At 39.4% G+C, this 72,089-nt stretch overlaps 4 protein-coding genes and 2 long non-coding RNA genes across 6 annotated transcripts in view; all 6 read left to right on the plus strand.

Annotated features, from left to right (window-relative positions):
- Positions 1-7,144, plus strand: part of LOC140999395 (deoxynucleoside triphosphate triphosphohydrolase SAMHD1-like) — an 11,360-nt gene extending 4,216 nt beyond the window's left edge. Inside the window, exons 8-15 of the mRNA XM_073469761.1 lie at positions 2-93; positions 248-363; positions 1,530-1,664; positions 3,128-3,140; positions 6,209-6,278; positions 6,418-6,522; positions 6,657-6,781; positions 7,093-7,144. Of these exons, the coding sequence (XP_073325862.1) occupies positions 2-93; positions 248-363; positions 1,530-1,664; positions 3,128-3,140; positions 6,209-6,278; positions 6,418-6,522; positions 6,657-6,781; positions 7,093-7,144 (708 nt within the window). The remainder of the gene's footprint in view (position 1; positions 94-247; positions 364-1,529; positions 1,665-3,127; positions 3,141-6,208; positions 6,279-6,417; positions 6,523-6,656; positions 6,782-7,092) is intronic.
- Positions 7,145-10,254: 3,110 nt separating this feature from the next.
- On the plus strand, positions 10,255-11,273 carry LOC140999139 (uncharacterized). The gene is made up of 2 exons (XR_012179477.1): positions 10,255-10,378; positions 10,847-11,273. It is a non-coding gene; the product is annotated as an uncharacterized lncRNA (long non-coding RNA).
- Positions 11,274-17,933: 6,660 nt separating this feature from the next.
- On the plus strand, positions 17,934-18,953 carry LOC140999137 (uncharacterized). The gene is made up of 2 exons (XR_012179476.1): positions 17,934-18,058; positions 18,527-18,953. It is a non-coding gene; the product is annotated as an uncharacterized lncRNA (long non-coding RNA).
- Positions 18,954-22,353: 3,400 nt separating this feature from the next.
- Positions 22,354-30,618, plus strand: LOC140999396 (deoxynucleoside triphosphate triphosphohydrolase SAMHD1-like). Its single transcript, XM_073469762.1, has 14 exons — positions 22,354-22,410; positions 22,670-22,830; positions 23,268-23,383; positions 24,743-24,790; positions 24,857-24,876; positions 26,947-27,129; positions 27,202-27,302; positions 27,493-27,601; positions 27,695-27,786; positions 27,941-28,047; positions 28,888-29,015; positions 29,916-30,020; positions 30,161-30,259; positions 30,568-30,618. The coding sequence occupies exons 1-14, from the start codon at positions 22,354-22,356 to the stop codon at positions 30,616-30,618; spliced, it is 1,377 nt and encodes a 458-aa protein (XP_073325863.1).
- A 10,020-nt stretch (positions 30,619-40,638) lies between these two features.
- On the plus strand, positions 40,639-49,550 carry LOC140999397 (deoxynucleoside triphosphate triphosphohydrolase SAMHD1-like). The gene is made up of 15 exons (XM_073469763.1): positions 40,639-40,656; positions 41,022-41,182; positions 41,409-41,524; positions 42,649-42,719; positions 44,858-45,004; positions 45,101-45,201; positions 45,391-45,499; positions 45,587-45,678; positions 45,833-45,933; positions 47,119-47,255; positions 48,094-48,171; positions 48,311-48,415; positions 48,543-48,665; positions 48,977-49,012; positions 49,539-49,550. Exons 1-15 carry the CDS (start codon positions 40,639-40,641, stop codon positions 49,548-49,550), a joined length of 1,407 nt encoding a protein of 468 aa, XP_073325864.1.
- Positions 49,551-56,789: 7,239 nt separating this feature from the next.
- On the plus strand, positions 56,790-67,227 carry LOC140999398 (deoxynucleoside triphosphate triphosphohydrolase SAMHD1-like). Its single transcript, XM_073469764.1, has 16 exons — positions 56,790-56,846; positions 57,254-57,414; positions 57,642-57,757; positions 58,998-59,065; positions 60,189-60,320; positions 60,415-60,515; positions 60,706-60,814; positions 60,908-60,999; positions 61,154-61,260; positions 62,108-62,238; positions 62,612-62,686; positions 64,323-64,802; positions 66,284-66,358; positions 66,498-66,602; positions 66,743-66,868; positions 67,177-67,227. The coding sequence occupies exons 1-16, from the start codon at positions 56,790-56,792 to the stop codon at positions 67,225-67,227; spliced, it is 1,986 nt and encodes a 661-aa protein (XP_073325865.1).
- Positions 67,228-72,089: the final 4,862 nt, after the last annotated feature.

The raw sequence follows: 72,089 nt of genomic DNA on the forward strand, positions 1-72,089 counted from the left end.
GGAGGAGGGCAATATCTATGACATGTTCCACACAAGGTGCCAACTCCACAGGAGAGCCTACCAACACAAAGTGAACAAGAACATAGAGACTATGTGAGTACATACCCTTCCCCTGTTGGTACTCCAACATTTAGCGCTGTCTGCTGTCTGATGTAGCTTATGTCATTTGCTTTATGATTTACTCTCTTGTATGGAACACTGTAACATGTTCTTAAAAGAAATAATGATGCTGGGTATGATTATCCAGGATCACAGACGCTTTTTTAAAAGCAGACGGGCACATCAGGATTGAAGGCTCAGAAGGAAAGATCTTCACTCTCTCCACAGCCATAGATGATATGGAGGCCTACACCAAGCTGACAGGTCTGTAGATACTACTGTGATCTGTGACCACCAAAATCTAATCAGTTCATCCTTAACTCAAAGTAGATGTATATGACAAATTTGAAGAAATTCCCTCAAGGCGTTGTTGTAATGGCACATTCACAAGAATGGGATGGACAACCTGAAAACATGATGCATCCAGCCTCGGCTATCGCCGGCACAGAGCCATAAAAAAATGTCAGACTTTTGTGCTGAAAATTTTAAGACCAATCAACAGAGAATAACATTTACCATGTGACAAGTTGTTTTACAATATATTAATGTTACAAACATGTTGAATTTGATATATTACAGATGATCCTTCTTGTAAGTTAATGTAAGTGGTTGAGTGACTGTCTTGATATGTTCGATCAAGAACAAAAGATTAACTTTTTTTTTAAAGTAATATACCAGTAAGGTGCTGAAAATTGTATCAATCATTATCAATCTTTTTATATATATGAGACTAGAGCTGAATTTGTCATTTATTTCTCTTGTACAATATTGTTAGATTTAGTGAAGAGAATATATAATTATCACAAGTCTGCACAAACCTGCTAATACACTGACTATATATTTTTGTACTTATTGTGTGACACAAAATGTAAATCATCATTTATTCCCAAATTGTATCTCCAAAAGTGAGGCGATTTTACATGAAAAGATATAATAAAGGTAATTACGGGGGATTTGTTGATTGTAAATATTATATCATAGTCCAAAACCAGTTGAAATTCAGCAAGCTTTTTTAATCGTGGCTAGACTTCCAACCTAGAAATACTTGCATTCGGAGGCGTGGCTTCTGATACGGCAGCCGCTTTGCCACATCAGTCTTGTGAACAAGAGCAGCCAATGAGGTATCTATGTGTATATATCTAAGAGGTTATTATTGTAGGTAGTTTTGATCATGTGATCATGCACATTAAATGACACCAGATCCTGTAAATTAGATAGTTGTAATCAGTGATGAACATCAAAATGCTGGATTGAGCCAGCTTTTATCAAGGATGTTTAAATAATATGAATTATATTATTATTATATATTTAAGAATGAATTATGAAGTCATTTTATCACATAGTCAAATTATTTATTATTTACTTTGGAACCTTGTCTTTGGTTTGTTCTAACTCACCTTTCTTCAACTCTGTTACTGTTTGTCCTGTAGATTGTGTGTTTGAGGAAATACTCTTCTCTTCCTCCACCGAACTAAAAGAGGCTAAGCAGATTCTGATGAGGATCATCTCTCGAGATCTCTACATGTTTCTGGGGGAAATGCAGATTAAGAAACCCACCGAGGTGCGTATCTAATGTCTCTGTGTGGCCATGTCGCCTTCCACATCTGTTTGAAATGTTAACTAGTTCACTATTACATCTGACCTGGATGTAAAACTCTTTTTGTTCTTGTTAAGTGCACATTGCTTGTTTCTGTCGTCTCTATCATTTTACACACCTTGTATAGGTATTGTGCCGGGATTTCATGTCGACCACAGTAAATTCCAGGGTCATTCCTAGAATGATGTGATAGCACTCTGAAAAAGAGTAACGTTACACATCTCCCACATCTAGAAAGGAGTTAGTCTGTGTTTTTTCGCTTGTTCTTGACATTCCTATCAGTATTTTTCTATACCTCATTCATCTCCACTGCTTTCATTTTAGAGATCAGATGAAGTTCAGCTGGAAACTAACACTGGTGAGGATGATGCAGAGAGAGCCATCACTAAACAGTTGCAGGTAGGTGTTATATGAAGGGTGAGGTGATTTTAGTTTGTTGATCATGAGAGGAAGGTTTGAACATGATAAGAAGTGAACACGGTTGAATTTAAACAATAATATAACAAACATGATTTTAATATTGCACCAGCTTTCCCATCAGTATTTTTCTATACCTTATTCACCTAACCTTAAAGGGTTAGGGTGCTTGTAGTAACTGCAGTCTCGTCGCATTGTGTGACATTGTGACTGTTTTCCTTTTAGGGTGTTCAGAGCAGGGACAGACAGCTGAGAGACACTGAAGTCAGGGGACAGAGGAGAGAGTCATATCAGCCACACCCAAAATTCATTGACACTCAAGTTCTGTTCAGGGAAGTTTAAGGCGACCCATGCAGCAATAGCACATGCAGAGAATCCATCATGCACTGCAATAAAACCCCTGTGTCCCACGAGATGGACAGTACGGGGCAAAGCCATCACAGCTGTTTTGTCACAGTATAGGTCAGTGCTGGCTAGCTTGCAGGAGATGGCTTGTGGTGCCTCAAATACTGCATCTACTGCTAATGGCCTGCTAGGGCAGTTTAGGAAAGGCAAAACAGTTTTGGGTCTCATCCTTGCCTCACCAGTGATTTGTGAGCTTGAATGCCTGAACATCTTTCAGAGAACTGAAACCATTGCTGGCATGAGGGCTGCTGTCCAAGTTGTTAGGACCTCACTCAAGGCCAAAAGAGATGAGGCAAGTTTCAAAACTCTGTTTGAAGAGGCGACGGCTGTGGTTCAGTCTTTAGGTGTTAAGCCCATTACCATTCCACAGACCACACTGCCCCCAAAACGCTTCATTGAAGGAGTTGGGGCACATCAGCCTAAAAGTGCCAAGGACCCCTACAGAGGGGAATTCTTTAAAGTCCTGGATATTGTAGATGCACAGCTCAGTGAGCTATTTAACCAGGATGACTTGCTGACTTTGCAAAAGTTGGAAGAGACACTTCTGAGTGGAGAGATTGAGGCTGCAGTCATTGAGAAATACCCAGAGTTGAACAGAGTCACTTCCAGTGCAACTTTCCATGTTTCGCCTGAACTACTCATTTAGCAACAGTGCAGAGGCTGCAGAGATCATTCGTGGATTGCCTGTAGGAGGTACGTAGACTATTTGGGCAAGTGGAAAACCTGGTCAGGTTGCTTTTGGTAGTCCCCATTTCATCCTCTGAGGCAGAGAGAAGTTTTAGTGTCCTCCGCAGGCTCCAGTCCACAATGAATCAAAACAGACTTAACCATGTTGCTGTCTGTCATGTCCATCAGGATAAACTTGACTTACTGGACAAGAGGTCAATTTGCAAACAATTTGTGGCTGCAAATGACAGGAGGAAAAAACATTTTGGCTCTTTTGCCTAGGCCAGTGTTTTTCAACCTTTTGTGCGCCACGGCACATGTTTGACACTGAAAAAAAAAAATCACATGGCACGCAAATTATTGAATGCAGGACTGTACAGTGCTATCCAACTTTTATTTGTGACAGAAAACTACACAGGAATTGACATTTATCAGTTCATTACATCCATTCTAATGTCTTTTTCGTTTACCTTTACCCTCACACACCAGTTAGTGGAAATGTGGAAGGATATCACTCGAGAGTAAAAACAAGTTGGTTTATATGTTAACATTCTTGATGCTGTTTTTGCCTTTCACCGTAACCTTTGCCTGTATCTGTGTCTGTTAATTGAGGCATAAGATACAACTAAGAAAAGAAAATGTATTCAGAAAATTTGAATTCAAATTTTGATCAATATTCTTCATGTTATTTATTAATCTACAAAACTGGATGATTAGGCCTGCAATTAAAGAATTGATTTGATATTTATCAGTTCATCACTGCCATTCAAAATGTGTTTTCCTTTACCTTTACAAATGTATCTTTTTAGTAGAATAAAATACATTTGTGAATGTTTTGCAGTGTAGTTAATTTATGACATTTCTGTTCAAACCATTAACGGATCTGTCAGGTTTCCGATATGTGTCCCCCCCAATGTTAAACTCATTCCTACGCCCCTGCCTCCTAGTCCCTGTGACGACCTGTTTTAATGCAGCCAAATTCACAATATAGTTGTAGTCCTTTACATATTTTTCTGTCACTTAATCATAGCTCATATATATGTGGCAAGAGCGAGGGGAACACGAGTGAGAGAATTGGATGATTCGGGACTTATGGTCACGCTAGTTTCAACAAACTGCCAATCAGTGTATTTGTTTTGTTGCTCGACAACGCCACCTGGGGGAGTTTCGCCCCCAGGAACTTAGATGAGAAAAGGACACAGGTTCGAACATACACCCCGACAACAGATGTGATTTCAATATAAAAAGAATATTTTATTTCACAATTAAGTTGTTTAAAAGGGACAATAAAACTACTGCACCCCCAGTGACAGGTACTTAGTTGTGGTATACCATTTCCACCTATATACTACATCTCTAAGCTCTCGGCTAAACGAGGATGTTAGCAAAGAAAACAAATCATGCAATCAACTTGAAATAAACAAAAACACTTAAACACAAAAAAAAGGAACAAAACACAGCGATCCAATTAGAAATAATAAACCTAGAAAAAGAATCGTTAAAGCATGCAATCACAATCCAAAATGTACAAACGGAAAACAAATCATGCAATCAACTTAAATGAACGAAAACACTTAAACACAAAAATAAACAAAACACCAGCAAAGCAAATCAATTAGAAATAAACCTAGGAAAAACAGCAATCATTAATTCATGCAAACATAATTCAAAATGTGCCAACTCCACACATAAAGCCACCAAGCCCCAGCAGTGGGAACAGCGGACCAACAATTAGCAGCGCACGGTTGCAGTGAGTCAGTTAACGACTGTCACCGAACCGGACTAGCGGCAGACGAGACAGCGGCAGTGTCACCTGGTGCGGCGGAACACTGAACTAGGACCTGGAGTCCCGCAGCGCACAGCGTGCCTGCAAATTACACACAAAATCGCCAATTAAAATTACAAATCATTACTGAAAGTAATCGAAAGTAATCTGAACTACAGACCATCTACCACATAGAACAGGTACAGCTTTCCCGACAGAAGAGGAAGCGCAGCGAGCCGCGCATAAAGTTACTGCTGAGAGACCAGAGAAAAGTTACATTAGCGGCAGGCTGAATCAACGCCGCCGAAGCCTTAGGTGAGCCAGCCTACCTGGAGAAAGCAAACCGCCCAGCGTGGACAACTCCAGTCCCCCACCGCCGCGGCCGACAGACAACCGCACTGCAAAGCACAACATAGAACAGGTGTAATGCCCAAAAAGACACACAGCGGCCCCAGTAAACCACGCTGAACAGGACTTACACTTACCGAGCAATGAAGCAGCGAATCCTACAATGCCAACCACCACGCCGATCAGGCCAAACCACACGCCACACCACCCCTGGACGCCAGACCCGGAGAGACAAAAGCGCAAACTGAGCAGCAGGCATCTGTGCAGCTATAGTGGCGGCCAGCCCCGCCCCTCAATCAGGCGCAGCCCGCCGACCCGCACCTGATGTGGATCGAGCAAAGAGGACGGGGCGGGGAGTGGATGAAAAAGTTCATCCTGCCACATATACACAGATGTGTTTAAGGAGGAGGTAGATTGGGACTGGTGGTTTGATCACTGATTCCTCTGTTCATTGTCGTCGTGTCCTTGAGCAGGACACTGAACCTAAAATTGCACCTGATAGGCAGGCCAGCGCTTTGCATGGCTGCCATGAATGTGTGTGTGTGTGTGTGTGTGTGTGTGTGTGTGTGTGTGTGTGTGTGTGTGTGTGTGTGCGTGCGTGCGTGCGTGCGTGCGTGCGTGTGTGAATGAGTGAATAGTTAAGCACTTTGTCTGTTAAGGTTGAAAAGTGGAGTTTAAGTGCAGCCCAGTTACATTTTAATATGTAATGTAGGCTACATGTTATTCACAAACTGCGCAGGGTTACATCATCATTTTTCAAAAGCTCCATTTTCTTCAAACATAAGACGGGAAAATGGACTTACACACTTCAAACTTAATTTTGGGGCGAGTGTGGACAGAGAGCCAAAACCAAGAAACAAAGATATTCCACCTGTTTCTTACCCTTTCACCTCCCTCCCTAAGGATGTGAGAAATGCTTGGAAGAAGGAATTGAAGAAACCGCTTACTGGTGGATTGAAACCAGAGGACTTTGTAGATTTGGTATGTTTTTAGTATAATTATTTCACTTTTCTTAAAATCTTGATCTTGATGATTCATTTGATTTGTCAGATGCCCTCTGTTGCGGCAAAATTCACTTGTGAATATAAAAAACAACTTCTAGCTCACCTTTGTCATTTAGGTCGTTACTCTGGACTATGGGAAGAAAGACAAGAACCCTGTGGATCATGTGAACTTCTACAGCAAGGACAACCAAGACAAGGCAGACAAGCTCACCAAAGAGAAGGTCAGAACTAAAGCAATGATGACAGAATATTTCATCTTAGTCTTTCCTTGCATGTGCTGTTTGTCCCCTGTGTGTTGTTAGGGCAGCTTCTGGCATGTTAATTTTTACAACTTTATGCTGCTGTCGTTTTTAAGGTGTCCCAACTTCTCCCAACAAACTTTTCTGAGAGGATAATCAGGTTTTACTGCAAGAAGACTGATGAAAAAAGTGTGAGCGCTGCCAAGAAACACTTCAAGCTGTGGGAGAGAAAAATTGAGAGGTAACAATTAGATCTGAAAACTATTTCCATCAATTAATCTACCGATTCTTTTCTACATTAATTGACTAATAGAGCTATCTTATACAGATATAAAACATCTTAAAGCCCAATGTGGCATCTTGAAGAATCTTGTTTTTTCTGGCGAACAATCCACCAACTCCAAATTATCCGTCACATAAGACAAAGACAAGTAGCAGATCCTCACAAGTCATAAACTGGATCGAGGTATCATTTGGCATTTTTCCTTTTAACGCTGCACTGCTCTTGTTAATACTGATGCACTTGTCTGTGCTTTCTTTACCTACCTGCAGGAAGGAGATGATGGAACAGCAGAGAACAGCCCTGGGGGAATCAACCAATTAATCTGAAGTTTGGAAGATGAAGATCCAAAACTGAAGAAAGAAACCAGAAACTCCCTGGTACTCATTTATTCGTTATGATTAGAAATTATTAAAATGCTGTATATGGTGAGTATGTGACACCATTTTTCTCAAAAAAACAAAACAAAAAAACAATGACGCATGTAAATGAGTATCAATGAGGTTGCATTGATGCACATTCAGGGCATGTACTTAGGCCTGTTCAATATTATTCACATATCTTTGTTTTAGTTTGATCATTTTAAAATCAGTCACATTTTAGACTCCTTTCTCCATCTGCAGCTGTAAGTGCTTCATTTAAGACTGAATCCCTGTTTAATACCATGTTAGTACCAAATACATTACATTCTGTCATTATGTTGTGAAAAATCAATCATGGTTACTCAAAATGTCTTTGTGTAAAACTAAATACTGAATGTTTTACAGCAGGGTTTTATTCAGCCATCAGTCACATTTATGCTTCTTTGTGTATAATCTGTGTATTCTTCATGATCAGGTAAAGATGTAGAGCACTGTGTAAAGCACATTTGCAATGGAGTAGGTCATTTAAAGTAGACATTTATTTCTTGATTATGAGTTTCAGATATTTAGTGGTGTTTGGTTTTGATGTTAATCATGTTAATCAATATGGAAATCTGATAACATAATGTTTTGACTTGGAGTGATGTTTGATTGAAGTTAATTCTTGGTGGCGGTTGTGGTTGTTTTACTCTTTTTTTGCACTTTGTATTTTATCTATCAATATGAAATACATATTTAATAATCTGTCATGCTATACAACTCAATTTGCTTTCTTTGATGTAACCACCTGTATGAATGTGGTTAAGACAGAATTGTGAAGAATAAAGGGAAACCTACCAGAGGTTATTATAACCTTTCAACTGTATCCCTACTGAGATGGGTTAATAACAGATTGTGCCTGCTCTTGTTGAAATAAAGCTCTTTTTCCTCTTTGTTGTGTGTCCTCTTGCAGTTCAACTTGTCTAACAATAGATAAAATCATATACAGATGGAGAATGGAGATGCTATAACAACAGTTGAATTTGAGTTTTTATGATGCAATGTATTTATAGCATTTATGTATTTTCAGAACACATTTTTAATTAATTAAGCTCATATCAAACACTATGAGTGTAAATGCAGTGACTCCGTAAGGAACTGTACATTAACTGAAATAAATCTCATAATATGGCTCATGAATAACTTAAAGTGTGAACAAGGTTCGCAGTATTTGCTCAAAGTAAATATGTTTCAATATTTTAACTGAAGCATTTCATTACAAAATGCATCTTGAAAGGACGGACAAGTGAGTATGCGTCTCTGTGTTCGGCATGATGACGTTTAATGTCTGCGACAACTTCTGTAGCTTCATTTAGCCACAAATCAAACACCATTTTTAAGACACGTAAGCGCTTTAAAATTCAAGTGTGGGACATTTAATAATTTATTTTATGCTGAGGAACAAAACGTGTAAATATGTTAATCCTGTGGTGACCAAAGAGACTATTTCAGGCATTTAGCTGAAAACCTGTTGACTTTGAGAGGCGGGAACCGGATGTGCAAAATTGCTAACTGATGTCCAGGTTCTAGGACTCATTACTACAGCACTCTATAGCATTTAAATATTGCTCTTTTTTTAGGACAACCAGTTTGAATTCATGTATCCCCTTTGTCTTGCGGGCGGTTTTTAAACTGTGCAGAAGAAAAACCTAATTTAATTTTTGTCTCTTGCATTCAGCAGTTCAAAGTGAATATTCAAGTGTCAAAAATTGACTTACCAAGAGTAGGGTTCAGTCCCGTCCAGTGCTCCGGACACGTGTGTTTACATTACGACCATACTTCACTGCAGACGTAGATAAGTAGTTTTAAGACCCCTCACTGAACGGAATCCTGGGTCGTGACGTCATCACTATGATTGGCTCCACCCTCCGCGCGCTAATCACAAGGGGGCGACCTGCGTCATGTTACATGAAGGTAATAAACCGGAAGTGAGGTGTTTCACTTGTAAAATAAAACAATACAATATGTGCTGAGGTTAATGTTTACTGATGATCCACAATTTACGTTAACAGTGCACATCACAAAATGGCCTTTTGTTTGTTAGTTTCTAGTTGTTTACAGTAGGGATGATAATTGTGTTATTGTGCAGGGATGAAGTAAGTAAGTAAGTTAAACACTGATCAATATCCACACAAAAAAAATATTTTGTTACAGTTGTCCAATCCGACATGCAGCAAAAACAGGCACCCCAACCAAAACTATTATCTGAAAACCAACAGAAGCACAAAATGTTTGATTGATATATAAAAATGAAACAACACAAAGCAAGACCAAAATTTGACAACAGGAAAATAAAGTAGAAATGGTGATAATGATAATAATGAGTATATACACTGTATTCATCTTCCCCATGAGGATATAAGCATTGCACAGGATAACTGCACACACAAGGTGTGAAGTATTATAATAAGAAGAAAGTGTAACGGTGTAATTGCACAACTATTATGGGAAATTACGTGATACAAACAGCAATTGCACAGTTTGTTGCTTATCCAAAACTTTTGTATGAGTTTTATTGGTATTTACTTTGAAATATGAAATTGCAATATAGTTTTGCAATCTGTTTTTTCTTATCGTTCATTGCATTCAGGGTCACCATTGAGGTTGTGTACTGGAATTTTTTTGTTTTTTTCTGTGAATCTGGGGGAGTTTACACTTCACTTGGTTTATTATGTAGGCTGATTCCAGTATTTGCATATTTATCATAGTTGAATTTGACTCCTTCAAAGCCACAAATAATAAAATATAGAATTATTATATATTTCCCCATCAGAACTTTATTCTTAAACAGCATTTATACCATTTTGTAACTGTAGCTATAACCGTATTTATTTAACATTAAATAGGGTGTAGGCGTATGTAACCCACACACTAAAAAGTGTTTGGTTACTATAGGGTTAACTCTTCGCGTTGTTTGTTTTGAACCTGTCGGCACCTGTACTGACGTCAGGGCCGATCCTCCGTTCGTTAGACTGACGGAAAAGCACGAGAGGGAAGCACAAGGAGATAACCCCAGGCATGTGTTTGGTGAAACCGAGAGCTCAGAGAAAACTGTTGAAAAGAGAGGAAAAGTGTGTGAGAGGAGGTGCAGCGTCGCCGAGCATGTTCGCTTACACTGGCGGATCAGGATAGTTGTTGACTTACCTTTGAAACTCCGGTGAGTGAAGGCATTGATTATGTGTAGCTGTCGGCTAATACGGCCGTCGGCTAATACGGCCGTCGGTTAGCTAATTGGTCACGTTAGTATCATTTAGCACGGTAGAATGTGAGTTAAAACCAGTCGGAGTATTTTGGGAAGTTATACATGCTGAATATTGCTGAATATTGTATTGCTATATGGTGTTAATAAGTTCATCAGTTCGCATGAAAGCACTGTTAAAAAGGTGTAAAGGTTAAAAACATGTTACTGTGTTATTTAAAATGCTGAATTTCATTGTGAATGTGGATGTGAGGAAATTCATGTCTAAATACTGTTAAAAACTAGTAAATTCATGGGAGATTATCTCTATAAGTTAAAAAAGTGAAGAAATCTTGATTTGATTGAATCTGATATTTCATTTATGATGATATCATTTTTATTGAAGATGATAAGTAATTTGATTTGTTGTCTGCACAATATGTGTAGACTGGTTTTTGGTGACCCCGGATCCACTGAGAGAAGTTGAAGATTGATGGCGAGCGAAGCCCACCAGAAGAACTCTGAGGATTTCTGTTAGTAGACTGGCCAGCTACTACAAGGTCCCACTGTCAGATCGTCTTGGAATGCAACAGGATTTCCCAGATAAGCACATGAGCACATACACTAATACCTACCCGGGTAGTGTACATTAGAAACCCAAGACCAACAATACAAAGAACAGTACCAGTACAACAAGAACTGAACGAAAGAGACTGGATACAGAGACAATTATTTCTTTCCAGAGAATTTTATTTTTTTATTTTTTTATTTTTATTAAAAGTAAAGAGAGCTCTATTTTATTTGGGGTATTTTTCAGTCACTGTAATTGTGATATTTTTGTGTTTGTGTACTGAAATAAAACTGTCAGATTATTTACCTTATCTATGTTCTCTATTACTCCTTAGAACCTAGGTTTCAATTAGCACAGATTTAATACCGGTGCTACATAAAATTGGCGAGCTAAGCCAGGAGGAGTGGCTGTTGAATCTTTGAACACAATCTGACAGTTTTATCACAGTTCTTGCAGTATGGATGTCATAAAGGCACAGAGCATCAAGGTACCAAACTCAGTCTTAGTTCATGGGTTAACAGGAACAGATGTAGATGAGGAACTAGTTGAGTTCTTGCAGGAATATGGTTCCATTTCCAGACTAGTACCTGTTGACAGTTCTGACCGCGACTTTAAGAACACAACCATAGTTGAGTTTCAGTTTGGTACAGCTATTGAAGCACTTCAGGGTGAGTTACCATGTCAAAGACCTACCTCTGACCCTAGTATCACCCACAGCGTCCAACTTTTGTCACCTATCTATAGCTCTAAGCTGACTTCTGACCTTACTCAGTCCTACTTTACTGAATTGAAGGGAGTTGCAAAGCTGAGTGGCTCAGACTATGAGAAGCTTTTGCTAGAAGAACTAAGCAGAATTCAGAAATCGACTAACAGTGAGGACAAAGTTACTCCTGAGGAGTCCTCCTCTGATTCAGATGTAGTGACCTCACTGATGACAGATCAACCTCAGCCTCCCCAGATTAGTCAGGCCACACCCAAACCAGACCACACTACCTTACCTGCTGCTGCTGAGAAGTCAGCCCCTCTCTTGTCACCTGAGCAGATCAGTATACCTGAGGTACAAAGGGTGATAGTTGAACACATTGTAAAAAGCAGTGACTTGTCCCAAACTTACCCAAGCTCCTCTAAGTTCAGACCGTTCTCAGGAAAGAGCCCCTGTCCAAATATGGAAGTTGAATATGACAGTTGGCGGAGTAATGTGGAGTTTTACTTTGCAGATCCCTCTGTCCCGGAAAGACAGGCGGTCCGGAAGATCATAGAGAGTCTCTTACCTCCCGCTGCCAACATTGTCAAACATCTGGGCCCTCTTTCCAAGCCAGACGATTTCTTGACCCTTCTTGACTCAGCCTATGGGACAGTGGATGATGTTGATGAGCTGTTTGCAAAATTTCTCAGCACCAATCAGAATGCAGGTGAAAAACCCTCTGCCTATTTACATCGCTTACAGACCACACTGAGCAAAGTTGTAAAAGGTGGTGGTGTTCCTGCCGCAGACCTTAATCGTCAACTGCTGAAACAATTCTGCAGAGGGTGTTGGGACAATAGTTTAATCATTAGCCTTCAGTTGGAACAACAGAAATCCCAGCCCCCCACATTCTCCGAACTGTTGTTGCGGCTACGAACAGAGGAGGACAAACAAGCTGCAAAATCTAGCCGCATGAAGCAGCACCTTGGGTTCTCAAAATTAAAGGTGCAGTCCAATCCTTTAAGTGTGTACTCAGATAGTGACATGACAGCTAGTACTGATGAGACGACACACACATCGACAAAGAAACTACAAAAGCAAATAGCTCAACTTCAGAGTCAGCTCACATCCCTCAAAGCTTCCATAGATGTGCCCACTACCAAAAAGTCACAGACAAAAGCAGCACAGCCAAAGAAAGGTAAGCTAAAAGAGACAGATAGCCACATCCCAGTGGGTGAAAGTGTAAGCAAGAGTAGCAGGAGGCCTCGGCCCTGGTATTGCTTTAACTGTGGTGAGGACGGCCATATTGCTCCCACATGTGACAATGAGCCCAATCCTGATGTTGTTGAATCCAAACGAAAAGAACTAAAAGCAAAGCAAAAGGCCTGGGAAGAGCAAAACAAGGCTGATTTAAACTAAGTACTGTTCCAGTTGAGGGACAGACTGGAACAAATAACACTGAAAGTCCCACGCCTAAAGCTTTTCTGAAAACCTCATCATACAAACCCAAATTAAAGCACCAGGAAAAATTTCCAGAAGGGCTAATTGGCGGGAAATGCACAGCTAATGTTATTGTAGCTGGAGTTAAGTGCAATTCCTTGTTGGACACTGGGTCACAAGTGACCACAATATCAGTGTCATTCTATAATGAGAACCTATCAGACAGACCTATACAGCCTATCAGTGATTTTGATGTTGAGGGTGCAAATGGGCAAGCAGTACCTTACCTGGGTTATATAGAGGTCAGCCTTGAGTTCCCAAAAGAGTTCATTGACACGCTGCCAGAGATCTCCACATTAGCTTTAGTTGTTCCTGATTTGCGCTCCAACACTGATTTGCCAGTATTGATAGGCACAAATGTTCTTGATCTGCTGTATAGTGAGCATTGTCAGGACAGAGCTACATCTGACATTTCCTCTGCCTATAGCTATAGGCAAATTCTCAAAACTCTCAAACTCAGGCACACAGCAACAACCACCGGGAGGATTGGTTTGTTGACATTAAAGAATAACAAACAACATGTCATTCCAGCACGTGATAGGGTCAGTCTTGAAGGCTCCATTAACGCAAGAAACCCCATTTGTGAGAAATGGGCAATATTGGAGCAACCAAGTTCATCCGCCTTACCTGGGGGAATCTTTGTTGACTGCTGCCTTGTCACGTTGCCCGACCATGGTCCTCCTACGTTTCCTGTGTGGGTCAGAAATGAGACAGAGCATGATATAACTCTTCCAACCAACTGTGTTCTTGCTGAGCTGCATGTAGCTGATCAAGTTCTTACCCCTCAGAGCTCTTCTGGATCAGACTCTGTTACTGCAGCATGCTGTAGTGCATCTACTCAATCCTCCAGTCAGCCAAAAGAGGCTGAGTTGACATTCGACTTCGGTGATTCGCCTCTGTCTGAGGAATGGAAGGACAGAGTGACACAACGTCTCCGTACTTACTCTGATGTGTTCTCATGGCACGATCTTGATTTTGGCCATGCTACGAGAGTCAAGCACAAAATAAAGCTCAAGGATGAGGCGCCATTTAAACAACGATCAAGACCCATTCACCCTAATGACTATGAGGCGGTGAGGAAGCATCTTCAAATGCTTTTGGAAGCTGGGGTGATAAGAGAGTCAGAATCCCCCTATTCTTCACCCATTGTTGTAGTCAAAAAGAAAAACGGCGATGTTCGCCTGTGTGTTGACTATCGCAAACTTAACACACAGACCATAAGGGATGCCTATGCGCTGCCAAACCTTGAAGAGACTTTTTCAGCCCTTTCTGGTTCAAAATGGTTTTCAGTAATGGATTTGAAGTCCGGTTACTATCAGATTGAGATGGAGGAGGAGGACAAGCCCAAAACTGCTTTTGTCTGCCCTCTGGGGTTTTATGAGTTTAACCGAATGCCACAAGGGATAACCAACGCACCCAGCACCTTTCAGAGGCTGATGGAGAGGTGCATGGGAGACATCAACCTCAAGGAGGTCCTGGTATTTCTTGATGACTTAATCGTGTTCTCAGATTCTCTAGAGGAGCATGAGAAAAGGCTGCAACATGTTCTCCTGCGGTTGAGGGAGAACGGCTTAAAGCTGTCTCCACCAAAGTGCAGATTCTTCCAGACATCTGTGCGGTATTTGGGCCATATTGTCTCAAGGGAAGGAGTTGAGACCGATCCTGAAAAAAGTGCTGCCACAAAGACCTGGCCCATACCGCAGACACTGAAACAGCTCCGGTCATTCTTAGGATTCGCCGGCTATTATCGCCGTTTCATTAAAGATTATTCTAAGATTGTGAAGCCTTTGAATGACCTCACAGGAGGTTACCCACCACTGAGGAAAGGTCAAAAGACAGTTAATTGTGCTGGCAAGTATTTCAATCCCAGAGCACCTTTTGCAGAGAGGTGGACCCCTGCTTGCCAAGCAGCTTTTGAGTGTATCAAAGAGAAACTGACTTCTTCTCCTGTACTGGCGTTTGCCAACCCAAAGATCCCGTATGTCCTTCACACGGATGCCAGCTCAACCGGACTAGGCGCCGCTCTATACCAGGAGCAGGAAGGGAAAATGCGGGTAATTGCTTACGCCAGCCGGGGAGTGACACCAAGTGAGAGCAGATATCCAGCTCACAAGTTGGAATTTCTTGCCTTGAAATGGTCGATAGTTGAAAAATTTCATGATTACCTCTATGGTAACACCTTTACGGTGGTGACGGATAACAATCCGCTAACATATGTACTCACCTCCGCTAAACTGGATGCAGCAAGCCATCGTTGGTTAGCCGCCCTATCCACCTTTGACTTCCACATCAGATACAGGGCTGGGAAAGCTAACCAGGATGCTGATGGTTTGTCACGGCGGCCCCATCATGAGTTGGCTGCAGACCATGACTCTCTTGAGGAAGCAGAGCGCATCCAACAGCTCACCTCACGCCTTCTGTTATCGTCCTCATCCGACCACTGCTTAGACTCACACACCGTTGCAGCTGTGTGTCACAAGCATCTTCTTGGTGAGACAGACAACCAGTTGCCTTCCATTACATTGGTTGAGTCTTTGGCTATTCATGCTGATGCCGTACCTGATGTGTATGGTGAAGAGGAGACATTTGGTCAAGTGACAGTGCCTTTGTTTTCTAAAGCCGACCTCAGGGAACAGCAGGAAGCCGATCCAAACATAAGTCATGTGATTAAGTTGCTGAAATCAGGTGTTGATGTCCCACGTAACATCAAGGTTGACTCACCTGATGTCAGGTTGATGCTGAAAGAGTGGAAACGCTTTGAGATGAGAGATGGTCTTCTAACCAGGGCACGGCAGTGTCATGGTCAAACAGTCTATCAGCTTGTTCTTCCAGCTGCCTTAAGGCCAACAGTTTTCAAGCTCCTCCACGATGACATGGGGCACATGGGGTGGGAGCGTACCCATGACTTGATAAGGTCAAGATTTTATTGGCCAAGAATGGCTGCAGATATTGAGACCAAGATAAAGACCTGTGGGCGGTGTGTGAGAAGAAAATCCCAGCCTGAAAAGGCAGCATCTTTGGTCAATATCAGGACATCACGACCAATGGAATTGGTCTGTATGGATTTCTTGTCCTTGGAGCCAGACAGCAAGAATACCAAGGACATTTTAGTCATGACAGATCACTTCACAAAATATGCTGTTGCCTTACCTACGCGAGATCAAAAAGCTACAACGGTTGCAAAATGTCTTTGGGATCACTTCTTGGTACACTATGGGTACCCGGAGCGCCTTCATAGCGACCAGGGCAGAGATTTTGAATCACGTGTCATCAAGGAGCTCTGCGCTATGACAGGTATCCGGAAAGTGAGAACGAGCCCATATCACCCGAGGGGCAACCCAGTTGAGCGGTTCAACCGTACGCTCCTCAACATGCTGGGCACATTGAAGGAGGAGCAGAAAGTTCATTGGCGTGATTTTGTGAAACCTCTTGCTCACGCATACAACTGCACCAGAAATGAGGTCACTGGGTTCAGCCCTTATGAACTGATGTTTGGGCGACAGCCCCGGCTACCAGTCGACTTAGCCTTTGGGTTCTCAGTAAAGGATAAAGAGCCAGTGCCTCACTCTCAGTATGTCCGCCATCTAAAAGCTCGTCTGGAGGAGAGCTACCGGCTTGCCCTGGAGAACTCAGCAAAATTGGCTGAGCGAAACAAAAAGCGGTTTGATAAGCATGTCAGAGAAGCTACTCTCCAAGTTGGTGATCGAGTCTTGGTCAGGAATCTTCGCCTGCGAAACAAGCACAAATTGGCAGACAAATGGGAGTCCACTGTGTACCGTGTTTTGAAACAGATGGAGAACTTACCTGTATACACAGTTCTTCCAGAGGGTGAAGATGGCCCCGCCCGCACCCTCCATCGGGATCTTTTGCTTCCTTGTGGTCATTTGTCTGAAACTGAGAATGAAAGTGCAACAGAAAGGCCAAAACCTCCCCAACGGCCGAGAACTAGGCAAAGCTCTCCTCAGTTACAGCAGCCTGACTATTCTGACTCTGAGGATGAGTATGTAGGTTTTCAGGGAGACCCACCTGTTCATACAGAGACATTCATTAAGGTGTATGATAAAAACAGACACTTAGAACCCCATATTGTATCTGATGAGCATGATGAGCCCGAGACCTCTAACACCCCATTACCTCTTACTGTAGGTGACCCTCAGACCATGCCAGATGAGGTAATGGAGGCTGGTCCTGACACTGACAGAATGGAGGGTGAACAGGGGTCTGATGACATAGTAGAGTCATCTAGTGAGGAGGTTGCAGGCAATACTGATACAGACGATATGCATGTGTTAGATCTGGAGGACATGGACAATGACCATTCAAACACTGACATACCTGACCGACAGACTGTGGAAGAGATTGAAACAGTTAAGACGAACAGTGACAACACAGACATGAGGAAATCAGACAGGGTAAGGCGAGCACCAGGTCGGTTTCATTACCCACAGCTAGGTAAACCTCTGATTTCCTTTGCTCAGAGTTTTCTCGAGGGTTTTAATCAAGCACTTGATTTATTTAGTAACGGTTCTGATCAACCAATTTATGATGTTTAAATCTCAGCATTAAGCACATGATGGGACTCATGCTAATTAAAGGGGGGAGGGTGTAACCCACACACTAAAAAGTGTTTGGTTACTATAGGGTTAACTCTTCGCGTTGTTTGTTTTGAACCTGTCGGCACCTGTACTGACGTCAGGGCCGATCCTCCGTTCGTTAGACTGACGGAAAAGCACGAGAGGGAAGCACAAGGAGATAACCCCACGCATGTGTTTGGTGAAACCGAGAGCTCAGAGAAAACTGTTGAAAAGAGAGGAAAAGTGTGTGAGAGGAGGTGCAGCGTCGCCGAGCATGTTCGCTTACACTGGCGGATCAGGATAGTTGTTGACTTACCTTTGAAACTCCGGTGAGTGAAGGCATTGATTATGTGTAGCTGTCGGCTAATACGGCCGTCGGCTAATACGGCCGTCGGTTAGCTAATTGGTCACGTTAGTATCATTTAGCACGGTAGAATGTGAGTTAAAACCAGTCGGAGTATTTTGGGAAGTTATACATGCTGAATATTGCTGAATATTGTATTGCTATATGGTGTTAATAAGTTCATCAGTTCGCATGAAAGCACTGTTAAAAAGGTGTAAAGGTTAAAAACATGTTACTGTGTTATTTAAAATGCTGAATTTCATTGTGAATGTGGATGTGAGGAAATTCATGTCTAAATACTGTTAAAAACTAGTAAATTCATGGGAGATTATCTCTATAAGTTAAAAAAGTGAAGAAATCTTGATTTGATTGAATCTGATATTTCATTTATGATGATATCATTTTTATTGAAGATGATAAGTAATTTGATTTGTTGTCTGCACAATATGTGTAGACTGGTTTTTGGTGACCCCGGATCCACTGAGAGAAGTTGAAGATTGATGGCGAGCGAAGCCCACCAGAAGAACTCTGAGGATTTCTGTTAGTAGACTGGCCAGCTACTACAAGGTCCCACTGTCAGATCGTCTTGGAATGCAACAGGATTTCCCAGATAAGCACATGAGCACATACACTAATACCTACCCGGGTAGTGTACATTAGAAACCCAAGACCAACAATACAAAGAACAGTACCAGTACAACAAGAACTGAACGAAAGAGACTGGATACAGAGACAATTATTTCTTTCCAGAGAATTTTATTTTTTTATTTTTTTATTTTTATTAAAAGTAAAGAGAGCTCTATTTTATTTGGGGTATTTTTCAGTCACTGTAATTGTGATATTTTTGTGTTTGTGTACTGAAATAAAACTGTCAGATTATTTACCTTATCTATGTTCTCTATTACTCCTTAGAACCTAGGTTTCAATTAGCACAGATTTAATACCGGTGCTACACGTATCTTTAACTTTAAAACCAATTTCTGATTCATATAAGTGAATTGATACACCCCTACTGTCCACCTTATCCAGTCTGACCCCCTGTATCACTCAGCCCTGAGGTATGTGACTAATTCTAGCTTCATGACCTATCACTGTACCTCACACAGCATGGTGTCACGGTGCTACAGTGACAGTCATGTTGTTTTTCTGTTTTCCTGTGTCCGGTTCTCCCTACCTGCTTTTCCTCCCTCCTTTTCTCCCTCACCTGCTCCTTCTCCTGTGTGTGTCTGTGGGCGTGGCAGCAGCAGCAGCAGCAGAGCGGCACACCTGTTCGAGATCATCTCATCACCCTCTGGCTTTATCTACCTGGTCTCTCCACCACTTCGGCGCTAGATTATTGCATCCCTTACGGTGACTTCGGAGTGCTGCCATTTTGTATTTTCGTGTTTTCTGTGTTTTTGCCTTTGTGCTGATTCCCTTGTCTTTGGCTCCTGCAGAGATCTTCAGCGCCGTTCTGCTCAGCTTCCTGCTGACCTGCTCTCCTGTGTTCTTCCATGCTGGCTCCAGTCAACCCTGCTTGCCTGCTTATCTGCCTACAAGTCTAGTCTCCTCCTCATTACCCTCCGGAAATCACAGTCAAATAACTGATAAATAATGTCAAATAAATACTTTACTTTCTGACTTCCTGTCTCCGTGCTCTGCATTTGGGTCCTAGAAAGATAACCTCACCGTAACACATGGTGGGAGAGTCATACCTCACTTTGCATAGACTACAACACTGGTATATCTTAATCTTCAAGAGGATTTTAGCCAAATCTTTCTCATTGCAAAATGTTCCTGATCGCACAAAATTGCTTCAGTTCAAAGTGCCTTACTTACACTGAACAAAAATATAAACGCAACACTTTTGTTTTTGCTCCCATTTTTCATGAGCTGAACTCAAAGTTGCCGTAATAATGCCGTAATAATCTTAGACCTTGCCGAGTTGTGGCTAAATTGTGGCTGAAAAAGTGTTTAATCTCTGTGTCTTTGTCTTGCCTTTTCTTGCTAGTGCTAGCTTTACTAGCATCCTCGTTGTCTGCACAGGTTTCACCATGCTGTCTCACCAGGTGAACGATTTGTCGTCTTCCCGACAACTTCCCGTCCTCCTTATAAAATCCAAATCTCTTCCAAACTTTTGATTTTAGATTTGACAGTGTATTGTAAATTTTGTCGGCCTTGTCGGACATGTTGCTTTCGTTTTTACCTGGCAGGCTTTTACGAGAGTTTGAAGATGCTGTGAGGAAGTAGCATCATAGCAGCCTCACTCAACTAATTCATAACTTTAAAACTGGGCCATTGACCAGTTCACAGTACATTTTGATTGACCCGGAGGTCCGCGTATCGGTGTAGGCGTATCTTTAACTTTAAAACCAATTTTGGATTAATATCAGTGAATTGTTGTACCCCTACTGTCCACCTTATCCAGTTTTGACCCCCTGTATCACTCAGCCCTGAGGTATGTGACTAATTCTAGCTTCAAGACCTATCACTGTACCTTATGCAGCATGGTGGGAGAATCATACCTCACTTTGCGTAGGCTACAACACTTGTACATCTTAATCTTCAAGATTACTTTAACCACATTTTTCTCGTTGCAAAATGTTTCTAATCTCAAATCACACAAATTGCTTCAGTTCATAGTGCCTTACTTATATGTCAGATTGGCAAATCAAGCCTGTCCTACTACGGTCCTTAGTGCTGGAATGATCTACAGGCCAAACTCTTGATCTTTACATATGCCTTAATATTGTTGCCTTCTCTACGCACTGTATAATAAAATATATTGTAAGACTAACTGCTGCTATTGTGGATTGATTTTAATGTTGTTGTTGTTCGCTTGTCATTTCCTTGATGCTGTGATTTAGACCCTGGCTTGGTTAGGGCTCACTTGTAAAAGAGACTTCCTCATTAAATGAAGGCTATACATACGATATAAAGTACAATCAATCATGATTTGTGAGGTGAAGTGTGACAACACCAGTCACCAGGATGAAATGTTAGTAGCACACATATGTCCAAGGTTGTCATTCGTACTAAATGTGGCATATCATGTTCACATTAAATGTCTATTAGCCACTGACCAAAACCCGTCTATTTTTCATGGGAAGTCAGACCATCTCCATCCGGGATTGTGACGACCAAAATAGGTATTTTAAGACAAACTATTATTTTTTCCTAACCCTAACCAAGCATTTAACCAGAACTGTTAAGGTGGGGTTTTGTCTGGACCCAAAATGCAGAGGCTGGAAATCAGTTTAAAGGTATTTATTTTGCAACAGAGTTCTTGATGGATTAGAAGACAAGGAGGGCAGGCAGGCAGGCTGGGTTGTCTGGTGGTGACGTAAAGGTATCACAGGTGAGCCAGTGGAGCTGAGCGGAGAGGCGCTGGAGGTTCTGCACACGAGGGAAAAAACACGAGCATTAGACTAGTAGGGGAAAAACAGTAGGGGAAAAACACTTGAGCTCAAGCACAAGAAAAATCGCTACACAAGAAAAACTCTGAAATTACACAAATTTGAGAGACAGAACACTGGTTTAGTCACTATACAAGATGGAACAGTGGAGAAGAGACCGGGTTGATATAGCTGAGGTTGATGAGCTGATGATCTGCAGGTGCACCTCTCTGTTGCCACAGAAACCGCTGCCACACCCAAAGACACAGACAAACACAGGGAAACGAGCAGGTGAGGGAGAAGGGAAGACAGATGTTCTATAAATGTGTCATATTGTTTATTGTGATACCAGTAACACAATTTTTAAGTACTATGAAGGGCAGTGGTTATAAGAATAAGTATAAGAGTAAAAAGAGTATAAGAATGTCAAATTTTCTGTATTGGAACAAAATTGTCAGTGAACTTAATTCAGGCATTTCTTCCTCCCTCACATTCCCTCCTGAACTTATTGGGCAATGCATATTAAAATATATAAATGTAGTTTTAGGGAGACAGGGTTGTTAGTCAAGATTAAAAGGGAGTTGTTCTTATTAAATACTTTTTATCAAATTTGTGAAATGCCTGTATTCTGGAATGCCACTTCTTGTGTGTCTGTTGTGTTTTGTGTTCTGAAATCTTTTGTTTTTTAAGTAAAGTGTCTTATCTGTTTTGTTAATTTCTCTTTTGCAGTCTAATGCGTTTTCACTTCCCTGATGAGGGCAGTGACCAATCTGATAGGTGTGGTGAGATATAAAAGCCAGGTACTGTTCCAACCCCTCAGCAGTCTAAACGTGTTTTAATATTGTTCGTGTGGCTATCCTGATATATCTGCTGCTTGTTGGACAAACATAGAAAGCATCAGTTAGCCATGGCTACAACTTCTGAAAGCTCGTCAGAGGAGGTAGAGATAATCTTCCAAGGCAAGGTAAAATATTGTGTACTGTAACTACACATCACACTTCATTTTCAGGCCTAGATAGCTATAATAATTATTACTGTACTTGTATTATGATTGTGTATATTTTATTCCTCTGTAGCTGTGGCTTCATGTTTGAATTCAATAGGCCTCATTCAAGAAAATGTTTGAATTCTTATCCTTTTGCTAGCTCACAGAGCCCTCAAGAGATTACAGCTGGTTGTACTGGTACTCTTTTGGGTAATATTTTGGGACTCTGTCCGGCCAGGTGTTTAATGATCCCATCCACGGGCATTTGGAGTTGCACCCACTTCTCGTCAAAATCATTGACACGCCACAGTTCCAGAGACTTCGATTCATCAAGCAGCTTGGGGGGGCCTACTTTGTTTACCCTGGAGCATCCCACAACCGCTTCGAACACTCCATTGGGTATGTCTGCATTTTTTCTGATACACTGCAACTGTTCTGTGTCCTAAGATACTCACAAATTTGAGAGATAGAGCACTGGTTTAGTCACCATACAAGACGGAACAATGTGGCACTGGAGTGCAGAAGAGACCGGGTTGATATAGCTGAGGTTGATGAACTGATGATCTGCAGGTGCAGGTCTCTGTTGCCACAGACACCGCTGCCACAACAAAGACACAGACAAACACAGGGAAACGAGCAGGTGAGGGAGAAGAGAGGGGGGATTAGGAAGATACTCAATCCTAATGGCTGGTATCAACAATGACATGAACAAAGCAATGAAATTAAAGTTAACATTGCATACCTTAGTACAAATATACAAGTCCATATTTTCTGTTTTGCAATAAGATACGATAATTGAGTAATGAGTTGGATTTTTTCATTGTTCTGCTGTAAAGGGTGGCACACTTGGCAGGAGAGCTTGTACGAGCTCTGAGAACACGGCAGCCGGAGCTCGGGATCACTGATGAAGACATCCTTTGTGTGCAGATTGCTGGTCTCTGCCATGACCTGGGTGAGTAATACATACCTTTTTCACTATTACATGTAAAAGGTTTTAAGTGTTAATTGCTGGTTGTGATTTAGAGTAAAAATGACAGATGGACATTATTTGACAAATTGTCAATAAAAGCTGGTGTTGCTCTAATGTACAGTGTTACAGCAAGTATTTACAATAAAAGGCTGGCCCCTAAATGAAGAATGAATGAAGAAAATAAAGGCAGTTTGTGCAGTGTTTCACATGAAAATGTACAATTTAGGTATTTTTCTTTTAACAATACGCCTGTTCTAATTTTAATTTTGATCTGATGCCAATTAAAACTCAAAGGTTCCTGCAGATATTTCAGATTAAATGCCTTACAGGAAAGAAGAGGAAAGGTATGGGGAGGCCGTTAATGTGAAACATTTGCAGTCTTGAATTTCATTGAGATCAGCTTAACGTAAAAAGAAAGAATGGTGAAGTGGAAAGTTTTGGTTAAGCTCAAAGAACTATAGGCAACAGTGTTTGAAGCTCTTCCAAACCATCATACTGAAGGGTGGGGTTGAAAAAACATTCTTCAGAGAGAGAGGAGTGATGCAATAATTGTTTTAATATACAATAATGTCACTTTTTCCAGTCTCTCCTGTAAGGCATTCATAGTGTAGCACTCACTGTACACACAAGAAATGACCGCTCATTCACTCATTCTCTTCTAATAAACTGACACCCAGTGGTTTCTTCTATAGTGAGAGGTAAATCAAAATTTAGGACACTTATCAATCATAGTCACCGTGATTCAGACTGATTGAGTCAGTTTTTTTAAAGACCTGTATGGAACCTACTGGTATGTTGATGAAAATGATTCTGCAAAGATGTACAGTACGTCATCATGAGTTTATCATATTCATCAAATGGATAAACATGGCTGTAATGTTGAACTGACATTACCAGCAAAATATAATAACAACAAATGGAAGCAGGTCCCAAAATAGTTCTTTTATAAAAATGCAATTATTAAATTGGGGGAGAGTATATCCCTGCCTCTAATTTGCCCTATTTCATATAAAAACAGGCCTGATAAGTTCATGGTTAATGGTAGATACATTCACTCATATCGATACACTATTCTGCACCTTGCACAGCCAACAAGAAGCAATACAGCACTTCATATCCAAAAAGCCTCAAGATATTTTTATGCTCAGCCATTTACACACCGATGGAAAAGCCACCAGGGGCAATTTGGGGTTCAGTACCATAAGTAACATGCACCCACGAGATCAGGGGATCAAATCACCAACCATCCTACTTGCTTTACCTCCTGAGTCACAGCCGCTCACTTTACAGTTCACAGGAGATAATTATTAGGTTATCTTATAACTATTTCTCTATATCTAGGACATGGGCCCTTTTCCCATCTGTATGAAAAGTTCATCGAGAAAAAACGTCAAGAAAATGAGTCGGGTCCAGGTCATGATGAAAAGTGTGAAAAACGCATCCAGAAAATCCAGAATCCAGAAAAGCATTGGAAGGTAAGTTTTCCATGATGTATGTCAAAAGAACCTATCAGAAAATTAAGTACAGAGAAAAACAGAGACAGAAACTGCATTACAGGAGAAATTTGTCACGTTTTATGTCGATATCCCAATCAGTGTTGATGGTAAATGTAGTTAATTGAGGCAATAAAATCCTCAGTGCGTGGTGTCTTTACAGAGAAAGTTGGCTTATTAGAGTTTTCCTGCTTGCACAGCCTGCCTACATGTACCAGGACTCGCTAACGTCCCTACATCTGCGAGTACGAGGAATACAATACGCCAAGTTTATTCCCTGTGGTCTGTCTGCTAAGAAGAAGAGCCTCATGGAAATTATATTTAAAAAGTTCTTCATTGTACAAACAAACGAAATTCGTCAAAGCAAGTCATTTGGTGCTTTCCTGCTGCAGGGTTACCACCAGGTTTGACTCACTGTCACCTGTTGGAGCTGCAGCCCTGTGCGTACTCGGAGATGCTGCTTGGCTCTCTTTATTCTCAATGCGCCTCCTTGACATGGCCTCTCCACCTACTAAAGATAAGCCCCATTCACACTGCATTCAGTGTGGGAATCATGCGCCGATTCTCCGCATCGCTGTCTGTGTGAAAGTTACAGATGCGGAGAGGGGGGACAGTTTTGCTGCAGCTCTGAGGCGGATCAGGGGTGTGTCGATCTGATGGCATTCAGAAATGTGACGAAGAGTTGGTAGGACAGACAGTACGACAGACACTTCTCCACATATAACTGTGGTATTTTTTTCCTCATATAAGTTGCCAGACACCACTAGTTACCTCACTGATGTTGTTTGGTCCTGTAACGTTGCTTTGTGGGTCATTTCTCTTTTATTGATGAGTTAAGGATCTGTTTAGTTATCAGACTGTGAAAACCATCAGACTGACAGACCCCTGATTCGCGCCTCCGGCTTATCTATTTACACAGACGCCGGCTCGTCTCTGCTGCGGCTCTGATACTACTTCCGGAGGCACATCACAGCTGTAGCAAAACTGTCCCCCCTCTCCATCTGAAACTTTCACACAGACGTTGATGCAGAGAATCGCCGCATGATTCCTGTACTGAAAGGGCAGTGTGAATGGAGCAAGTGATTATTTGTCCTCATCGACGGATTAAAAAAACAGTAAACAACCAGGAAGAGGCAGATCATTACTGTGTTTTAAACTGGGGCACGAGACTGAACCGAAGTCAAAGTGAAACTTAACGCTACACAAATTAGTGTCTGTTGTGTTCCCTCTGTAGTATTTATTCATGCAAAATGCCCTTGATTGCCACATTATGTGACGGGCCACCGGGTCATTTGCATTACCCCTGCTACACGCACCGCCGCAGCCAAAATGGACTACCCTTATTAAAATAAATGGGAAAACCTGCGTTTTCACCGCAATGCTGGATTCAATGTGAATATAAATCCTGTTTACTTATTGTCCCCACCAAATTGGATATATATTAGGATTACACAGATTACCAGTTAAAACTGGGCTATTTTTTGTTGGGGAATAATGCCCTGCAGTGCACACTTTGTCATATTTGTTGATGATTGAAGATGATTGAATAAAATATTTATACTAATATTTGTATTAATCAAGTAATAATAAAATAATAGTTAATAGATTAATCCAATGAATAATCAATAGATTCATCAATAAAAAAAAATATCGTTAGGTGCGGCCCTAAAAAAGTCTCCCCCTCTATGACCTCCTCTGCTCTCTTTTGCTGAACACAAGGCTGGTTTGCATACAGGCAAGACATGAAAGAAGTTTTGTGTTTGAGTGCCAGCTGACACACCCCCCATGAATGTATTATTTCGATATATCACACCTGCTGGAGACCCAGAGGTGAAGACTAGAAATCCAAACTGGAAGGGCCTGCAGTTCTTCTGAGTACCAGTGACGTAACTGGTTCTTGGAAGACTGCTGTAAGTTATAGCCACAGATCTGTCATCTGGCAAAAATGACAGATCCTGTCAAGTTTTAGCAAACTACTTGTAAAGTGAGTGATTGTTTTTTTTGACATTGAATTCTCATATTAAAATATGAATGAGTCTGTTTCTGTTGCAGCATGAGAAGGCCTCTATAGAAATGTTTGACCACCTGGTGGATGTCAACAAACTGGAGGCGGAGATAAAGAAGTGGGGCCTGGACCCTGACAAGGACCTGAAATTCATCAGAGAAATGATTTACGGGCCTCCGGACACTGAAGTTGTTCAAGACAACGGAGCCAGTCATGCTCAAGTGAATTGTGTTAAATCAATCAGTATCATCATTACCACAGCAGCCAAAATCTAAATTCACTCTTGTGTGTCATCTTCTCAGTGGCCATATGAAGGTCGGTCAAAGGACAAGTCCTTCCTCTATGAAATCGTGTCCAACAAAAGAAATTACATTGATGTGGACAAGTTTGACTACTTTGCCAGGTGGGACTTGTTGAACAGCTACAGTTGCTACAATTCACTTTTTGATATAGAAGGATGAACTACTATGTGTTACAATAACAATATTCTCTGGATTATTTTAACAATATGCAGGATTCCTTAGGGTGAATTGATTAGTTTAACATATTAAGCCACATTTCTTCACATATTTCTTAACTTTGATTAATTTCAGGGACTGCCACCACCTGGGCATGAAGAACAACTTTGACTATCGCCGCTTCTTCCACTTCGCCAGGGTGTGTGAGGTGAATGGCGAGAAGCAGATCTGCATTAGAGACAAGGTTCAGACATTGTTACTCCTGCTTTTTATCAGATTTTAAACAGCAATCCATTTATCTGATTAGATGTGACTAAACTATTGGTTATCTTAACAGGAGGCGGGCAATATCTATGACATGTTCCACACAAGGTACCAACTCCACAAGAGAGCCTACCAACACAAAGTGACCAAGATCATAGAGGCTATGTGAGTACATACCCTTCCCCTGTTGGTACTCCAACATTTAGCGCTGTCTGCTGTCTGATGTAGCTTATGTCATTTCCTTTATGATTTACTCTCTTGTATGGTACACTGCAACATGTTCTTAAAAGAGATAATGATGTTGGGTATGATTATCCAGGATCACAGACGCTTTTGTAAAAGCAGACAAGCACATCAAGATTGAAGGCTCAAAGTTGACTCTCTCCACAGCCATAGATGATATGGAGGCCTACACCAAGCTGACAGGTCTGTAGATACCACTGTGATCTGTGACCAACAAAATCTAATCAGTTCATCCTTAACTCAAAGTAGATGTTTATGACAAATTTGAAGAAATTCCCTCAAGGCGTTGTTGTAATAGAACATTCACAAGAATGGGATGGACAACCTGAAAACATAATGCTAAATTTGTCCTTTATTTCTCTTGTACAATGTTGTTAGATTTAGTGAAGAGAACATATAATTATCACAAGTCTGCACAAACCTGCAAATACACCGACTATGTATTTTTGTACTTATTGTGACACAAAATGTAAATCATCATTTATTCCCAAATTGTATCTCCAAAAGTGAGGCGATTTTACATGAGAAGATATAATAAAGGTAATTACGGGGGATTTGTTGATTGTAAATATTATATCATAGTCCGAAACCAGTTGAAATTCAGCAAGCTTTTTTAATCGTGGCTAGACTTCCAACCTAGAAATACTTGCATTCGGAGGCGTGGCTTCTGATACGGCAGCCGCTTTGCCACATCACTCTTGTGAACAAGAGCAGCCAATGAGGTATCTACGTGTATATATCTAAACGGTTGTTATTGTAGGTAGTTTTGATCATGTGATCATGCACATTAAATGACACCAGATCCTGTAAATTAGATAGTTGTAATCAGTGATGAACATCAAAATGCTGGATTGAGCCAGCTTTTATCAAGGATGTTTAAATAATATGAATTATTATGTATTTAGGGACAAATTATCAAGTAATTTTATCACATAGTCAAATTATTTATTAATTACTTTGTAACGTTGTCTTTGGTTTGTTCTAACTCACCTTTCTTCAACTTTGTTACTGTTTGTTCTGTAGATCGTGTGTTTGAGGAAATACTCTTCTCTTCCTCCAAAGAACTGAAGGATGCTAAGGAGATTCTGGAGAGGGTCAACTCTCGAGACCTCTACAGGTTTCTGGGGGAAATGCCGACTAAGACACCCAAAGTGTGTATCTAATGTCTCTGTGTGGCCATGTTGCCTTACACATCTATTGGAAATATTAACTAGTTCACTATTACAACAGAGCTGGATGTAAAACTCTTTTTGGTCTTGTTAAGTGTACATTGCTTGTTCTGTCGTCTCTATCATTCTACACACCTTGTATAGGTATTGTGCCTGGATTTCATGTCGACCACAGCAAATTCCAGAGTCATTCCTAGAAATTGAATTTAGATGATGTGATAGCACTCTGAGCAAATCATAGGCTACGTTGACACTAAGCTGGGGCATTTTTAAATCACATTGTTTTTGTGTGAAAACAATTTCACAATTTCCAAAAGTTTCCAGGCCATTTTTAGCCCACTGAACCCCCTTTCAGTCCCCTCCTAGTCCCTGTGATGACCTGTTTTTAATGTAGCCAAATTCACAATACAGTTGTAGTCCTTTACATATTTTTCTGACAGACAATGGAAGAAGTAGAGATAGTCACTTAATCATAGCTCATAGATACTACACAGATTGACACAGGGTCACATCATCATATTTCAAAAGCTCCATTTTCTTCAAACATAAGAGGGGAAAATGGACTTACACACTTCAAACTTAATTTTGGGGTGAGAAAAACACTGTTTTAGTGTGGACAGAGAGCCAAAACCAAGAAACAAAGATATATCTCCTATTTCTTCCCCTTTCTCCTTCATCCTGATCGATGCTTGGAACAAGGAATTCCAAGGGCTGGAATCAGAGGACTTTGCAGTTTTGGTATGTTTTAGTCTAATTACTTTAACTTCACATTCCTTAAAATCTTGATCTTGATAATTCATTTGATTTGTCAGATGCCCTCTGTTGTGACAAAATTAACTTGTGAATATAAAAACAAACTTCTAGCTCACCTTTGTCATTTAGGTCATTACTCTGGACTATGGGATGAAAGACAAGAACCCTGTGGATCATATTAACTTCTACAGCAAGAAGAACCCAGACAAGGCAGACAAGCTCCCCAAAGAGAAGGTCAGAACTAAAGCAATGATGACAGAATATTTCATCTTAGTCATTCCTTGCGTGAACGGTTTGTCCCCTGTGTGTTGTTATTCATGGGGCAGCTTCTGGTATGTTATTATTCACAACTTTATGTTGCTGTCGTTTTTAAGGTGTCCCAACTTCTCCCAACAAACTTTTCTGAGACGATAATCAGGTTTTACTGCAAGAAGACTCATAAAACAAGTCCGCGCGCTGAGAACAATCAAGAGGTAACAATTAGATCTGAAAACTATTTCCATCTATGAATCTACAGATTCTTTTCTACATTAATTAACTAATAGAGCTATCTTATACAGATGAAAAACATCTTAAAGCCCAATGTGGCATCTTGAAGTATCTTGTTTTTTTCTGGCAAACAATCCACCCACTCCAAATTATCCGTCACATGAAAAAAAGACAAGTAGCAGATCCTCACAAGTCATAAGCTGGATTGAGGTATCATTTGGCATTTTTCCTTTTAACACTGGCTCTTGTTAATACTGATACACTTGTCTGTGCTTTTTTTACCTACCTGCAGGACGGAGATGATGGACCAGCAGAGAACAGCCCTGGGGAATCAACCAATTAATCTGAAGTTTGGAAGATGAAGATCCAAACCTGAAGAAAGAAACCAAAAACTCCCTGGTACTCATTTGTTCGTTATGATTAGAAATTATTAAAATGCTGTATATGGTGAGTATGTAACACCATTTTTCTCAAAAAACAAAACAACAATAACGCATGTAAATGAGTATCAATGAGGATGCATTAATGCACATTCAGGGCATGTACTTAGGCCTGTTCAATATTATTCACATATCTTTGTTTTAGTTTGATCATTTTAAAATCAGTCACATTTTAGACTCCTTTCTCCATCTGCAGCTGTAAGTGCCTCATTTAAGACTGAATCCCTGTTTAATACCATGTTAGTACCAAATACATTACATTCTGTCATTATGTTGTGAAAAATCAATCATGGTTACTCAAAATGTCTTTGTGTAAAACTAAATCTTGTAAAGTGTCTTTGAGAGTTTTTAAAAGCGCTGTACAAATAAAATGTATTATTATTATTATTATTATTATTAAGTACTGAATGTTTTACAGCAGGGTTTTATTCAGCCATCTGTCACATGTATGCTTCTTTGTGTATAATCTGTGTATTCTTCATGATCAGGTAAAGATGTAGAGCACTGCGTAAAGCACATGTGCAATGGAGTAGGTCATTTAGAGTAGACATTTATTTCTTGATTATGAGTTTCAGATATTTAGTGGTGTTTGGTTCTGATGTTAATCACGTTAATCAATATGGAAAACTGATAACATAATGTTTTGACTTGGAGTGATATTGGATTGAAGTTCATTCTTGGTGGCGGTTGTGGTTGTTTTACTCTTTTTTTGCACTTTGTATTTTATCTATCAATATGAAATACACATTTAATAATCTTTCATGCTATACAACTCAATTTGCTTTCTTTGATGTAACCACCTGTATGAATGTGGTTAAGACAGAATTGTGAAGAATAAAGGGAAACCTACCAGAGGTTATTATAACCTTTCAACTGTATCCCTATTGAGATGGGTTAATAACAGATTGTGCCTGATCTTTTTGAAATAAAGCTCTTTTTCCTCTTTGTTGTGTGTCCTCTTGCAGTTCAACTTGTCTAACAATAGATAAAATCATATACAGATGGAGAATGGAGATGCTATATAACTATAACAACAGTTGAATTTGAGTTTTTATGATGCAATGTATTTATAGCATTTATGTATTTTCAGAACACATTTTTAATTAATTAAGCTCATATCAAACACTATGAGTGTAAATGCAGTGACTCCGTAAGGAACTGTACATTAACTGAAATAAATATCATAATATGGCTCGTGAATAACTTAAAGTGTAAACAAGGTTATCAATATTTGCTCAAAGTAAATATGTTTCAATATTTTAACTGAAGCATTTCATTACAAAATGCATCTTAAAAGGACGGAAAAGTGAGTACGCGTCTCCATGTTCAGCACGATGGCGTTTAATGTCCGCGACAACTTCTGTAGCCTCATTTAGCCACAAATCAAACACCATTTTTAAGACACGTAAGCGCTTTAAAATTCAAGTGTGGGACATTTAATAATTTATTTTATGCTGAGGAACAAAACGTGTAAATATGTTAAGCCTGTGGTGACCAAAGAGACTATTTCACGCATTTAGCTGAAAACCTGTTGACTTTGAGACGAGGGAACCGGATGTGCAAAATTGCTAACTGATTTCCAGGTTCTAGGACTCATTACTACAGCACTCCATAGCATTTAAATATTGCTTTTTTTTAGGACAACCAGTATGAATTCATGTATCCCCTTTGTCTTGCGGGCGGTTTTTAAATTGTGCAGAAGAAAAACCTAATTTAATTTTTGTCTCTTGCATTCAGCAGTTCAAAGTGAATATTTGAGTGTTCAAAAGTGTCAAAAATTCTGACAAAAAATGTTCGAGTTGATCAATTTTAACACGTAACTCATTATGTTAGAGCAAACAATATGAGTTTCATACAAATATAGGCACCTTAGATGCTGTGCCTGGTTTACACTTTACATTTATCTTAAATATTCTGCCTATACACAAATGGCCAGTGAAATATGTCTTAAAGTTGATGCTACAGGTCGGACTTAGCAAGAGTAGGGTTCAGTCCCGTCCAGTGCTCCGGACCACATGTGTTTACATTACGACCATGCCTCAACTGCAGACACGGGTAAGTAGTTTTAAGAGTCCTCACTGGACGTAATCTTGGGTCGTGACGTCATCACTATGCTTGGTTCCACCCTCCGCGCGCCAATCACAAGGGGGCGACCTGCGTCATGTTACATGAAGGTAATAAACCGGAAGAGAGGTGTTTCACTTGTAAAATAAAACAATACAATATGTGCTGAGGTTGATGTTTACTGATGATCCACAATTTACGTTAACAGTGCACATCACAAAATGGCCTTTTGTTTGTTAGTTTCTAGTTGTTTACAGTAGGGATGATAATTGTGAAATTGTGCAGGGATGAAGTAAGTAAGTAAGTTAAACACTGATCAATATCCACACAAAAAAAATATTTTGTGACAGTCGTCTAATCCGACATGCAGCCAAAATAGGCACCCCAACCAAAACTATTATCTGAAAACCAACAGAAGCACAAAATGTTTGATTGATATATAAAAATTAAACAACACAAAGCAAGACACAAATATAACAACAGGAAAATAAAGTAGAAATGGTGATAATGATAATAATGAGTATATACACTGTATTCATCTTCCCCATGAGGATATGAGCATTGCACAGGATAACTGCAGCCATAATTGTAATACACACATGGTGTGAAGTATTATACTAAGAACAAAGTATAAAAGTATAATTGCACAACTACTATTGAAAATTACGTGATACAAACAGCAATTGCACAGGCTGCTGCTTATCCAAATCTTTTGTATGAGTTTTATTGGTATTTACTTTGAAATATGAAATTGCAATATAGTTTTGCAATCTGTTTTTTCTTATCGTTCAGGGTCACCATTGAGGTTGTGTACTTGAATTTTTTTTTTTTCTCTGTATCTGGGGGAGTTTACACTTCACTTGGTTTATTATGTAGGCTGATTCCAGTATTTGCATATTTATCATAGTTGAATTTGACTCCTTCAAAGCCACAAATAATAAAATATAGAATTATTATATATTTCCCCATCAGAACTTTATTCTTAAACAGCATTTATACCTTTTTGTAACTGTAGCTATAACCGTATTTATTTAACATTAAATAGGGTGTAGGCGTATCTTTAACTTTAAAACCAATTTCTGATTCATATAAGTGAATTGATACACCCCTACTGTCCACCTTATCCAGTCTGACCCCCTGTATCACTCAGCCCTGAGGTATGTGACTAATTCTAGCTTCATGACCCATCACTGTACCTCACGCAGCATGGTGTCACGGTGCTACAGTGGCAGTCATGTTGTTTTTCTGTTTTCCTGTGTCCGGTTCTCCCTACCTGCTTTTCCTCCCTCCTTTTCTCCCTCACCTGCTCCTTCTCCTTTGTGTGTCTGTGGGCGTGGCAGCAGCAGCAGCAGAGCGGCACACCTGTTTGAGATCATCTCATCACCCTCTGGCTTTATCTACCTGGTCTCTCCACCACTTCGGCGCTAGATTATTGCATCCCTTACGGTGACTTCGGAGTGCTGCCATTTTGTATTTTCGTGTTTTCTGTGTTTTTGCCTTTGTGCTGATTCCCTTGTCTTTGGCTCCTGCAGAGATCTTCAGCGCCGTTCTGCTCAGCTTCCTGCTGACCTGCTCTCCTGTGTTCTTCCATGCTGGCTCCAGTCAACCCTGCTTGCCTGCTTATCTGCCTACAAGTCTAGTCTCCTCTTCATTACCCTCCGGAAATCACAGTCAAATAACTGATAAATAATGTCAAATAAATACTTTACTTTCTGACTTCCTGTCTCCGTGCTCTGCATTTGGGTCCTAGAAAGATAACCTCACCGTAACATGGTGGAAGAGTCATACCTCACTTTGCATAGACTACAACACTGGTATATCTTAATCTTCAAGAGGATTTTAGCCAAATCTTTCTCGTTGCAAAATGTTCCTGATTGCACAAAATTGCTTCAGTTCAAAGTGCCTTACTTACACTGAACAAAAATATAAACGCAACACTTTTGTTTTTGCTCCCATTTTTCATGAGCTGAACTCAAAGATCTAAAACATTTTCTATATACACAAAAGACCATTTCTCTCAAATATTGTTCACAAATCTGTCTAAACCTGTGTTAGTGAGCACTTCTCCTTTGCCGAGATAATCCATCCCACCTGTAGTACACCAGGAAAAAAGTATTGGCATGAAAATCTACTCAACTAACAGCACTGATTATGATTTTTCACTGTTACATTGCAGTCATGTTGTGTTTTAACCCAACAGAAACTGCTTTTTAATCATGGTCATAACATCTTGATTACGCTAAGAACAACCACGAGGCCTGGTCAGATAACAAATCTGATGTCAGATGCCCATGTCTCTGTCTCTGAGGTTATTTGACATTAAAACAAAATGATATCTGTCTGCACAGACAGCATCTTTAAACATCCATCTATGACCTCAAAACCAGAACATCTGATGATGTATTGCCGTTGATAGAGGCACAGCTATCATATTCTTAGTCAGGATAAGACTGCAGGAGAATGTCACATATAACTTCAAGATATAGACTAATCTTTGTTCTTAAGACTTTAGACATATGTATTGCAAAAATGTAGTAAAATTCAACTTCAGTATCAATCCAGGTTATCCATAACAAAAGTTATGACAAAAGAGAAATGAGAACATAATTATGGTGGAGTAAAGCAAAATGAACCCTTAATAATTGAACAACAGTGCCATCTTGTGGTCATTTGGTGTAGTTGGCAAACATGTATAGTGTACAAAGGGTACAAAAGTCTGTGTGTCTTTATGTATTTGTCCTTTGCATATCTCGCAAACTGTTCACCTGATCTGCTTCACACTTGGTGGATGTATTACTGGGGACTCGAGGACGTACGAGTGAGATCAGGGGTGGGGTTAAGGCCAACCTTTAGACCTCAACAATGGGGAAGGATTTTGAAACCAGGGTTCTGGTGGTCCAACTCTCGATGGGGGTTGTCACGGTGAAACCCTTGTGAATGAAAATCTGAAATGCATTTAAATATTCTTTCTCCTCTCCATTTCTCTGTCTGTCTGTCTCTCGCTGAAGATGATGAGGTGCAGTGGTACAGCAGACAACACTCTGTTCAGTGCCAGAAACAGGTCATGATAACTAAACAGAGAAACAGTGTGAAAATTTGAGAGTCTTGTTTCAAAATAGCTTCAAAATGTTCTCAGAATATTTTTAATATCGACTGATATGTTTTTTTCAGGGCTGATTCCAATACCGATGATTAGTAATCCAGGAGACCGATAATTGATAACTGGAACCGATATATATTTACAGGAAAAATAGTTAAACAAAAATAAAATAAAAATCTTATTCTCAAAGTTGAATGTAACCAACAACAATTTACTCAAGTACTGTGCTTATGCGTATTTTGGAGGTATGGAGGCCTCAGTATTTCCATGTTCTGCTACTTAACACTTTCACTCCACTGCATTCATTCAATTTAGCTACTAATTACTTTGCAAATTCAGATTATTCAGTGCTGATTGGCTATTACTCGTCACATCAGTGTTGTGGACACTGAGACCATGGAGCGATGACCAGTGAGGTTAAATGGAAAACAGGACATTGTCTGATCACTAGTGAGACCATGTGGAGATAAATCCTTACAGGAACCTGTTTTTACTGGCATGTCAGGCTTGCGGAAGGTTTGGCTTCATGAAAAAATATCAGACATCTCTGGGTTTTTGTTCATGCAAAAGAACTCAAATCTCACTAGTGATAAGACAGTTTCCTCGTTCCATGTCCTGTTTTCTTTGTTGCCTGCTGTGGTTTCTAGTTTTTACATATGTTGTTTCAAAAGATGAGCAGCATACTGGCTGGGGAAAAAATCATCTCAGTGAGGCTGGAACATTTGAGTTTATTATTGGGATAATCAGCATTACTCTGATTATCGGTATCAGCATTTTTCAGAGCATTGGTGATAGAGAGGGCTGAAAAAACCTAACATAGATAAGACAACAGACTCTTGTCCAAGGAGTTCAAGGACTCCTCCTAATGTGTGTTCTGATAATGGTTGATATATGAAGCATAAACTATGGGACGTACGTGTACGTAAAATTTATGTTAACTTGTGGGAAAGGTGGAGATAATGGGAGTGTTATTCTAAGTGGTCCAGATGTAACCTATGACCTGTACAATTGTGTGTATTGGATTTTTACAACTATAAACGACTGAGAGAGACTGCTTCTGCTCAGTCAACATCTATGCGCTGCTGATGTGTGACTTGCTTGCAAGCAATAAAGGAACTTCTAGAAAAGAAATATTGTGTCAAAATTGGTGTTTTGACCAACTCTCATCTGCACTAGACAAGTAACTGACTTTCACTTGCCACAACACTACCACTTAAAGTAATCAGCAGTGAAATCCAACAAGTGAACACAAACACACTTGGACGCTCCAGAAATGACTATAGCATTGTAGGTGCCACTCTCTGCATCTCACCCTAACAAACTGTCATCACTAACTTTCCTGTTCTCACTAACCCAGAGAATACCTGAGAAACACAGGTATTTAGTGAATTCAATGTCATAATCATAGTGTTTATCTGGATTTTCTTTTTCTTTGTGTAACTTTTGTTCTTAATATTCTGTTCATGATTCTTGCTTAGCCAAGATAGAGAGTAAGCCAATGCCCAGCTGGTTACTGAACTGCCCTTATGTTATCAATATTAATGAATTGACACATGAACTCCTTCAAACTATGAATTATGCATTTGGATTTGTGCTCTCAGGATCCCACATCAAGCGACATCCTGAGACCAAAGGGGGGATGTTGGGACCCACAGACGAAGTCATTCATTGTGGATTTCAAAATGGACTCTGAACTAAACTCAGTTTCCCAGAATTCTCCAGTCTTCACACCTAGGTGTAAACTCAGCTTTGAGCTACTATTGGTCAGGGTGACAGACCCCCCACTGACCAGATGGTCAAAACAGCTCCTTCCTTTCGTTCTCTCTCTTCTCCACCTCTCTCCCCATGGGGCTGCCTGCCCTCAAGTTCTCTTTTCCTGGATTCTTCTCGGCCAAACAGTTGTTGAGAGTTGCCAGCTGCATTTCCAGCAGGCCCAAAGAATTTCTCCTCACAGCAGCGACGCAAGGTTCTGCTAGTATATGTTTAGTATGTAAAATATGACAATAAAGTGTCAGGTGATTATAGCACTCAGATTGATGTGGTGACGTGAAGTTACATTTTGTGAGGTGAAGTTTGACAACACCAGTCACCAGGATAAAATGTTAGTAGTACACATTATGTCCAAGGATGATATTCATACTAAATGTGGCATATCATGTTCACATTAAATGTCAATTAGCCACTGACCAAAACCCGTCTATTTTTCATGGGAAGTCAGACCATCTCCATCTGTGATTGTGGCGACCAAAATAGGTATTTTAAGACAAACTATTCTTTTTTCCTAACCCTAACCAAGCATTTAACCAGAACATAAGCACAGTGTTGTTACAAGAGACAAATAGAAAATTCAGACTAAACAAATGTAAAGTTGCAACTTCAGGGCCGGTTTTTGCTATGGGCAATGTGGGCGACCGCCCAGGGCTCAATCTATGTGAGGGCGCACGAGCGCCCTCAAAAAAAAAAAAAAAAAAAAATCAAAGCAAGGGGGAGGGGGGAGGGGGATAGACTGATGATCCCAGGCCACACAACACAAACTGCTTCCAAATAAATTGTATTTCATTCCTAAAATTAATATAGACCCATATACCTACATGTAATTAATTGGGTTATGTGAAAAATGTAAAAATAATAATTAAAAAAAAATAAAAAAATCTGTGTATGCATCTACGTGAATTTGTTTACATCACGTGACTCCGGTTGTTTGACGGGCGAACGGACGGTGTTGGCAAAAGGTAGTGATGCCGAGTCTTCATCTTCATCATGGATCAAAGTAAAACACCAAAGAAGCCATCAGGTGCCCAGTTCAGAAAAAGAAGAAAAGAAGAAGAGGAGAAACGGGCAAAAGATAAAGGTATGCAGATTTCTATGAGTGACGTGAGTGACAGTAGCCTACAGGCTATTTATTAGCCTATAGGCTATTTATTAGCCTCTTGCTAATATGTTGCTACTTAGCCACAGTTTAGTTTTGCTGAACTAGCAACTATTAGAATTGAGGCATCATGTCATGCAACTAATTTCACCCATAGGCAACCTAGGCTAGTTTGTGTTTGCAACAAAACAAGTGCAAATTCACACAGACGTCCTGACTGTGGAATTTTTAATGCTATACGCTATATGCTAACTTAAATAACTTCTAATATACATTGACATGGCATTTTGTAAGCTACATGTGATATAGCTTTTTGAATAATTTGTAGTGTGTTATGCTTAGTTAATAGGATATTAACAAATGTTAATAAAATGTGCATTATGGTCATTTTAATTGGGTAACTGATGCATGTGTGATGTAAGTGTGATCTAACTTACATATTGTATATTAATTGTAAATTCAGGGGCACTTCTGAAATATTTTGGACCTGGAGCACCCACTGGCCAAAATGAGGAGTCAGATACTTCCACAGCAGCCACAGACATGGTCCTGGAGTCTGATGAGGAGCCATCTACCTCCTCAGCCACATGTAATGTTCCTTGCAGGACTCCTCAGGTGTGTGTGTGTGTGTGTGTGTGTGTGTGTGTCTATGAGTGTGTGGGGGGGTGTATGCGTGTGTTTTTGTATAATTTTTTTACTTTTGTAAACGCTATAAATGCTGTGAATAACATGTATACTAATGACAATACAATATTTTTTTTAGCTTTCTTCAGGGATTTTTCAAGCATGGTTATTAGATCCTGTGATGAAGGATTTGTGCAATTTAAATTGGTGTTTATATACTGTATTTCATTTATTTATCTTGTTTTTTTCTCTGTTCTTGTTACCTTTTTGTATTTAAGATTATGTATAATAAAATAATACAAATAATAATTTATTTTATTTTTTTTGTGGGGGGGGGGTGGGGTGGGGGGGGGGGGGTGTCAAAGGATGGTTCACCCAGGGCGTAAATCTAGCAAGGACCGCCCCTGGTTGCAACATAAAGAAACATTAACTTTTAACATATCTGTCTCTATAGGAGCTACTTTTATATAAATAAATATAACTAGTAAAGTTAAAAGTATGGAGTGTAGTTCCATACTCTGATAGATGAATGATACAGAATAACATTACACATTTAAAAGAACAAAGTGAAGTTCTAGTTTCACTTCTCTCCATGTGATGAGTCAGCAAAATGACTTTTAAATGGCAGTATGGGCGTGGGAGCACGATGGAATGTGGCTCTTTAAAAGCAGGACGGCTATTTTTTTAGTCTGGGTGGCCCTACCTGTAAACAGGTAAACAGAAGGGAAGACAAATTAAGCAGAACAGTCACCGGCAGTGCATTTAATATACTGTATATTTAATAAACTGTGTGGGCACTACCTGACCTATTAGTTGTATCTGTCTTTTTCTTACCAGGACTTACCAAAAGTGAAATAACGACCAAATAAAGTTATGTTTTGGCTTCAGTTTCAGTTTTATGCTCACATAATCTGTTTTGTACAGAGTATACATACACATACACTGGTAGGATTTTACATTTATAACACTTTAAGTACTCACATGCTCATGTGTCTTGTGACAGTCTGATGTGTTTTCGGTTTTGATTTACTGAAATGTTTTTGTCGTCTAATCAATCACAAGACATCCCTGATGAGGGAAGTGACAAATCTGATAGGTGTGTTGAGATATAAAAGCCAGGTATTGTCCAACCCCTCAGCTGTATAAATACGTTATATTATTGTTTTGCATGGCTATCCTGATATATCTGCTGCTTGTTGGACTAACATAGAAAGTGTTGGTTAGCCATAGATACACTTTTGGACAGCTCCAAAACGCTAAAAGATGATGGCAGACCAAGGAAAGGTAATATATCAACACATCACACTTCATTTTCAGACAACTATAGTAATTATTACTGTACTTGTATTAAGATTGTGTATGTTTGTTGTCAATTGTTGAGTCCAAAGTCAATATACAGCTGAAGGTGATGAAAGTTAGTTCACAAAATACTCAGGAAAACTTTTCTATTTTGCTCCACATACATGTTTTTAATTGTATCTATTGATTGTATTCCTCTGTAGCTGTGGCTTCATGTTTGAATTCAATAGGCCTCATTCAAGAAAATGTTTGAATCCTTATCCTTTTGCTAGCTCACAGAACCCTCGAGAGATTACAGCTGGTTTTACTGGTACTCTTTTGGGTAATATTTTGGGACTGTGTCCGGCCAGGTGTTTAATGATCCCATCCACGGGCATTTGGAGTTGCACCCACTTCTCGTCAAAATCATTGACACGCCACAGTTCCAGAGACTTCGATTCATCAAGCAGCTTGGGGGGGCCTACTTTGTTTACCCTGGAGCATCCCACAACCGCTTCGAACACTCCATTGGGTATGTCTGCATTTTTCTGATACACTGACACTGTTCTGTGTCCTGAGATACTCAATCCTAATGACAGGTAATCAACAATGGCATGAACAAAGCAATACATAATAATTAAAGTTAACATTGCATACCTTAGTACAGGTGTACAAGTCCATATTTTCTGTTTTTCAAATACAATACTGTACGATAATTGAGTAATGAGTTGGGTTTTTTTCATTGTTTTGCTGTAAAGGGTGGCACACTTGGCAGGAGAGCTTCTGCGAGCTCTGAGAACACGGCAGCCGGAGCTCGGGATCACTGATGAAGACATCCTTTGTGTGCAGATTGCTGGTCTCTGCCATGACCTGGGTGAGTCATACATACCTTTTTCACTATTACATGTAATAGGTTTTAAGTGGTAATTGCTGGTTGTGATTTAGAGTAAAAATGACAGATTGACAGTATTTGACAAATTGTCAATAAAAGCTGGTGTTGCTCTAATGTACAGTGTTACAGCAAGTAATAACAATTAAAGGCTGACCCCTAAATGAAGAATGAATGAAGAAAATGGAGGCAATTTGTGCAGTGTTTCAAATGAAAATGTACAATTTAGGTTGTTTTTTTTTAACAATACGCCTGTTCTAATTTTAAAACTAAAAACTTCCTGCAGATATTTCAGATTAAATGCCTTACAGGAAAGAAGAGGAAAGGTATGGGGAGGCCGTTAATGTGACACATTTGCAGTGTTGAATTTCATTGAGATCAGCTTAATATAAAAACAAAGAATGGTGAAGCGGGAAGTTTTGGTTGAGCTCAAAGAACTATGAGCAACAGTGTTTGTAACTCTTCCAAACTATCATACTGAAGGGTGGGGTTAAAAAAAACATTCTTCAGAGAGACCTACTGGTATGTTGATGAAAGTGATTCTGCAAAAATGTACAGTACGTCATCATGAGTTTATCATATTCATCAAACAGATAAACATGGCTGTAATGTTGTACTGACATTAACAGCAAAAAATAATAACAAACAAATGGAAGCAAGTCCCAAAACAGTTAATCTATAAAAAATATGATCATATGCAATTATTAAATTGGGGGAGAGTAAAGGCCTGTCTCTAAAACTAGCCTGTTTCATATAAAAACAGGCCTGATAAGTTCAAGGTAAATGGTAGCACTACAGCACTTGTCACATTCACCCATTCACTCATATTGATACACTATTCTGCACCTTGCATGGCCAACAAGAAGCAATACAGCACTTCATATCCAAAAAGCCTCAAGATATTTTTATGCTCAGCCATTTACACACCGATGGAAAAGCCACCGGGGGCAATTTGGGGTTCCAGTACCATCAGTAACATGAACCCGGGAGATCAGGGGATCAAATCACCAACCATTATACCTGCTCTACTTCCTGAGCCACAGCCGCTCACTTTACAGTTCACACACGACAATTATTAGATTATCTTATATCTATTTCTTTATATCTAGGACATGGGCCCTTTTCCCATCTGTTTGATGGAAATTTCATCGCCAAAAAACGTCCAGAATTGAAGTGGAAGGTAAGTTTTCTATGATGTATGACAGAAAATTAAGTACAGAGAAAAACAGAGACAGGAACTGCATTAAAGGAGAAATTTGTCACGTTTTATGTCGATATCCCAATTAGTGTTGATGGTAAATGTAGTTAATTGAGGCAATAAAATCCTCAGTGCGTGGTGTCTTGACAGAGAAAGTTGGCTTATTAGAGTTTTCCTGCTTGCACAGCCTGCCTACATGTACCAGGACTCGCTAACGTCCCTACATCTGCGAGTACGAGGAATATAATACCCCAAGTTTATTCCCTGTGGTCTGTCTGCTAAGAAGAAGAGCCTCATGGAAATTATATTTAAAAAGTTCTTCATTGTACAAACAAACGAAATTCGTCAAAGCAAGTCATTTGGTGCTTTCAAAGTAACTCTATGAAGCTGAGACAAATTATTCTGTTAGTACTCAGAGGCTGCTGCTGTGAGCCGCCTGTAATTCTTTGGTTTCAGTTTTTGTCAGGTCGGTTTCCCTCCTCTCCTCCTCTGAAGCTGGTTCAGTGGTAAGAGAGATGGCCTGCTGCAGGGTTACCACCAGGTTGGACTCACTGTCACCTGTTGGAGCTGCAGCCCTGTGCGTACTTGGAGATGCTGCTTGGCTCTCTTTACTCTCAATGCGCCTCCTTGACATGGCCTCTCCACCTACTAAAGATAAGCCCCATTCACACTGCATTCAGTGTGGGAATCATGCGCCGATTCTCCGCATCGCTGTCTGTGTGAAAGTTACAGATGCGGAGAGGGGGGACGGTTTTGCTGCAGCTCTGAGGCGGATCAGGGGTGTGTCGATCTGATGGCGTTCAGAAATGTGACGAAGAGTTGGTAGGACAGACAGTACGACAGACACTTCTCCACATATAACTGTGGTATTTTTTTCCTCATATAAGTTGCCAGACACTACTAGTTACCTCAGTGATGTTGTTTGGTCCTGTAACGTTGCTTTGTGGGTCATTTCTCTTTTATTGATGAGTTAAGGATCTGTTTAGTTATCAGACTGTGAACACCATCAGACTGACAGACCCCTGATTCGCGCCTCCGGCTTATCTATTTACACAGACGGCTCATCTCTGCTGCGGCTCTGATACTACCTCCGGAGGCACATCATAGCTGCAGCGAAACTGTCCCCCCTCTCCATCTGAAACTTTCACACAGACGTCGATGCAGAGAATCGGCGCATGATTCCCGCACTGAAAGGGCAGTGTGAATGGAGCAAGTGATTGTTTGTCCTCATCGACAGGTTAAAAATAACAGAAAACAACCAGGATGAGGCAGATCATTACTGTGTTTTAAACTGGGGCACAAGACCAAACCAAAGTGAAAGTGAAACCTAACCCTACACACAGAAGTGTATGTTGTGTTCCCTCTGTAGTATTTATCCATGCAAAATGCCCTTGATTGCCACATTATGTGACTGGCCAACGGGTCATTTGCATTACCCCTGCTACACGCACCGCCGCAGATAAAATGGACTACCCTTATTAAAATAAATGGGAAAACCTGCGTTTTCACCGCAACGCTGGATTCAATGTGAATATAAATCCTGTTTACTTACTGTCCCCACCAAATTGGATATATATTAGGATTACACAGATTACCAGTTAAAACTGGGCTAATTTTTGTTGGGGAATAATGCCCTGCAATGCACACTTTGTCATATTTGTTGATGATTGAAGATAATTGAATAAAATATTTATACTAATATTTGTATTAATCAAGTAATAATAAAATAATAGTTAATAGATTAATCCAATGAATAATCAATAGATTCATCAATAAAAAAAATTATCGTTAGGTGCAGCCCTAAAAAAGTCTCCCCCTCTATGACCTCCTCTGCTCTCTTTTGCTGATCACAAGGCTGATTTGCATACAGGCAAGACATGAAAGAAGTTTTGTGTTTGAGTGCCAGCTGACACGCCCCCCATGAATGTATTATTTCGATATATCACACCTGCTGGAGACCCAGAGGTGAAGACTAGAAATCCAAACTGGAAGGGCCTGCAGTTCTTCTGAGTACCAGTGACGTAACTGGTTCTTGGAAGACTGCTGTAAGTTATAGAGTGATTGTTTTTTTGACATTGAATTCTCATATTAAAATATGAATGAGTCTGTTTCTGTTGCAGCATGAGAAGGCCTCTATAGAAATGTTTGACTACCTGGTGAAAGACAATGACCTGGAGAGGGTGATGAAGGACGACCACCTAGAGCCTACCACTGACCTGGTCTTCATGAAAGAAATGATTGGCGGACCTCTGGACACTACAGCAGCAGTCAGTCATGCTAATGTGAATTGTGTAAGATCAATCAGTATCATCATTACCACAGCAGCCAATATCTAATTTCACTCTTGTGTGTCATCTTCTCAGTGGCCATATAAAGGTCGGTCAGAGGACAAGTTCTTCCTCTATGAAATCGTGTCCAACAAAAGAAATGGCATTGATGTGGACAAGTTTGACTACTTTGCCAGGTGGGACTTGTTGAACAGCTACAGTAGAACGATTCACTTTTTGATATAGAAGGATGAACTACTATGTATTACAATAACAATATTCTCTGGATTATTTTAACAATATGCAGGATTCCTTAGGGTGAATTGATTAGTTTAACACATTAAGCCACATTTCTCCACATATTTCTTAACTTTGATTAATTTCAGGGACTGCCACCACCTGGGCATGAAGAACAACTTTGACTATCGCCGCTTCTTCCACTTTGCCAGGGTGTGTGAGGTGGACGGTGAGAAGCAGATCTGTGTTAGAGACAAGGTTCAGACATTGTTGCTTTTTATCAGATTTTAAACAGCAATCCATTTATCTGATTAGATGTGACTAAACTATTGGTTATCTTAACAGGAGGCGGGCAATATCTATGACATGTTCCACACAAGGTGCCAACTCCACAAGAGAGCCTACCAACACAAAGTGACCAAGATCATAGAGGCTATGTGAGTACATATCCTTCCCCTGTTGGTACTCCAACATTTAGCGCTGTCTGCTGTCTGATGTAGCTTATGTCATTTCCTTTATGATTTACTCTCTTGTATGGAACACTGTAACATGTTCTTAAAAGAAATAATGATGTTGGGTATGATTATCCAGGATCACAGACGCTTTTTTAAAAGCAGACGGGCCCATCGAAGACTCAAAGCTTCCTCTCTCCACAGCCATAGATGATATGGAGGTCTACACCAAGCTGACAGGTCTGTAGATACCACTGTGGTCTTTGACCACCAAAATCTAATCAATTTAACCTTAACTCAAAGTAGACAAAGCTCAAAGTTTGTGACAATTTTGAAGAAAAATTCCTTCAAGGCGTTGTTGTAATAGCACATTCACAAGAATGGTACTGACAACCTGAAAACATAATGCCTCAGGCCTCAGCTATCGCCGGTGCAAAGGCATAAAAATGTCAGACTTTTGTGCTGAAAATTTCAAAACCAATCAACAGAGAATAACGTTTACCATGTGACAAGTTGTTTTACAATATATTGATGTTACAAACATGTTGAATTTGATATATTACAGATGATCCTTCTTGTAAGCTAACGTAAGTGGTTAAGTGACTGTCTTGATATGTTCGATCAAGAACAAAAGATTAACTTTTTTATATTTTTATATACCAGTAAGGTGCTGAAAATTGTATTTATCAATCATCATCAATCTTTTGATACATTTAAGAGATCAGAGCTGAATTTGTCATTTATTTCACTTGTACAATATTGTTAGATTTAGTGAAGAGAACATGTAATTATCACAAGTCTGCACAAACCTGCTAATACACTGACTATATATATTTGTACTTATTGTGTTACACAAAAAGTAAATCATCATTTATTTCCAAATTTTATTTCCAAAATTGAGGCAATTTTACATAAACAGATACAATAAAGGTTATTACGGGGGATTCGTTGATCGTAAATATTATATCATAGATGATCTGCCTGAAAACCAGTTGAAAATTAAGCAAGCTTTTTTAATCGTGGCTAGACTTCCAGCCTAGAAATACTTCGGAGGCATGGCTTCTGATACAGCAGCCGCTTTGTCACATCATTCTTGTGAACAAGAGCAGCCAATGAGGTATCTACGTGTATATATCTAAGAGGTCATTATCATAGGTAGTTTTGATCATGTGATCATGCGCATTAAATGACACCGGATCCTGTAAATTAAATAGTTGTAATCAGTGATAAACATCAAAATACCAGATTAAGCCAGCCTTTATCAAGAATGTTTAAATAATATTAATTATATTATTATTAATATTAATATTATTATGTATTTAAGTATGAATTATTAAGTAATTTTATCACATAGTCAAATTATTTATTAATTACTTTGTAACCTTGTCAAATTCAAACTCACCTTTCTTCAACTCTGTCCTGTAGATCGTGTGTTTGAGGAAATACTCTTCTCTTCCTCCAACGCACTGAAGGATGCTAAGGAGATTCTGATGAGGATCATCTCTCGAGACCTCTACATGTTTCTGGGGGAAATGCAGACTATTACAACAACTGAGCTGGATGTAAAACTCTTTTTGGTCTTGTTAATTGTACATTGCTTGTTTCTGTCGTCTCTATCATTCTACACACCTTGTATAGGTATTGTGCCTGGATTTCATGTTGACCACAGTAAATTCCAGGGTCATTACTAGAAATTGAATTTAGATGATGTGACAGCACTCTGAGCAAAATCATAGGCTACGTCTACACTAAGCTGGGGCATTTTTAAATCACATTGTTTCTGTGTGAAAACAATGCCCACACATGAGTTTCCAGGCTATTTTTAGCCCACTGAACCCCCTTTCAGTCCCCTCCTAGTCCCTGTGATGACCTGTTTTAATGCAGCCAAATTCACAATACAGTTGTAGTCCTTTACATATTTTTCTGTAACTTAAACTTAGCTCATAGATGCTACACAGATGTGTTTCAGGAGGAGGTAGATTGGGACTGGTGGTTTGATCACTGATTTCTCCTGTTCATTGTCGTTGTGTCCTTGAGCAGGACACTGAAACTAAAATTGGTCCTGATAGGCAGGCCAGCGCCTTGCATGGCTGCCATGAATGTGTGAATGAGTGAATAGTTAGGCACTTTGTCCACTAAGGTTGAAAAGTGGAGTTTAAGTGCAGCCCATTTACATTTTAATATGTAATGTAGGCTACATGTTACTCCCAAACTGCGCAGGGTTACATCATCATTTTTCAAAAGCTCCATTTTCTTCAAACATAAGAAGGGAAAATGGACTTACACACTTCAAACTTAATTTTGGGGTGAGAAAAACATTGTTTTTGTGTGGACAGAGAGCCAAAACCAAGAAACAAAGATATTCCTCCTGTTTCTTACCCTTTCACCTCCCTCCCTAAGGATGTGAGAAATGCTTGGAAGGAGGAATTGAAGAAACCGCTCACTGATGGATTGAATCCAGAGGACTTTGTAGATTTGGTATGTTTTTAGTATAATTATTTCACTTTTCTTAAAATCTTGATCTTGATGATTCATTTGATTTGTCAGATGCCCTCTGTTGCAGCAAAATTCACTTGTGAATATAAAAAACAACTTCTAGCTCACCTTTGTCATTTAGGTCATTACTCTGGACTATGGGATGAAAGACAAGAACCCTGTGGATCATATGAACTTCTACAGCAAGAACAACCCAGACAAGGCAGTCAAGCTCCCCAAAGAGAAGGTCAGAACTAAAGCAATGATGACAGAATATTTCCCTTGCATGAGCTGTTTGTGTGTGTCGTGTGTGGTTATTCATAGGGCAGCTTCTGGTATGTTAATTTTTACAACTTTATGCTATTGTTTTTAAGGTGTCCCAACTTCTCCCAACAAACTTTTCTGAGAGGATAATCACGTTTTACTGCAAGAAGACCGATGTAACAAGTGTGAGCGCTGCCAAGAACCACTTCGAGCAGTGGAAGAAAAATCGAGAGGTAACAATTAGATCTGAAAACTATTTCCATCAATTAATCTACCAATTCTTTTCTACATTAATTGACTAATAGAGCTATCTTATACAGATGAAAAACATCTTAAAGCCCAATGTGGCATCTTGAAGTATCTTGTTTTTTTCTGGCAAACAATCCACCAACTCCAAATTATCCGTCACATAAGACAAAGACAAGTAGCAGATCCTCACAAGTCATAAGCTGGATCGAGGTAACATTTGGCATTTTCCTTTTAACGCTGCACTGCTCTTGTTAATACTGATGCACTTGTCTGTGCTTTCTTTACCTACCTGCAGGAGGGAGATGATGGAACAGCAGAGAACAGCCCTGAGGTAACAAGCCATTAATCTGAAGTTTGGAAGATGAAGATCCAAACCTGAAGAAAGAAACCAGAAACTCCCTGGTACTCATTTATTCGTCATGATTAGAAATTATTAAACTGCTGTATATGGTGAGTATGTAACACCATTTTTCTCTTAAAAAAAACAAAAAAACAATAACGCATGTAAATGAGTATCAATGAGGATGCATTGATGCACATTCAGGGCATGTACTTAGGCCTGTTCAATATTATTCACATATCTTTGTTTTAGTTTGATCATTTTGAAATCAGTCACATTTTAGACTCCTTTCTCCATCTGCAGCTGTAAGTGCTTCATTTAAGACTGAATTCCTGTTTAATACCATGTTAGTATCAAATACATTACATTATGTAATTATGTTGTGAAAAATCAATCATGGTTACTCAAAATGTCTTTGTGTAAAACTAAATACTGAATGTTTTACAGCAGGGTTTTATTCAGCCATCAGTCACATGTATGCTTCTTTGTGTATAATCTGTGTATTCTTCATGATCAGGTAAAGATGTAGAGCACTGCGTAAAGCACATTTGCAATGGAGTAGGTCATTTAAAGTAGACATTTATTTCTTGATTATGAGTTTCAGATATTTAGTGGTGTTTGGTTCTGATAACATAATGTTTTGACTTTGAGTGATGTTTGATTGAAGTTCATTCTTGGTGGCGGTTGTGGTTGTTTTAGTCTTTTTTTGCACTTTGTATTTTATCTATCAATATGAAATACATATTTAATAATCTGTCATGCTATACAACTCAATTTGCTTTCTTTGATGTAACCACCTGTATGAATGTGGTTAAGACAGAATTGTGAAGAATAAAGGGAAACCTACCAGAGGTTATTATAACCTTTCAACTGTATCCCTATTGAGATGGGTTAATAACAGATTGTGCCTGATCTTTTTGAAATAAAGCTCTTTTTCCTCTTTGTTGTGTGTCCTCTTGCAGTTCAACTTGTCTAACAATAGATAAAATCATATACAGATGGAGAATGGAGATGCTATAGCAACAGTTGAATTTGAGTTTTTATGATGCAATGTATTTATAGCATTTATGTATTTTCAGAACACATTTTTAATTAATTAAGCTCATATCAAACACTATGAGTGTAAATGCAGTGACTCCGTAAGGAACTGTACATTAACTGAAATAAATCTCATAATATGGCTCATGAATAACTTAAAGTGTGAACAAGGTTCGCAGTATTTGCTCAAAGTAAATATGTTTCAATATTTTAACTGAAGCATTTCATTACAAAATGCATCTTAAAAGGACGGACAAGTGAGTATGCGTCTCCATGTTCGGCATGATGACGTTTAATGTCCGCGACAACTTCTGTAGCTTCATTTAGCCACAAATCAAACACCATTTTTAAGACATGTAAGCGCTTTAAAATTCAAGTGTGGGACATTTAATGATTTATTTTATGCTGAGGAACAAAACGTGTAAATATGTTAATCCTGTGGTGACCAAAGACTCTATTTCAGGCATTTAGCTGAAAACCTGTTGACTTTGAGACGAGGGAACCGGATGTGCAAAATTGCTAACTGATTTCCAGGTTCTAGGACTCATTACTACAGCTCTCTATAGCATTTAAATATTGCTTTTTTTTTAGGACAACCAGTTTGAATTCATGTATCCCCTTTGTCTTGCGGGCGGTTTTTAAATTGTGCAGAAGAAAAACCTAATTTAATTTCTGTCTCTTGCATTCAGCAGTTCAAAGTGAATATTTGAGTGTCAAAAGTGTCAAAAAGTGTGTGTTAAAAGTGTCAAAAATTCTGACAAAAAATGTTCGAGTTGATCAATTTTAACACGTAACTCATTATGTTAGAGCAAACAATATAGAGTTTCATACAAATATAGGCACCTTAGATACTGTGCCTGGTTTACACTTTATATTTATCTTAAATATCCTGCCTATACACAAATGGCCAGTGAAATATGTCTTAAAGTTGATGCTACAGGTCGGACTTACCAAGAGTAGGGTTCAGTCCCGTCCAGTGCTCCGGACCACGTGTGTTTACATTATGACCATACTTCACTGCAGACGCAGATAAGTAGTTTTAAGACCCCTCACTGAACGGAATCCTGGGTCGTGACGTCATCACTATGATTGGCTCCACCCTCCGCGCGCCAATCACAAGGGGGCGACCTGCGTCATGTTACATGAAGGTAATAAACCGGAAGTGAGGTGTTTCACTTGTAAAATAAAACAATACAATATGTGCTGAAGTTAATGTTTACTGATGATCCACAATTTACGTTGACAGTGCACATCACAAAATGGCTTTTTGTTTGTTAGTTTCTAGTTGTTTACAGTAGGGATGATAATTGTGAAATTGTGCTGGGATGAAGTAAGTAAGTAAGTTAAACACTGATCAATATCCACACAAAAAAAATATTTTGTTACAGTTGTCCAATCCGACATGCAGCAAAAACAGGCACCCCAACCAAAACTATTATCTGAAAACCAACAGAAGCACAAAATGTTTGATTGATATATAAAAATGAAACAACACAAAGCAAGACAAAAATTGTCACGGTTTTTAACGGGATATTTATTAAATAGAGGAGAGGACCCAGATGCAGACACACACACATGCACAGGAGGCAGTATTGGGGGGAAACAAAAAGCGAGCTTTTAATAAATAAGCTGAATGCAAAAAAACAACAGAGTAAACACGGGGAACTAACTAGACAGAACTAAAGGCTAAGCAAAGTTTAAACAAAAGCAAAGTACAAAATCAACAGAGAAACCAAACTACAAACATACCAAACTGGAAACATGAGGACCTGGAGACACGAGGAAACACTGAGGACCAAGTTGGGAGGCAAACACGGGGGGAGACAGACCAAGACGGAGGGTGACGAACGAAGACGGACACAGGCTAACACAAGCTACAAACTAACACGAAGGCTAACATAACGAAGGTAGGGAAGGCACGGGAACAGGAGCGGGACATCGAAGCACAAGACATGAAGCAACATAGACCAAGGAGGGAAACGAAACGATCAGACTCAGACATGGACATGAGGGTGAACAAAGGCTATATACACAGACACTAATGACGAGACGAGGTACAGGTGGAGTCAGCACGGACACGGACAGGTGAGGGAATCAGTGGGAAAAACACAGGAGGAAGTGACAAGTAGGATGTGACACACAAAGGAACAATTTCACAATAAAACAGGAAATAAACCAAACACTGAATCGTGACAGTAATAAACAAAGCACTGAATCGTGACAGTAATAAATCAAACACTGAATCATGACAGTAATAAACAAAACAAACAGAGTCATGACAAAAATATGACAACAGGAAAATAAAGTAGAAATGGTGATAATGATAATAATGAGTATATACACTGTATTCATCTTCCCCATGAGGATATGAGCATTGCACAGGATAACTGCAGCCATAATTGTAATACACACAAGGTGTGAAGTATTAAGTACTAAGAAGAAAGTGTAACGGTTTAATTGTACAACTACTATGGGAAATTACGTGATACAAACAGCAATTGCACAGTTTGTTGCTTATCCAAAACTTTTGTATGAGTTTTATTGGTATTTACTTTGAAATATGAAATTGCAATATAGTTTTGCAATCTGTTTTTTCTTATCGTTCATTGCATTCAGGGTCACCATTGAGGTTGTGTACTTGAATTTTTTTTGTTTTTTTCTGTGAATCTGGGGGAGTTTACACTTCACTTGGTTTATTATGTAGGCTGATTCCAGTATTTGCATATTTATCATAGTTGAATTTGACTCCTTCAAAGCCACAAATAATAAAATATAGAATTATTATATATTTCCCCATCAGAACTTTATTCTTAAACAGCATTTATACCATTTTGTAACTGTAGCTATAACCGTATTTATTTAACATTAAATAGGGTGTAGGCGTATCTTTAACTTTAAAACCAATTTCGGATTAATATCAGTGAATTGTTGCACCCCTACTGTCCACCTTATCCAGTTTGACCCCCTGTATCACTCAGCCCTGAGGTATGTGACTTATTCTAGCTTCATGACCCATCACTGTACCTCACGCAGCATGGTGTCACGGTGCTACAGTGGCAGTCATGTTGTTTTTCTGTTTTCCTGTGTCCGGTTCTCCCTACCTGCTTTTCCTCCCTCCTTTTCTCCCTCACCTGCTCCTTCTCCTGTGTGTGTCTGTGGGCGTGGCAGCAGCAGCAGCAGCAGAGCGGCACACCTGTTCGAGATCATCTCATCACCCTCTGGCTTTATCTACCTGGTCTCTCCACCACTTCGGCGCTAGATTATTGCATCCCTTACGGTGACTTCGGAGTGCTGCCATTTTGTATTTTCGTGTTTTCTGTGTTTTTGCCTTTGTGCTGATTCCCTTGTCTTTGGCTCCTGCAGAGATCTTCAGCGCCGTTCAGCTCAGCTTCCTGCTGACCTGCTCTCCTGTGTTCTTCCATGCTGGCTCCAGTCAACCCTGCTTGCCTGCTTATCTGCCTACAAGTCTAGTCTCCTCCTCATTACCCTCCGGAAATCACAGTCAAATAACTGATAAATAATGTCAAATAAATACTTTACTTTCTGACTTCCTGTCTCCGTGCTCTGCATTTGGGTCCTAGAAAGATAACCTCACCGTAACACATGGTGGGAGAGTCATACCTCACTTTGCATAGACTACAACACTGGTATATCTTAATCTTCAAGAGGATTTTAGCCAAATCTCTCTCATTGCGAAATGTTCCTGATCGCACAAAATTGCTTCAGTTCAAAGTGCCTTACTTACACTGAACAAAAATATAAACGCAACACTTTTGTTTTTGCTCCCATTTTTCATGAGCTGAACTCAAAGATCTAAAACATTTTCTATATACACAAAAGACCATTTCTCTCAAATATTGTTCACAAATCTGTCTAAACCTGTGTTAGTGAGCACTTCTCCTTTGCCGAGATAATCCATCCCACCTGTAGTACACCAGGAAAAAAGTATTGGCATGAAAATCTACTCAACTAACAGCACTGATTATGATTTTTCACTGTTACATTGCAGTCATGTTGTCTCATCCTGGATCCTAGGAAAAACTATTCTGTTGTCTGGATCTGTCTGCAGTGGACCTCTCTGAACTGGATGTCCCTGACTGTCTGTATCATCTGCTTCCTAGTAATATTAAGTGTATAAAATCACACCTATGATTAACAATCAAACAAATATTTACTGCTGTCAGTAGACAGTAAACAGTGTGCAGTACTACCAGCAGTCACAGAATACAGCTAATGATTATAGCAATACGTTCAAAAGCAGACATGTCGTAAGCAATAAAACTGGGCTATAGTTGCCATAATAATCTTAGACCTTGCCGAGTTGTGGCTAAATTGTGGCTGGAAAAGTGTTTAATCTCTGTGTCTTTGTCTTGCCTTTTCTTGCTAGTGCTAGCTTTACTAGCATCCTCGTTGTCTGCACAGGTTTCACCATGCTGTCTCACCAGGTAAATGATTTGTCGTCTTCCCGACAACTTCCTGTCCTCCTTATAAAATCCAAATCTCTTCCAAACTTTTGATTTTAGATTTGACAGTGTATTGTAAATTTTGTTGGCTTTGTCGGACATGTTGCTTTCGTTTTTACCTGGCAGGCTTTTACGAGAGTTTGAAGATGCTGTGAGGAAGTAGCATCATAGCAGCCTCACTCAACTAATTCATAACTTTAAAACTGGGCCATTGACCAGTTCACAGTACATTTAGATTGACCCGGATGTCCGCGTATCGGTGTAGGCGTATCTTTAACTTTAAAACCAATTTTGGATTAATATCAGTGAATTGTTGTACCCCTACTGTCCACCTTATCCAGTTTTGACCCCCTGTATCACTCAGCCCTGAGGTATGTGACTAATTCTAGCTTCAGGACCTATCACTGTACCTTATGCAGCATGGTGGGAGAATCATACCTCACTTTGCGTAGGCTACAACACTTGTACATCTTAATCTTCAAGATTACTTTAACCACATTTTTCTCGTTGCAAAATGTTTCTAATCTCAAATCACACAAATTGCTTCAGTTCAAAGTGCCTTACTTATATGTCAGATTGGCAAATCAAGCCTGTCCTACTACGGTCCTTAGTGCTGGAATGATCTACAGGCCAAACTCTTGATCTTTACATATGCCTTAATATTGTTGCCTTGTCTACGCACTGTCTAATAAAATATATTGTAAGACTAACTGCTGCTATTGTGATTTGATTTGATGTTGTTGTTCGCTTGTCATTTCCTTGATGCTGTGATTTAGACCCTGGCTTGGTTAGGTCTCACTTGTAAAAGAGACTTCCTCATTAAATGAAGGCTATACATACGGTATAAAGTACAATCAATCGTGATTTGTGAGGTGAAGTGTGACAACACCAGTCACCAGGATGAAATGTTAGTAGCACACATATGTCCAAGGTTGTCATTCGTACTAAATGTGGCATATCATGTTCACATTAAATGTCTATTAGCCACCGACCAAAACCCGTCTATTTTTCATGGGAAGTCAGACCATCTCCATCCGGGATTGTGACGACCAAAATAGGTATTTTAAGACAAACTATTATTTTTTCCTAACCCTAACCAAGCATTTAACCAGAACTGTTAAGGTGGGGTTTTGTCTGGACCCAAAATGCAGAGGCTGGAAATCAGTTTAAAAGGTATTTATTTTGCAACAGAGTTCTTGATGGATTAGAAGACAAGGAGGGCAGGCAGGCAGGCTGGGTTGTCTGGTGGTGACATAGAGGTATCACAGGTGAGCCAGTGGAGCTGAGCGGAGAGGCGCTGGAGGTTCTGCACACGAGGGAAAAAACACGAGCATTAGACTAGTAGGGGAAAAACAGTAGGGGAAAAACACTTGAGCTCAAGCACAAGAAAAATCGCTACACAAGAAAAACTCTGAAATTACACAAATTTGAGAGACAGAACACTGATTTAGTCACTATACAAGATGGAACAGTGGAGAAGAGACCGGGTTGATATAGCTGAGGTTGATGAGCTGATGATCTGCAGGTGCAGGTCTCTGTTGCCACAGAAACCGCTGCCACACCCACAAAGACACAGACAAACACAGGGAAACGAGCAGGTGAGGGAGAAGGGAAGACAGATTTTATTGTTGTTATTTTATTGTTTATTCTGATACCAGTAACACAATTTTTAAGTACTATGAAGGGCAGTGGTTATAAGAATAAGTATAAGAGTAAAAAGAGTATAAGAATGTCAAACTGTCTGTCTTGGAACAAAATTGTCAGTGAACTTAATTCAGGCATTTCTTCCTCCTTCACATTCCCTCCTGAACTTATTGGGCAATGCATATTAAAATATATAAATGTAGCTAGAGTAGGGACACAGGGTTGTTAGTCAAGATTAAAAGTGAATTGTTATTATTAGATACCTCTTATCAAATTTGTGAAATGCCTGTATTCTAGAATGACACTTCTTAAACTGTTGTGTTTTGTGTTCTGAAATCATTATGTTTTTTAAGTAATGTGTCTTCAATTTCCCTGAGGGAACCTCCCAAAAGGATTAATTGAGTCGTCTGAGTCTTATCTGTTTTGTTGATTTCTCTTTTGACAGTCTAATGTGTTTTCACTTCCCTGATGAGGGCAGTGACCAATCTGATAGGTGTGGCGAGATATAAAAGCCAGGTACTGTTCCAACCCCTCAGCAGTCTAAACGTATTTTAATATTGTTCGTGTGGCTATCCTAATATATCTGCTGCTTGTTGTACCAACATAGAAAGCGTCAGTTAGCCATGGCTACAACTTCTGAAAGCTCGTCAGAGAAGGAAGAGACAATCTTCCAAGGCAAGGTAAAATATTGTGTACTGTAACTACACATCACACTTCATTTTCAGGCCTAGATAACTATAGTAATTATTACTGTACTTGTATTAAGATTGTGTATGTTTGTTGTCAGTTGTTGAGTCCAAAGTCAATCTCCAGCTGAAGGTGATGGAAACATTAAAGATGAGGAAGATTGCAGTATGAAAAACTAGTTCACGAAATACTCAGAAGAACTTTTCTATTTTGCTCCACAACATACATGTTTTTAATTGTATCTATTGATTTTATTCCTCTGTAGCTGTGGCTTCATGTTTGAATTCAATAGGCCTCATTCAAGAAAATGTTTGAATTCTTATCCGTTTGCAAGCTCACAGAGCCCTCAAGAGATTAGAGCTGGTTTTACTGGTAATATTTTGGGACTGTGTCTGCTCAGGTGTTTAATGATCCCATCCACGGGCATTTGGAGTTGCACCCACTTCTCGTCAAAATCATTGACAGGCCACAGTTCCAGAGACTTCGATTCATCAAGCAGCTTGGGGGGGCCTACTTTGTTTACCCTGGAGCATCCCACAACCGCTTCGAACACTCCATTGGGTATGTGTGCATTTTTTCAGATACACTGACACTGTTCTGTGTCCTAAGATACTCAATCCTAATGACAGGTAATCAACAATGACATGAACAAAGCAATAAATAATAATTAAAGTTAACATTTCATACCTTAGTACAGGTGTACAAGTCCATATTTTCTGTTTTGCAAATACGATACTGTACGATAATTGAGTAATGAGTTGGGGTTTTTTCATTGTTTTGCTGTAAAGGGTGGCACACTTGGCAGGAGAGCTTCTGCGAGCTCTGAGAACACGGCAGCCGGAGCTCGGGATCACTGATGAAGACATCCTTTGTGTGCAGATTGCTGGTCTCTGCCATGACCTGGGTGAGTCATACATACCTTTTTCACTATTACATGTAATAGGTTTTAAGTGGTAATTGCTGGTTGTGATTTAGAGTAAAAATGACAGATTGACAGTATTTGACAAATTCTCAATAAAAGCTGGTGTTGCTCTAATGTACAGTGTTACAGCAAGTATTAACAATTAAAGGCTGACCCCTAAATGAAGAATGAATGAAGAAAATGGAGGCAATTTGTGCAGTGTTTTAAATGAAAATGTACAATTTAGGTTTTTTTTTTTTTAACAATACGCCTGTTCTAATTTTAAAACTAAAAACTTCCTGCAGATATTTCAGATTAAATGCCTTACAGGAAAGGTATGGGGAGGCCATTATGTGAAACATTTGCAGTCTTGAATTTCATTGAGATCAGCTTAACGTAAAAAGAAAGAATGATGAAGCAGAAAGTTTTGGTTAAGCTCAAAGAACTATAGGCAACAGTGTTTGAAGCTCTTCCAAACCATCATACTGAAGGGTGGGGTTGAAAAAACATTCTTCAGAGAGAGAGGAGTGATGCAATAATTGTTTTAATATACAATAATGTCATTTTTTCCAGTCTCTCCTGTAAGGCATTCATAGTGTAGCACTCACTGTACACACAAGAAATGACCGCTCATTCACTCATTCTCTTCTAATAAATTGACACCCAGTGGTTTCTTCTATAGTGAGAGGTAAATCAAAATTTAGGACACTTATCAATCATAGTCACTGTGATTCAGACTGAATGGTATGTTGATGAAAATGATTCTGCAAAAATGTACAGTATGTCATCATGAGTTTATCATATTCATCAAACAGATAAACATGGCTGAAATGTTGCACTGACATTACCAGCAAAATATAATAACAACAAATGGAAGCAGGTCCCAAAATAGTTAATTTATAAAAATGCAATTATTAAATTGGGGGAGAGTATATCCCTGTCTCTAATTTGCCCTATTTCTGATAAGTTCATGGTTAATGGTAGATACATTCACTCATATTGCAATACAGCACTTCATATCCAAAAGCCTCAAGATATTTCTATGCTCAGCTGTTTACACAACGATGGAAAAGCCACCGGGGGCAATTTGGGGTTCAGTACCATCAGTAACATGCACCCGGGAGATCAGGGGATCAAATCACCAACCATCCTACTTGCTTTACCTCCTGAGTCACAGCCGCTCACTTTACAGTTCACACACGATAATTATTAGGTTATCTTATAACTATTTCTCTATATCTAGGACATGGGCCCTTTTCCCATCTGTATGAAAAGTTCATCGAGAAAAGACGTCCAGAATTGAAGTGGAAGGTAAGTTTTCCATGATGTATGTCAAAAGAACCTATCAGAAAATTAAGTACAGAGAAAAACAGAGACAGAAACTGCATTACAGGAGAAATTTGCCATGTTTTATGTCGATATCCCAATCGGTGTTAAAGGAATAGTTCACTCTAAAACAAAATTCAGTCATTATCGACTCACCCACATACTGATGATAAGTCCGGTGTAGTTTCTTATTCCTCAAAGTGCAGCTGGAGACCCGCGGGGGTATCCTCCGGCAACAATACTCCATATAACGAGCGTGAGTGGCACCCGAGACGAAAAGGTCCATAAAACTACACAAAAACTTTGTAATATTCCTCCATACTGCTCGTCCGCTGCAATCCAAGTGTCCTGAAGTGGCGACATCCAGAGTTTAGTCGAAACGACGTCATTTAGTACAATTTTACAGCCTAAACAGTCACTATACTGTATCTGGCTGGAGGCACGCTCCGCGTTCACGCGAGTCTCCCTCACAGCGTTTGCACTACAGAAGCGATGCTTGCACAGCCTGCCTACATGTACCAGGATGCATTGCACGCATCCTACTGACGCTCCACCCCCTAATACTTCCTAAACCTGCCCATCATGTGAAGGTGGGCGTTTCAAACGGGGCTATGTACAAAAAGGCAACTGAGATAGGTTAGCTACGTCATTGATAATAAAACGGAAGAAGAGAAAGTTTATATTTGGTAGTGTTGTATAATACACGCAGTTTATTTAGTATCCATTAGATCTCAGTCCAGTGAGAAAAATATTAATTCATAACATTGTTCACAATGAAAACTGTGAAGACATGTTGTAAAACTTTCAATGAATACAACAGAAACAATAATACAGAAGATGGCTGAGTGATGAACAAATAAGCTTCAGTGCTCAGGGGCCCCTGGGGGTACTAATCCAGTCGTGCTTGCTTGAAAATACTGTGATCTACAAAAGGGGGGCACCGCAGAAATGTTTGGGAACCACTGCTGTGAGTCATAGCCACAGATCTGTCATCTGGCAAAAATGACAGATCCTGTCATGTTTCAGCAAACTACTTGTACAGTGAGTGATTGTTTTTTTGACATTGAATTCTCATGTTAATATGTGAATGAGTCTGTTTCTGTTGCAGCATGAGCAGGCCTCTATAAAAATGCTTGACTACCTGGTGAAAGACAATGACCTGAGGACGATGATGGAGGAGAAAGGCCTGGACCTGGTCTTTATCAAAGAATTGATGGACCCTAAAAAGAAGAGAAATCCGGTCAGTCATGCTTAATTGAATTGTGTTAAATCAATCAGTATCATCATTGCTACAGCAGCCAATATCTAAACCCACTCGTGTGTCATCTTCTCAGTGGCCATATAAAGGTCGGTCAAAGGACAAGTCCTTCCTCTATGACATCGTGTCCAACAAAATAAATGGCATTGATGTGGACAAGTTTGACTACTTTGCCAGGTGGGACTTGTTGAACAGCTGCTGTAGAACAATTTGCTTTTTGATATAGAAGGATGAACTACTATGTGTTACAATGACAATATTCTCTGTATTATTTTAACAATATGCAGGATTCCTCAGGGTGAATTGATTAGTTTAACATATTAAGCCACATTTCTTCACATATTTCTTAACTTTGATTTTTTTTCAGGGACTGCCACCACCTGGGCATGAAGAACAACTTTGACTATCACCGCTTCTTCCACTTTGCCAGGGTGTGTGAGGTGGGCGACGAGAAGCAGATCTGTGTTAGAGACAAGGTTCAGACATTGTTACTACTACTTTTTATCAGATTTTAAACAGCAATCCATTTATCTGATTAGATGAGACTAAACTATCGGTTATCTTAACAGGAGGCGGGCAATATCTATGACATGTTCTACACAAGGTACCAACTCCACAAGAGAGCCTACCAACACAAAGTGAACAAGAACATAGAGACTATGTGAGTACATATCCTTCCCCTGTTGGTACTCCAACATTTAGCGCTGTCTGCTGTCTGATGTAGCTTATGTCATTTCCTTTATGATTTACTCTCTTGTATGGAACACTGCAACATGTTCTTAAAAGAGATAATGATGTTGGGTATGATTATCCAGGATCACAGACGCTTTTGTAAAAGCAGACGAGCACATCAAGATTGAAGGCTCAGAGTTGACTCTCTCCACAGCCATGAAGGATATGGAGGCCTACACCAAGCTGACGGGTCTGTAGATACCACTGTGGTCTGTGACCAACAAAATCTAATCAGTTCATCCTTAACTCAAAGTAGATGTTTATGACAAATTTGAAGAAATTCCCTCAAGGCGTTGTTGTAATAGAACATTCACAAGAATGGGATGGACAACCTGAAAACATAATGCTAAATTTGTCCTTTATTTCTCTTGTACAATGTTGTTAGATTTAGTGAAGAGAACATATAATTATCACAAGTCTGCACAAACCTGCTAATACACTGACTATATATTTTTGTACTTAATGTGTGGCACAAAATGTAAATCATTTATTCCCAAATTGTATCTCCAAAAGTGAGGCGATTTTACATGAAAAGATATAATAAAGGTAATTACGGGGGATTTGTTGATTGTAAATATTATATCATAGTCCAAAACCAGTTGAAATTCAGCAATCTTTTTTAATCGTGGCTAGACTTCCAACCTAGAAATACTTGCATTCGGAGGCGTGGCTTCTGATACGGCAGCCGCTTTGCCACATCAGTCTTGTGAACAAGAGCAGCCAATGAGGTATCTACGTGTATATATCTAAGAGGTTATTATTGTAGGTAGTTTTGATCATGTGATCATGCACATTAAATGACACCAGATCCTGTAAATTAGATAGTTGTAATCAGTGATGAACATCAAAATGCTGGGTTGAGCCAGCTTTTATCAAGGATGTTTAAATAATATGAATTATATTATTATTATATATTTAAGAATAAATTATGAAGTCATTTTATCACATAGTCAAATTATTTATTATTTACTTTGGAACCTTGTCTTTGGTTTGTTCTAACTCACCTTTCTTCAACTCTGTTACTGTTTGTCCTGTAGATCGTGTGTTTGAGCAAATACTCTTCTCTTCCTCCACCGAACTAAAAGAGGCTAAGCAGATTCTGATGAGGATCATCTCTCGAGATCTCTACATGTTTCTGGGGGAAATGCAGATTAAGAAACCCACCAAGGTGAGTATCCAATGTCTCTGTGTGGCCATGTTGCCTTCCACATCTGTTTGAAATGTTAACTAGTTCACTATTACAACAGAGCTGGATGTAAAACTCTTTTTGTTCTTGTTAAGTGCACATTGCTTGTTTCTGTCGTCTCTATCATTTTACACACCTTGTATAGGTATTGTGCCTGGATTTCATGTCGACCACAGTAAATTCCAGGGTCATTACTAGAAATTGAATTTAGATGATGTGATAGCACTCTGAAAAAGAGCAACGTTACATATCTCCCACATCTAGAAAGGAGTTAGTCTGTGTGTTTTTCACTTGTTCTTGACATTCCCATCAGTATTTTTCTATACCTCATTCATCTCCACTGCTTTCATTTTAGAGATCAGGTGAAGTCCAGCTGGAAACTAACACTGGTGAGGATGATGCAGAGAGAGCCATCACTGAAAAGTTGCAGGTAGGTGTTATATGAAGGGTGAGGTGATTTTAGTTTGTTGATCATGAGAGGAAGGTTTGAACATGATAAGAAGTGAACACAGTTGAATTTAAACAATAATATAACAAACATGATTTTAATATTGCACCAGCTTTCCCATCAGTATTTTTCTATACCTTATTCACCTAACCTTAAAGGGTTAGGGTTAGGGTTAGGGTGCTTGTAGTAACTGCAGTCTCGTCGCATTGTGTGACATTGTGACTGTTTTCCTTTTAGGGTGTTCAGAGCAGGGACAGAAAGCTGAGAGACACTGAAGTCAGGGGACAGAGGACAGCGTCATATCAGCCACACCCAAAATTCATTGACACTCAAGTTCTGTCTAATAGAACTCTCTCCTTCCAAGAGCGGTGGTACAAGGACTTTCCCTGGCTACATTATGATGCAGTGCAGAAGGGGGTTTTGTGTTTTTATTGCATGAGAATTTACCAGGACAAACTCGCACCATTTGCTGTAAAATCAGAGTCCGCCTTTATCACATCTGGATTAAAAAATTGGAAAAAAGCTATTGAAAAATTTAAAGCACATGAAAGTAGTCATACACACCGTCATGCTTGTCTCTGTGACTGCACAAGAAAATCACCCTGTAAATGCACAGTTGTCCAGTGCTTTGGCAAATCAACAAGCAGACAACAGGCACTGTCTGGGGAAAATTGTGAGTTCAATCAAATATTTGGCACAACAGGGACAGGCCTTGAGAGGACATGAGAATGAAAACAGTCATCTTTATCAACTCTTGAAAGACAAGGCAGAGGATGATGTCCTTTTAGCCAAATGGTTGCAGAGGTCCCAGAAAGAGTACATCAGCCCACAGATCCAGAATGGAATTCTGTCTACAATGAGCAACAATATTGTTAGTGGAATAGCTGATACAATCAGAGATCTACCAGTTCTTCAGTATGCAGTTATTATGGATGGAACACAAGACATTTCCAGGCAAGAACAAGAAAGTATTTGCCTGTGTTATGTTGACAATGACCTGAAGCCCCATGAAGAGTTCATCGGTTTGTATTCTGTTTCTGAAACCACAGGAAAAAGCCTTGCTGGAGTAGTTAAAGATGTGCTGCTGAGATTAAACTTACAAAGGCATGGTTTACGAGGTCAAACTTATGACGGGGCAGCTAATATGGCTGGGAAGCATGCTGGTGCACAGGCACTGATAAAACAAGAGCAGCCGCTAGCACTTTATGTTCATTGTAGAGCCCACTGTACTAATTTAATCACACAGAAAGCTTGCTTAGCCTCTGTTCTGATCAGAGACTCATTGGATTGGGTCAACCAGCTTGGAGTCCTTTTGTCTCATTCAGGGAAGTTTAAGGCGATCCATGCAGCAATAGCACATGCAGAGAATCCATCATGCACTGCAATAAAACCCCTGTGTCCCACGAGATGGACAGTACGGGGCAAAGCCATCACAGCTGTTTTGTCACGGTATGGGTCAGTGCTGGCTAGCTTGCAGGAGATGGCTTGTGGTGCCTCAAATACTGCATCTACTGCTAATGGCCTGCTAGGGCAGTTTAGGAAAGGCAAAACAGTTTTGGGTCTCATCCTTGCCTCACCAGTGATTTGTGAGCTTGAATGCCTGAACATCTCTTTTCAGAAGAGAACTGAAACCATTGCTGGCATGAGGGCTGCTGTCCAAGTTGTTAGGACCTCACTCAAGGCCAAAAGAGATGAGGCAAGTTTCAAAACTCTGTTTGAAGAGGCGATGGGTGTGGTTCAGTCTTTAGGTGTTAAGCCCATTACCATTCCACAGACCACACCGCCCCCAAAACGCTTCATCAAAGGAGTTGAGGCACATCAGCCTAAAAGTGCCAAGGACCACTACAGAGGGGGATTCTTTAAAGTCCTGGATATTGTAGATGCACAGCTCAGTGAGCTATTTAACCAGGATGACTTGCTGACTTTGCAAAAGTTGGAAGAGACACTTCTGAGTGGAGAGATTGATGCTGCAGTCATTGAGAAATACCCAGAGTTGAACAGAGAGTCACTTCCAGTGCAACTTTCCATGTTTCGCCTGAACTACTCATTTAGCAACAGTGCAGAGGCTGCAGGGATCATTCGTGGATTGCCTGTAGAGGTACGTAGACTATTTGGGCAAGTGGAAAACTTGGTCAGGTTGCTTTTGGTAGTCCCTGTTTCATCCTCTGAGGCAGAGAGAAGTTTTAGTGTCGTCTGCAGGCTCCAGTCCACAATGAATCAAAACAGACTTAACCATGTTGCTGTCTGTCATGTCCATCAGGATAAACTTGACTTACTGGACAAGAGGTCAATTTGCAAACAATTTGTGGCTGCAAATGACAGGAGCAAAAAACATTTTGGCTCTTTTGCCTAGGCCAGTGTTTTTCAACCTTTTGTGCGCCACGGCACATGTTTGACACTGAAAAAATCACATGGCACGCAAATTATTGAATGCAGGACTGTACAGTGCTATCCAACTTTTATTTGTGACAGAAAACTACACAGGAATTGACATTTATAAGTTCATTACATCCATTCTAATGTCTTTTTCGTTTACCTTTACCTTCACACACCAGTTAGTTAGTGGAAATGTGGAAGGATATCACACTCGAGAGTAAAAACAAGTTGGTTTATATGTTAACATTCTTGATGCTGTTTTTGCCTTTCACCGTAACCTTTGCCTGTATCTGTGTCTGTTCATTGAGGCATAAGATACAACTAAGAAAATAAAATTTATTCAGAAAATTTGAATTCAAATTTTGATCAATATTCTTCATGTTATTTATTAATCTACAAAACTGGATGATTAGGCCTGCAATTAAAGAATTGATTTGATATTTATCAGTTCATCACTGCCATTCAAAATGTGTTTTCCTTTACCTTTACAAATGTATCTTTTTAGTAGAATAAAATACATTTGTGAATGTTTTGCAGTGTAGTTAATTTATGACATATTTCTGTTCAAACCATTAACGGATCTGTCAGGTTTCCGATATGTGTCCCCCCCATTATTAAACTCATTCCTACGCCCCTGCCTCCTAGTCCCTGTGACGACCTGTTTTAATGCAGCCAAATACACAATATAGTTGTAGTCCTTTACATATTTTTCTGTCACTTAATCATAGCTCATATATACTACACAGATGTGTTTAAGGAGGAGGTAGATTGGGACTGGTGCTTTGATCACTGATTCCTCTGTTCATTGTCGTTGTGTCCTTGAGCAGGACACTGAGCCTAAAACTGGTCCTGATAGGCAGGCCAGCGCTTTGCATGGCTGCCATGAATGTGTGTGTGTATGTGTGTGTGTGTGTGTGTGTGTGTGAATGAGTGAATAGTTAAGCACTTTGTCCGTTAAGGTTGAAAAGTGGAGTTTAAGTGCAGCCCGGTTACATTTTAATATGTAATGCAGGCTACATGTTATTCACAAACTGCGCAGGGTTACATCATCATTTTTCAAAAGCTCCATTTTCTTCAAACATAAGACGGGAAAATGGACTTAAACACTACAAACTTAATTTTGGGGCGAGTGTGGACAGAGAGCCAAAACCAAGAAACAAAGATATTCCTCCTGTTTCCTACCCTTTCACCTCCCTCCCTAAGGCTGTGAAAAAAGCTTGGGAAGCGGGATTGGTGGACCTCCATGATGGATTGGAACCAAAGGACTTTGTAGATTTGGTATGTTTTTAGTCTAATTATTTCACTTTTCTTAAAATCCTGATCTTGATGATTCATTTGATTTGTCAGATGCCCTCTGTTGCAGCAAAATTCACTTGTGAATATAAAAAACAACTTCTAGCTCACCTTTATCATTTAGGACATTACTCTGGACTATGGGATGGAAGACGAGAACCCTGTGGATCATATGAGATTCTACAGCAAGGAGAACCCAGACAAGGCGGACGAGTTCCCCAGTGAGAAGGTCAGAACTAAAGCAATGATGACAGAATATTTCATCTTAGTCTTTCCTTGCATGTGCTGTTTGCCCCCTGTGTGTTGTTATTTATAGGGCAGCTTCTGGTATGTTATTATTCACAACTTTATGCTGCTGTCGTTTTTAAGGTGTCCGAACTTCTCCCAAAAAACTTTTCTGAGACGATAATCAGGTTTTACTGCAAGAAGACTGATGAAACAAGTGTGAGAGCTGCCAGAGACCACTTCAATCGGTGGTACAAGAACAATCGACAGGTAACAATTAGATCTAAAAACTATTTCCATCAATTAATCTACTGATTCTTTTCAACATTAATTAACTAATAGAGCTATCTTATACAGATGAAAAACATCTTAAAGCCCAATGTGGCATCTTGAAGTATCTTGTTTTTTTCTGGCAAACAATCCACCAACTCCAAATTATCCATCACATGAGACAAAGACAAGTAGCAGATCCTCACAAGTCATAAACTGGATTGAGGTAACATTTGGCACTTTTCCTTTTAACGCTGGCTCTTGTTAATACTGATACACTTGTCTGTGCTTTCTTTACCTACCTGCAGGAAGGAGATGATGGACAAGCAGAGAACAGCCCTGGGGAATCAACCAATTAATCTGAAGTTTGGAAGATGAAGATCCAAAACTGAAGAAAGAAACCAGAAACTCCCTGGTACTCATTTATTCGTTATGATTAGAAATTATTAAACTGCTGTATATGGTGAGTATGTAACACCATTTTTCTCAAAAAACAAAAAAACAATAACGCATGTAAATGAGTATCAATGAGGATGCATTGATGCACATTCAGGGCATGTACTTAGGCCTGTTCAATATTATTCACATATCTTTGTTTTAGTTTGATCATTTTGAAATCAGTCACATTTTAGACTCCTTTCTCCATCTGCAGCTGTAAGTGCCTCATTTAAGACTGAATCCCTGTTTAATACCATGTTAGTACCAAATACATTACATTATGTAATTGCGTTGTGAAAAATCAATCATGGTTACTCAAAATGTCTTTGTGTAAAACTGAATACTGAATGTTTTACAGCAGGGTTTTATTCCATCTGTCATATTTATGCTTCTTTGTGTATAATCTGTGTATTCTTCATGATCAGGTAAAGATGTAGAGCACTGCGTAAAGCACATTTGCAATGGAGTAGGTCATTTAAAGTAGACATTTATTTCTTGATTATGAGTTTCAGATATTTAGTGGTGTTTGGTTTTGATGTTAATCATGTTAATCAATATGGAAATCTGATAACATAATGTTTTGACTTGTAATGTTTGATTGAAGTTAATTCTTGGTGGCGGTTGTGGCTATTTTACTTCTTTTTTGCACTTTGTATTTTATCTATCAGTATGAAATACATATTTAATAATCTGTCATGCTATACAACTCAATTTGCTTTCTTTGATGTAACCACCTGTATGAATGTGGTTAAGACAGAATTCAAGTGTATCCCTACTGAGATGGGTTAATAACAGATTGTGCCTGCTCTTGTTGAAATAAAGCTCTTTTTCCTCGTTGTTGTGTGTCCTCTTGCAGTTCAACTTGTCTAACCTTAGATAAAATCATATACTCATGGAGAATGGAGATGCTATATAACTATAACAACAGTTGAATTTGAGTTTTTATGATGCAATGTATTTATAGCAGATGATATGGAACCCCCAAGGTGAATTAAGAAGAGAACATGACTTAAAATATGTAATGATATCGGAACACATTTTTAATTAATTAAGCTCATATCAAACACTTTGAGTGTTAATGCAGTGGCTCCATAAGGAATTGTACATTAACTGAAATAAATCTCATAATACGGCTCATGAATAACTTAAAGTGTGAACAAGGTTATCAATATTTGCTCAAAGTAAATATGTTTCAATATTTTAACTGAATTTTAAATTTAACACATTTTTTAATTAATTAAATGTAAATGCAGTGGCTCTGTAATGTGACGTTTAATGTCTGCGACAACTTCTGTAGCCTCATTTAGCCACAAATGAAACACCATTTTTAAGACACGAAAGCGCTTTAAAATTCAAGTGTGGGACATTTAATGATTTATTTTATGCTGAGGAACAAAACGTGTAAATATGTTAATCCTGTGGTGACCAAAGACTCTATTTCAGGCATTTAGCTGAAAACCTGTTGACACTGAGACGAGGGAACCGGATGTGCAAAATTGCTAACTGATTTCCAGGTTCTAGGACTCATTACTACAGCACTCTATAGCATTTAAATATTGCTTTTTTTTTAGGACAACCAGTTTGAATTCATGTATCCCCTTTGTCTTGTGGGCTGTTTTTAAATTGTGGGTTCAGTCCCGTCCAGTGCTCCGGACCACGTGTGTTTACATTACGACCATACTTCAACTGCAGACGTAGATAAGTAGTTTTAAGAGTCCTCACTGAACGGAATCCTGGGTCGTGACGTCATCACTATGATTGGCTCCACCCTCCGCGCGCCAATCACAAGGGGGCGACCTGCGTCATGTTACATGAAGGTAATAAACCGGAAGTGAGGTGTTTCACTTGTAAAATAAAACAATACAATATGTGCTGAGGTTAATGTTTACTGATGATCCACAATTTACGTTGACAGTGCACATCACAAAATGGCTTTTTGTTTGTTAGTTTCTAGTTGTTTACAGTAGGGATGATAATTGTGTTATTGTGCAGGGATGAAGTAAGTAAGTAAGTTAAACACTGATCAATATCCACACAAAAAAAATATTTTGTTACAGTTGTCCAATCCGACATGCAGCAAAAACAGGCACCCCAACCAAAACTATTATCTGAAAACCAACAGAAGCACAAAATGTTTGATTGATATATAAAAATACACACAAAGCAAGACAAAAATATAACAACAGGAAAATAAAGTAGAAATGGTGATAATGATAATAATGAGTATATTATATACACTGTATTCATCTTCCCCATGTAGATATGAGCATTGCACAGGTTAACTGCAGCCATAATTGTAATACACACATGGTGTGAAGTATTATACTAAGAAGAAAGTATAAAAGTATAATTGCACAAATGCTATTGGATTTTACATGATACAAACAGCAATTGCACAGGTTGTTGCGTAGTATACTTATCTCAAACTTTTGTATGAGGTTTATTGGTATTTACTTTGAAATATGAAATTGCAATATAGTTTTGCATTCAGGGTCACCATTGAGGTCGTGTACTTGAATTTTTTTTTATGTGAATCTGGGCAAGTTTACACTTCACTTGGTTTATTATGTAGGCTGATTCCAGTATTTCCACATTCATGATAGTTGAATTTGACTCCTTCAAAGCCACAAATAATAAAATATAGAATTATTATATTTTCCCCATCAGAACTTTATTCTTAAACAGCATTTATACCTTCTTGTAACTGTAGCTATAACTGTATTTATTTAACATTAAATACTGCTGCCTTGCTGACATGTTTCACAGTGCTTGTCAATTCAATTTATAACGTATTTCATGTGCTTCTTCTACAACAATTAAGTTAAAAGAACCACAGACTTGGGTTATTATCTGCAGGAAGAGGTTCTTCTCTTTGTGAGTATGTGTTTGTTTGTCTCTCTCTCTCTCTCTCTCTCTCTCTCTCTCTCTGTTTAGATACAGTACAACTGTAACATTTTAGGAACAATGACATAAAAACAAAATCATAAACAGAAAGTGACACTATTTCTAATAGATTATCTTTTCTTCCTAGATTTTCCTGCAGCACACAAAGAAAATAGATCAGACGCTGAAGCAATCGCAGCAGATCAGGAGCTGACCACCGGTACTGAATACTGGTCCACTTCAAACACTGGTGTTTCATAAAACATCTAAAGTAAAGTAATGCAAAACATTTCAAAGGACCACGTAGTACCCACCACTAGGGAGAATGTAAGATGGCAGGGTTAGTAAACAAACCTTTACCACCACATCATCGGGGTCATGCCTCTTAAACTCTTGTAAAGGCCGTTGTCAGTCTACAGCAAAAGAGATGAGGGAGGTTAAAGTATGAAATGAGGATCTACCTGTTTGGTGACCACACAGGATAACTGGGAGTGTTTTTACTGGTACTCTTTGTTTCATACAAATAGCCAGGGTGTGCCGAATTGTTCTTCTGTTTTGTTTCACCTGGCGTTTAATAATTCCATTGGTATGTTTTCAGACAATTCTGTGTAGCTTTGGGTTTGTGCCAGGGCTCATTTGGCATCATGCAAATACCCTTCTATTCAATCACCTCTTCACAGAGTTGCTTGGAGTCTTTATTTGTCTACACAGTAAAGGGTGTGACAATCTATGTCCACAATGTGTATGGCAAGTTGCCAGTCCCATCTGTGTGCAAAGGATACAGAGATGGCCTCTTCAAATCTGCACACTGATTTTTAACACACTGCAGCATGTGCTATCAGATCTGAAATTGCTTTTTACATTCAACCATGACCAAAACCATACTTTTTTTCACCAGGGTAAACAAATGTTTCAACCCTTTCCATCAACACTTTGGATGGTGTTTCTATGATAACCATAAATACCTGGGAATTTGGTTGGACAATCAAAATCATACAAATTCAAATTCATGCTGAAGTCCTGTTTTTCCCATGGCATCAGGAAAGAGCTTAGTTGCTGGCCTGTCTCTTACTCAGATTGATTTTGGTGATGCTATTTACAGGTTTGCCTCACCATCCACTAGGGGTGTGCATCTTTCCCTTACAAAACAAGCCGATACATATCTAGGTACATGGGCTACGATACAATTCAGGGACGATGCTTTTTATCATGGAACGATTTGATTCGATTCTGATTCAATTCGATCCGGTTTCAGTATGAGACAATACAATTCTTTGTTTCATGTAGATATTCATTTTCTATTATGAATTAGAATAAGCCAATTCTGTGAAGTGGCATTGCTTACCTTCAAATAGGTATTTCATAAAAGACCAGGGAACCCTATGTATTTTTCTTACTTATGTGTACCTTCATCTTAATCTGCTTATAGCTCAGTGTATCAAAAACACACCTGTTGTCTCATCCTGGATCTGAAGAAAAACTATTGTGTTGCCTGGATCTCTATGAGCAGGGTCTCTCTGAGCTGGATCTGTCTGCAGTGGACCTCTCTGAACTAGATGTCCCTGACTGTCTGTATCATCTGCTTCCTAGTAATATTAAGTGTACAAAATCACACTTACAATCAAACACATTTTTACTACTGATAACAAACTCAAAAGTTGGATTAACTTAACAGTGTGCACTGTGCAGCAACTGTCAGTAGACAGTAAACAGTGTGCAGTATGGTTCAATTCAGTACATAATTTCAGTAGACAGTGACAGTCAACGGTGTGCAGTACTACCAGCAGTCACAGAATACAGCTAATGATAGCAATACGTTCAAAAGCAGACGCAATAAAAAAAAAAGCAAAAAGCAATAAAACTGGGCTGTAGATGCCATGATAATCTTAGACCTCACCGA

This window comes from Pagrus major, chromosome 7, assembly GCF_040436345.1.
Source record: "Pagrus major chromosome 7, Pma_NU_1.0".
NCBI classification, from domain to species: domain Eukaryota; kingdom Metazoa; phylum Chordata; class Actinopteri; order Spariformes; family Sparidae; genus Pagrus; species Pagrus major.

Coding starts and splice junctions, on each gene's coding strand:
- LOC140999398 (XM_073469764.1), top strand. CDS start 56,790: ATGGCTACAACTTCTGAAAGCTCGTCAGAGAAGGAAGAGACAATCTTC. Junction 60,815..60,907: donor AGATCTGTGTTAGAGACAAG/GTTCAGACATTG, acceptor TTATCTTAACAG/GAGGCGGGCAATATCTATGA. Junction 62,687..64,322: donor CCATCACTGAAAAGTTGCAG/GTAGGTGTTATA, acceptor ATCTCTTTTCAG/AAGAGAACTGAAACCATTGC.
- LOC140999396 (XM_073469762.1), top strand. CDS start 22,354: ATGGCTACAACTTCTGAAAGCTCGTCAGAGGAGGTAGAGATAATCTTC. Junction 22,831..23,267: donor CGCTTCGAACACTCCATTGG/GTATGTCTGCAT, acceptor TCTGCTGTAAAG/GGTGGCACACTTGGCAGGAG. Junction 27,787..27,940: donor ACCAAGATCATAGAGGCTAT/GTGAGTACATAC, acceptor ATGATTATCCAG/GATCACAGACGCTTTTGTAA.
- LOC140999397 (XM_073469763.1), top strand. Junction 45,202..45,390: donor AAGTTTGACTACTTTGCCAG/GTGGGACTTGTT, acceptor GATTAATTTCAG/GGACTGCCACCACCTGGGCA. Junction 48,172..48,310: donor CAGAGGACTTTGTAGATTTG/GTATGTTTTTAG, acceptor TTTGTCATTTAG/GTCATTACTCTGGACTATGG.